This window comes from Trachypithecus francoisi, unplaced genomic scaffold, assembly GCF_009764315.1.
Source record: "Trachypithecus francoisi isolate TF-2019V2 unplaced genomic scaffold, Tfra_2.0 Lachesis_group16, whole genome shotgun sequence".
Classification (NCBI taxonomy): domain Eukaryota; kingdom Metazoa; phylum Chordata; class Mammalia; order Primates; family Cercopithecidae; genus Trachypithecus; species Trachypithecus francoisi.
The window spans coordinates 10,284,996-10,357,084 of record NW_022681461.1 but is presented as its reverse complement, the minus strand read 5'-3'; the positions used below and the strand labels follow the sequence as shown (position 1 = coordinate 10,357,084).

The 72,089-nt window shown below is 43.3% G+C and overlaps 1 pseudogene; it reads left to right on the top strand.

Annotated features, from left to right (window-relative positions):
• The first annotated feature begins 33,618 nt into the window (after nt 1-33,618).
• Nucleotides 33,619-56,127, top strand: LOC117099465 (annotated as a pseudogene).
• Nucleotides 56,128-72,089: the final 15,962 nt, after the last annotated feature.

Here is a 72,089-nt window from a genome sequence, read left to right as displayed (position 1 = left end):
CGTATTTTGTATGATATGAATCCTTCAAATTTTTTGAGACTTGTTTTATGGTTCAGAATATAGTCTAACTTGGTGAGTGTTCTGTCTACACTTGAAAAAAAAATGTGTTCTGTCATTGGGTGAAGGCAGCAACTACTGATATGATAAGGTGTCAATGAGAAAAAGTTGGGTAATAGTATTGTTCAAGTGTTCTATAACCTTACTAATTTTCTGTCTGTTTGTGCTACCAATTATTAAGAGAGAGATTGTGGATTTTTCTTTATCTTTACAGTTATATCAGATTTTGCTTTAGGTATTTAAAGCTTTAGTCTTTGGGGCCTAAATGTTTAGAGCTGGTTGTCCTCTTGATGAACTGACACCTTTAGCATTATGAAATAACCATGTTTATCTTAGTATCAATGGTAATATTCTTTACTTTATAATATACTTTGATATTAATTTAGTTACTACCAGTTTGTTTCTTTGTTTGTTTTAACTAGCATTAGCATTGCATTTTTTTCATTTTGACTTTTAACTTATTTGTATTTTTACTTTCAAATGCATTAGATGGTTGTCTACAGTAGCTGTTGGGAACAGGCAGTTTTAATTCTGTGTGAATTCTGAGTATTATTTCCTCTAATCCTTCTAGGTAGCTCTTTCCCCAGCCAGTTTCCTCAAATGCATGCACTGATTAGTACTAAACTGAATACTACAAATTTGCAGAATTTTCCCTACATAGCTCTTTCCTCTCTGGTACTCTGCCCTGTGAAATCTAAGAACCTTGGCTTCCCCAGGCTTGCAGCTGAGTCTTCTCAACACAAGACCACTAGATTCTGCCTGGGTTTCCTCTTCCTATGCCGCAGAGTAGAAACTTTTTCCACACAATAAGTTGGGGCAACTGTAGGGTACTCTTCATTTGTCTCCCATTTCCAGGATCATTATCTTTCATGGCCTGATTGATACCCTATATATGGAGTGCCCTTTTTAAAAAACATATTTTTGTCTGATGTTTTTGTTATTTCAAGCAGTAGGGTAAGTCTAGTTCCTGTTATTTCATCTTGACCAGAAGTAAAATCTCTCAATCTTCTTTTTAATATTTTCTAAAACATAGAGTCTCAGTTGCCAAGTAAATCAAACATTTTTTTCTTTTTTTTTTTTCAGACAGAGTCTCGCTCTGTCACCAGGCTGGAATGCAGAGGCACGATCTCAGCTCACTGCAACCTCCGCCTCCTGGGTTCCAGCAATTCTCCTGCCTCAGCCTCCTGAGTAGCTGGGATTACAGGCGCCCACCACAACATCTGGCTGATTTTTGTATTTTTAGTAGAGACTAGGTTTCACCAAGTTGGCCATGATGGTCTTGATCTCTTGACCTCGTGATCCGCCCACCTCAGCCTCCCAAAGTGCTGGGATTACAGGTGTGAGCTACCACGCCCAGCCAAACATGTTTTTAATTTTTGAAATTCTGAATGACTATAATCTATTAGCAACAAGTATAAAGTTTAAGACATACTGATACACTTCGGAATTCACAAATATGCTCTAAAATGTTTTCCCTTTAATCATATGAAGCATGTGTTTCAAATTCTGAAGCATTGTTTTGTTCATAGTACCAGTCTGATTATTTTCCCCATATAAGGAGTAAACTACTCTGAAAGAGTCTTTTCCTCTTTTTTTTGGTTAACTAATGCGACAACTTTAAAAATTACATTTAACTTAAATTCAAACACAAAGAAATCAGTTATAATACCTCCCTGAGTTAGAAATACATTCAATTCTCTTTGGTCTTGATGCTTAAAAACTTGTAAGGTTTATAATTTTGATGAAGAAATGCCCTGCACACTTTCAAGAACAGGTAGTGAGACAGCTTAAAGAGGGCTTGGAAATTCAGTCTTTATGTGTTGGATTTTCAGCGTTGGATTTTATGTGTTGGATTTTCAGCATTTAGGGCTGATGTTTAGGGCTGATGCTCTAGTGACTCTACAGCCCTATACCCTGCACAATTTCTGGTGCTCATCGAATGCTGAAAAACAAAACAAAACAAAAACTTCCCTTTTGTTGCCCACAAAAAAAAAAATCAATAAGAGTGCAATTTTTTTCACACTTACATGCACGCATACACAAGCATACCCCACCATCCAAAAGAGTCATAAACAACTAGCTCTGATAAAAGAGGACATCTCCAAAAGTGGCACCGGAAGGTTTGTGGGGGAACAGACGAGGGAAGAATCAGTTATTGGAAGAAAGAAGGGACAGAGAAGTTTCTGGAAAGGGGACAGTCTAATACACTTTTTTTTTTTTCAGACGGAGTTTCGCTCCTGTTGCCCAGGCTGCAGTGCAATGGCGCAATCTCAGCTCACTGCAACCTCTGCCTCCCAGATTCAAGGGATTCTCCTGCCTCAGCCTCCCAAATAGCTAGGATTACAGGTGCCCGTCACCATGCCTTGGTAATTTTGTATTTTTAGTAGATATGGGGTTTCACTGCATTGGCCAGGCTGGTCTCGAACTCCTCACCTCAGGAGATCCACCGTCTCGGCCTCCCAGAGTGCTGGAATTACAGGCATGAGCCACAGTGCCAGCGAGCACAGTTTTTAAAAGAATGAAATGTACCAAGTATTTGGAGGATGAGAGTTAGGAGAGCAAGGAAGGGAGTGAAAGCTACGTGGTCAAAGCCTCCAGGGTGTGAAAAGGCCTAGAGTGTCCTGCAGAATGGAAACCTTCAGGTGGCAGGGAGTGGCTGGCAAAGAGCTGGGAAGGGGGTGGGCTCTGGGGGGCCCCAGGCCTCACAGGATTTTGAGGCCTGGGGCTTCTTCATCCTAGGAAGAATGAGGTGCTGGAAAGTGCCCCCCTGAACTTTTGAAAGCTAGTTACATGGAAAACAGTGTCACATAGGGAGTGACAGAAAGTAAGAAAATCAATTAAAAAGTTACTGCAGGGCAGGGTGGGTGGCCCATGCCTATAATCCCAGCCCTTTGGGAGGCTGAGGCAGGGAGATCACTTAAGCCCAGGAGTTTCAAGATAAGCCTGGGCAACATGGCAAAAACCCAGCTCTACTAAAAATACAAAAATTAGCAAGGCTTGGTGGCGTGTGCCAGTAATCCCAGGGAGACTGAGGTGGGAGAATCGCTTGAGCCCGGAAGGCAGGGGTTGAAGTGAGCTGAGATCATGCCACTGCACTCTGACCTGGGCAACAAATCCAGACCTTGTTTCAAAAAAAAAAAAAAAAAAAAAAAAAAAAAGGTTACTGTAGTAGCCCAGGCAAAAGACATTGATGGCTTTTCACATTCCAGAATATTCCTGGCATGAGAATTTTATGAGCACATAAAATTAGAACTCACCTATTGGTGTCCACAGACTAACAGAATTAGGAGATTCCCTATGTGGATTCCCTCTCATTCCTTCCAACTCCACCTCCCACAGAGAAAATGTTTTGTTTACTGTAGCTTTAAATTGTTTTAAATTTTACATCTTTACTTTTCACAATACCTAGAAGGGATGCGGGCAGAGAGAAAGTGGTTAATAGATAACATCGCCCTTAGAGAAAGGCAACACTGGATAAAATATAACTGCGTGACCTGCTCTTGCTCCCTGTACGTGCAAATGGTGCAGTCCCCTCAAGCGTCGTTAATGAAATCAGGGAGTGACGCAAGGGCTGTAACCTCCAGGCAGGGCGGGGACCCAGCCCACTGAGTGCATTCCCCAGAGACAGAGCCTCCTCCACTGGATCCCTATAGCTGGACACCAAACATGAATAATGAGCCTGTCATTCAGGTGTTAGCCTCCACTTTGAAAATGCACTACCACTATTTCCAAGATAAGAACTGAAAGCCTGAGCTGAGTACCTGCTCTGCCTTGAACAACTGCAAGGGAATCTAGAGCCGGGGTACCCTTCCGTGAAAGATTATAATTACTGCCACACCTGTGTTTCACAGGTGGTTTTCGAGAGGGCAGCGAGTGAAAAAATACAGCGGGTGAGAGGATGTGTAAATATGAAATATTAACAAATAAATACACATAACATAGTATTTGACTTTAACAATCAGGAAAGGCTTTCCTTTACCAACAGCCAACACACACATATGTGATACATGTTATGAGAATATGGCATTGGCCAGGCATGGTGGCTGATGCCTGTAATCCCAACACTTTGGGAGCCTGAGGTGGGCAGATCACTTGAGGCCAAGAGTTCAAGATCAGCCTGGCCATCATGGTGAAACCTGTCTCTATTAAAAACACAAAAATTAGGCCGGGTGCGGTGGCTCACGCCTGTAATTCCAGCACTTTGGGAGGCCGAGGTGGGCTGATTATCTGAGGCCAGGAGTTCGAGACCAGCCTAGCCAACATGGTGAGACCCTGTCTCTACTAAAAATGCAAAAATTAGTCAGGTGCGGTGGCACAACCCTATAGTCCTAGCTGCTTGGGAGGCTGAGGCAGGAAAATCGCTGGAAGCCGGGAGACGGAGGTTGCAGTGAGCCAACACTGTCCCACTGCACTCTAGCCTAGGTGACAGAGCGAGACTCCATCTCAAAATAAATAAATAAATAAAAATACAAAAATTAGCCAGGCATGGTGGCGCACACCTGTAGTCCCAGCTACTCAGGTGGCTGAGGCAGGAGAATCTCTGGAACCTGGGAGGTAGAGGCTGCAGTGAGCTGAGATCGCATCTCTGCATTACAGCCTGGGCAACAAAGTAAGACTCCATCTCAAAAACAAACAAACAAACAAACAAACAAATAAATAAATAACGTGGCATCTTATTTTCTGGGTTCTTCTCTTTTTTTTTTTTTTGAGACGGAGTCTCGCTCTGTCGCCCTGGCTGGAGTGCAGTGGCCAGGTCTCAGCTCACTGCAAGCTCCGCCTCCCGGGTTTACGCCATTCTCCTGCCTCAGCCTCCCAAGTAGCTGGGACTACAGGCGCCCGCCACCTCACCCGGCTAGTTTTTTGTATTTTTTTAGTAGAGACGGGGTTTCACCGTGTTAGCCAGGATGGTCTCGATCTCCTGACCTCGTGATCCGCCCGTCTCGGCCTCCCAAAGTGCTGGGATTACAGGCTTGAGCCACCGCGCCCGGCCATTCTGGGTTCTTCTCGTTTCCTTCTCTACTTTGTCTCTGTGTCTATTTTTACATCTCTGAAAATCATTCCGAGGCACTGAGCGATTGTCTGAGGATGTCTGCTACTGTTTTCCATAGCCATCTGCCATCTTTGCTGGCTCTTCATGTTTTCCCTGGACTCTTTTTACCTTGTCTTAGAACTCATCTGAGGGCCGGGCGCCGTGGCTCAAGCCTGTAATCCCAGCACTTTGGGAGGCCGAGACGGGCGGATCACGAGGTCAGGAGATCGAGACCATCCTGGCTAATATGGTGAAACCCCGTCTCTACTAAAAAATACAAAAAACTAGCCGGGTGAGGTGGCGGGCGCCTGTAGTCCTAGCTACTCGGGAGGCTGAGGCAGGAGAATGGCGTAAACCCGGGAGGCGGAGCTTGCAGTGAGCTGAGATCCGGCCACAGCACTCCAGCCTGGGTGACAGAGCCAGACTCCGTCTCAAAAAAAAAAAAAAGAACTCATCTGAGCCTCAGGGTCTACTTGAGATACAAACGTGGTATCTTAGGACAAGCTCTACCCAAGGAAGGAATTCAGGCCACAAGGAGCCTCTGAATGTCCCAGCCTGCTCATCCCTGGGTGAACACAGCTCTGGCTGTAATTCAAAGCTCTCCTAAAAGTGTAACCACCCAAGGGGTTCACCTTGCTTGCTGCCTAGACAGAGCTGAGTCATCAAGACAGAGGAACTGCAATAGAGAAAGAGTAATTCATGCAGAGTCGGCTGTGCGGGAGACTAGAGTTTGATTATTACTCAAATCAGTCTCCCCGAGCTTTCGGGGAGCAGAGTCTTTAAGGATAACTTGGTGGGTGGCGGGAAGCCAGTGAGCTGGGAGTGCTGATTGGTCAGAGATGAAATCATAGGGAGTCAGAACTGTCTTCTCGCATCAAGTCAGTTCCTGGTTGGGGACCACAAGGTCAGATGAGCCAGTTTATTGATCTGGGTGGTGCCAGCTGATCCATAAGTGCAGGGTCTGCAAAATATCTCAAGCACTGATTTTAGGAGCAGTTTAGGGAGTGTCAGAATCTTGTAGCCTCCAGCTGCATGACTTCTAAACCATAATTTCTAATCTTATGGCTAATGTTAGTCCTACAAAGGCAGTCTAGCTCCCCAGCAAGAAGGCGGTCTGCTTTGGGAAAGGGCTGTTACCGTCTTTGTTCAAACTATAAACTAAGTTTCTCCCAAAGTTAGTTCAGCCTATGCCCAGGAATGAACAAGGACAGCTTGGAGGTTAGAAGCAAAATGGAGTCAGTTAAGTTAGATCTCGTTCACTGTCTCAGTCATAAATTTGCAAAAGCAGTTTCAAAAGCTGTGCTTGTCAGTTGGCCTCACATCTGCATGTCTACTTCAGTGGCCACAAAATTTCAAGAGCTTAGCATCTTTCTCCACTTTTGTTGGACACCTGGCTCATCCCACAAGTACTTCTGCAAATACACTTTTTATTTAAGTTATTTGCTTTCCTCGGAAACTAGAGCATCATTGAGGGAGCAAATGTCTGTAAAGTTCCTAGAGGAGCTCTTAATCCCGAGGCTGAAGCATGAAAGCCCGACATTGCTCCAGAGTACGGGCTTGATCTCATGACAACCTCAAGTTCAAGATCAACAGCTGGTGATATTTAGGGAAGGCCTTGCTTTGTTTTGGTGTGTAGTTAAGCATCACTCCCATTGAGGAGTTTTACACACACACACGAGAAATACAGAGAGCTGAAGATAGATATGCAGGTAGGCAGAGTATGTGGAGATACAGCACCAAGGTCAGAAACATCGATGGGGTCCAAACTCAAGTGGCTTCACAGTCTTCCAAGGAACACTAATGGGTAAATGTGGTTGGGGGGGGGGTGCGGTGAGTGGAGAGGACAATAGGGAAAGATAAGAGCTTCAGGGAAGTGAAGAGTGCCCAAGGTCTTCACATTTCAATGATTTTAAATTCATATTTTGAGACATGTCTGCAGGCAGCAGAGACATCCTGATTCTGTCATGCTGCCAGAACACTGCTTCCTCTACTGCTGTTGTTGTTGGCACTAAACCTTACTGCCCAGACTGCCATCCAATTAGTAATAGGATTCATCAACACTTTTGAATTAAGGGAGGGGGAGGTACAGAAAGATGTCATTCATTCACACCCATCATCATAGGAGATACAAGCTTCATAAAACAAATCCATGCCCTCAACCAGCTAGGGAACAATGTGAGGACATAGGGTTTGTAAATAAGGGCCGGATTACAAAGCAGTGCAGGATCAATGTAAACAAGCCTGGCATGGAAAAATACCCACCATGGGGTGTTAGAGTAGGATGGATTCTTTCCAGATGTGGTCAACTAGAAAAACATCACAAAAATATTTGGGGCTGGGCACAGCGGCTCACACTTATAATCCCAACCTTATGGAATGCTGAGGCAGGAGGATTGCTTGAGCCCAGGAATTCATGACTAGCCCAGGCAACACAGAGAGACCACGTCTGATGAAAGAAATTATCTGAGCATGGTGGTACACACCTGTAGTCCCAGCTACTTGGGAGGCTGAGGAAGGAGGACCACTTAAGCCTAGGAGTTCAAGGTTGCAGTGAGTTCTAATCATGCCATTGTACTGCAGCCTCAGCAACAGAGTTAGCCCCTGTCACCCCCACTCCCAAAACTGAGATTTTTACTATGCTTGAAAAATAAATCGGATTTTAGAGATAGAGTAATGTAAGGTCAGTCTCCTCATTTATTGCAAAAAAATATTATTTTCAGACATTAAAATTGCAAATGTACATTCACACTGCCTCCACAGACCAACTGAGCTTATCTGTGGAGCCTGATAAAGATGACAAAGAGAGTTATTGAAAAAGGTTTCTGAAGTCTGGAATGAAATCTAGAGATGGGTTCTAGGAGCACAGATGATCCAGATTAAAGAAAATAGACAAAGCTGTGTGGACAGCTCTTCCCCATCACTGCGAAATCTGCCGGAGAGCCCAGACACCACTCCTGATCTCCCAGCTACAACAGCAGTACCAACAGCTTGGATAACTCATCCCAAGGAGAGTCTAAACTATCCAGAAAGGATAGATCTGTCAAAATATTTGTGTAAGCTTGGCAATTTTGAGCTGCTTATTAATAGGTTTTTTCCCAACTCAATTTGCTGTGCAAAGTTCCATAATTAACCTTCCAACAATACTTCATTTTGGTTGGAGTTAAAAATCTTCACAAAATAAATAGAATTCCTGGTATAGCTACCATCTGAGGGCCTCTAAATGATTCGCATGCAACATCCTGTCTTCATCATTGTAAATGTGAGGGTTCTTGGATTGCAAGCAACCAAAACCAGATCAAACTGATTTAAGTAAAAATAGATTTTATTGGCTCATAGAACAGGAAGCAAGTCTCCAGAAACAGATCTTATGAGGGAGTAAGAGCTAAATGCTAGTCTCTCTGGGGTAACACCCTTGAATGAATGAGCACTGGTTGTTTTTAATCTCGGCCTAACACTCAACTTCCACAGGGTGACTGTGACTGAACTTGGGTCACATGCTTACTTCATGGTAGGTAAGTGGGAAATGCCTTGGACACCAGTCCCATCAACATTATCCCCAGTAAAAGTTTTGTTTTCCTAAGGGAAATTGGGGTGCAATTTTGGAGGGAGAGAAGATGGATTGCTGACACTCAAAAACAATGGAGCATCACGTGTAAGTGCAGCATCACTAGAATTACGATGCCCATATTACCTTTGGAAGAAGGTAAGAGTTTTGAGCGTTTTATCAATTGTAGCAATGCTGTGTTTAAACGTTGCCTAGACATCATCCAGCTCTGTGACCATTACCTTGAGCTAACGTATAGCATTGTAGGCTATAAGGACAGTAACACAACATGGAGTCACTATCTTCAGAATAAGATGATGCTTTCAAACATTAGTGAACCTCCCTAGCATTCAAAAGATCATTTGGGTGAATTTCAAGGAGCAGGCAAGGAAAAGAAAAATATTAACAATATGCTTTTTCTGATATTTTTGACATGAAGTTTGAGGGAAATTAGCATCTCTTGAAAACTTCTCTTCATGACTTTTCAGATTTCTGTTGATTTTAGACTCATGTACCCATCATTTGTCTTTAGCTTAATCTGCTGTCACCAGGAGCGCTAGTATAATATGTTTTTCTTTTGATTAAAAAGGAGATCATTATATTTAAGTATAAAATTTTGGAAAATCTTTTAAAGACAGAATGATCTCCCTAGCAGAGTGGCAATTTCCTTTCTCCAGAAGATTGCCAACTAAGAACGACTGCTGGTCAGAGGACAGCAGTCGTGTGTTGTGTCATGAGTGGCCAGATCATGAAACCTTCATGTCCGTTTCAATAATAACATTCTGTAGTTCTAAATCTGTTTAATAACTTGAATCTTAAAACACAGCCTGACAGCCAAAGAAAAGGACTTACATTTCAGAGGGTATCATCAATTTTACCTAAAAATAGCTTAAATCATTTTAAAAATCAACCTGATGAGGCTAAGTTGGATTTAGTTATGGAAAATCATAAATAACAGTAAATATAATGTGTTTGTTCTACAAGATAGGGTGTTGTTTTTAACCAGTGTATTAGGGTTCTCTAGAGGGACAGAACTAATGGAACCCAAATATATATAAAGGGGAGTTTATTAAGTGTTAACTCACACGATCTCAAGGTCCCACCATAGGCCATCTGCAGGCTGAGGAGTAAGGAAAGCCAGCCCAAGTTCCAAAACTAAAGAACCTGGAGTCTGATGTTCAAGGGCAGGAAGCATCCAGCACAAGAGAAAGATGTAGGCTGGGAGGCTAGGCCAGTCTCTCTTTCACATTTTTCTGCCTGCTTATAGTCTAGCTGCTCTGGCAGCTGATTAGATTGTGCTGACCCAGATTAAGGGTGGGCCCGCCTTCCCCAGTCCACTGACTCAAATGTTAAACTCCTTTGGCAACACCCTCACACACACCCAGGATCAGTACTTTGTATCTTTCAATCCAATCAACTTGACACTCAGTATTAACCATCATAGCCAGGCTTCTTGAACAGTTGAAGCAAGTGATTCTAACCAAAAGAAAAATTCTCAAATAGAAAACGACTTAATTGTTAATGATATTTCTAAGTTCTTTATTTACACTCTGAAGTCACAGAACGGCATGACAGCATATTGAAGTATTATCAATTGCACTAAAACAGACATTATCCAAGACCAGCAAAAATGGGTTGGGAATATAAAAATGTTATGTAGTTATGAAAAAAGGAAAATAAAAAGCCCATAAAACTGCTTAAGAGTCTAAATGTAGTGATTTCATGATAAAGTATCTTTTAATGTATAAAATTAAAATCCTTTCTAAATGAGCTGAAATGCTGACAAAAAGCAATTGAGATTCATACATTTCTATCATTATCAAACTGGTAATTCTAGAGAAGGAGGGGGAGTTGAAGCTCATCAGAGAATCCTACATCTCCAATTTTTTTTTAAAATGCTTAATGAATGGCAGCAATCTAAAACTGTCAATAAGGACTGGTTAAATAAATCCTGAGGTAGGCATTCAATGATATACCATGCAGCCATAAAAAAGAATGGAGGACTCCATCATGCCTTGATATAGAAATCAAGATCTAGATCAATTTATATTAGTTGCCATTTGAGGGAAAAGAAAAGTAAATCAGAGAATGTTTATACATCTACGTTGATGAGCATTGATTGTCTCTGAAGGACACATAAGAAACTGGTAACATTGGTTGATTTCGAAGGGAGCTGGGTAGCTGGAGAACCAGATTGAATGAAGAAGATTTTTACTACATACCTTTTATTTTTTCTCTCTGTCTCTTGGATTAAGACAATGCCCATATACTACTTATTTAATACATAAATGAAATTCATTTTTAGACTTCTTAATGTATTAAATTGCTTCTAATAATGGATGACAGTGGCTGGGCGCGGTGGCTCATATCTGTAATCCCAACACTTTGGGAGGCTGAGGAAGTTGGATTGCTTGAGGCCTGGAGTTTGAGACCAGCCTGGCCAACATGGTGAAACCCCATCTCTACTAACAATACAAAAATTAGCCAGGCGTGGTGGTGCACATCTGTAATCCCAGCTACTCGGGAGGCTGAGGCAGGAGAATCGCTTGAACCCAGGAGGCAGAGGCTGCGGTGAGCTGAGATCATGCTGATGCACTCCAGCCTGGGTGATAGAGTGAGACTCCGTCTCAGAAAAAATAATAATAATAGTAACGGATGACATTATGGAATATTAAACCCAGAATTACTTGGTAGTGCCATCAAATGGAATTTGGTCAGTTTGGTAGAGTACACAAATATTAAAGTGGTGATTGGTGTCAACCTTCAACAACACCTGTTAAGCAACAGTTTCTTTCAATCTCTATTAAGAACATACCACACTCAAAAACAGGGTGGTCAAGAGCAAATCTGCTGCTACTGAACAGAATCACTAGGGACAAAGGAAGAGAGTTTTCCTTTATAGTCTTTGTGCCAAATGCAGTGTGCACAAATGTCAGAATCAGGGGTGTAAGATCTTATTTTCTATAATTCAACCTGATTTCTATTCGGAGCCCTCCCTTTCCTCCGCCAAAATTCAATATTCTCCCTTTCTTTCCAAAAATGTCATCTAAGTTCTAGGAAACCCGCATTGTGCCCAGGGATGAGGCACAGGAGGGAGGTGGCGTCTGATGTTCTCTATGTCTGTCCATGAAGGCACCTGTTCAGATGGCCGGTGCCCCTCCTGGTCCCCCATTTGGGTGTATGGTCTATGCCTTGTGTCTAACAGAGCTTCCAAGACCCCAAAATCCTTAAGCTCTGGCATTTTCCCTCTGGTTCTTCCTTTCACCCCTCTGGGCTGCCTTAGCAGTGCAAGGCACCTTTTCCTCATGTGGGAGAAGAAAGCCTTGCTGTTACTCATTCTCATTTCTGCCATATCTTCTGTCTGTCTTGTGTCCTTTCTACTCCCCTGCTAGTCTGTTAAAACTCAAATGCCGGCCAGGCGCAGTGGCTCACGCCTGTAATCCCAGCACTTTGGGAGGCCGAGGTGGGTGGATCATCTGAGGTCACGAGTTTGACATCAGCCTGGCCAACATGGTGAAACCTCATCTCTACTAAAAATACAAAAATTAACCAGGCGTGGTGGCGTATGCCTGTAATCCTAGCTACCCACAAGGCTGAGGCAGGAGAATCGCTGGAACCCGGAAGGCAGAGGCTGCAGTGAGCCGAAAATCACGCCACTGCACTCCAGCCTGGGCGGCAGAGCAAGTCTCCATCTCAAAAACAAAAACAAAAACGAAAAAACTCAAATGCCAAGAATATATTTCTTTGTTTTCCTTGAATTTTTATCCTTTGCATGAGACTCCCCCTGAAAATGAGAAGTTTAGTCACTCCGGGGATTCTCACATTTTGCTGCATATTAAAATCCTCTAGAGTGCTTTTCAAAAATACCCATATTTGGGCCAGGCCTAAAGATACACTGATTTACTCAGTCTGAGGGTGAGGCCCAGATAGGATTCATTTGTAAAAACTTTCCAGGTGATTCCAATTCATAGTTAGTTTGAGAAGTAGTGAGCTTGGGAAAATGCAAAGAACAGAAAAAAGAAATACTGGGAAAAGAAAACTTTGGTTAATATTTTATAATATTGTACAATCCTAAATGTATCAACATTATGCAATCGTACATAAATAGCAGAAGATGGAAAAGTCCTTGAAAATGAATTTGAATGTCAGTGTGAATAAATTAGAAGAAAACTGTGGAAACCTTACATACCATAGGCATCTAATACCTTTTTTCTTTTTGAAGGCTCAGGATATCTGAATGCTTAGCAAATCCTGGCATGGTATTTGGAAATCCTTGTTTTCCAACTTACATATTTCAGCTGTCTTACATTTTTTTCTAAAGTCCAGCGGCCGGTTAGGAGAAAGCTAGCTCAGATTCTCATGGAAGGAAGTTAGTTCTGGCTTGCTTTACACTGTAAGAACAGGCATGCCAGAACAAATGAAATACTGATGTTCACTAAAAAGGAAAATTTATGGATCCAAAATCCAAAGAGCTTCAGGGTGGGCACAATGTGGCCCCTTGTCCCATGCTCTGAGAAAGGTGAGGGCCCTGACCCACGTTCATAAGGCCACACCCAGCTTCTTTCTCTGGAGAGGCCTCTGAGACCTTGAACTCTCAGGAGATGCCAAGGTCTTGACCTTTCGGGGGATTCAAGAGCACAGCATTCTTGCTCAGAATGAATCAGTCCAGCAGAGAGTTTATTTCTTGAGCAATTAAATCTCATGATTAGAAAAGATACCAGTGTTAGAACCAGATGTACAGAATGTGAGCTCCAAACTCTGGCTCTACGATGCGCCAGTGGGTAACCTTGAGCATATTTATGACTCTCTCTGTGCCTCACTGGCCACATGTATAAAGCAAGGATAATAATGGAACCTTCTCACTACAGTTTTCATGAGAATTGAATGAAAAAATATTGATAAAAGCCCTCATATGGAAAGCCCTCAGTAAATGCTAGTTAATATGATCTTTTACTTAGTTACATGGATGATTCCAGTCTACCACATGCCTAAGAAATGGTGCCGATCACCCTAAAAGCAATAAGCAATGAGACAGGACTATAAAACCAAGAGAGTGAAAAAGACAAAGAGGGACCATGTAATGTTTCCAAGCTAGCATTACAACTGATCCAGCAGTAAGACTGGCCCTCTGTAACCCCAGCATTGGGTAGCCCTCCACTTGCTCCTTGGCACATTATATGGACATCACCATTGTGGTCCACCTAAGGGCAGGGAGTGTGCATTGCTCATCTTTGTTCCTCTATAGCCTGGCTCCTCATATGTGCTCAATACATAGATGTGGAACTGAACTGCAGTAGTCACCCCTTATCCACTGAGGATATGTTCCAAGACCCCCACTGGATGCCTGAAACCATGGGTAGTACTGGACCCTATATATTTTATGTTTTTCCTATACATACATACCCAGGATAAAGTTTAATGTGTAAACTAGGCACAAAGATGAACAACAATAAATAAAAATAAAATAGAACAGCTATTACAACATACTGTGGTGAAAGTTACGTGATAAATTTGAGAACTTTCACCTTTTCACTTAAAGGAAGGACTTTACAGCTTCTCTTTGACATATCTGAATTGTCAGCATCACTATTGTTGTGCTTTCATTTGGAAAAATCAGGATGACTTGAGCACCAGCACTGTGATACCACGACAGGTGCTCTGATAACCCAGACGGCTAAGTGACGTGTGGGCGAGAAGCACAAGACAACATGGAGACGCTGGACAAATGGATGATGATTCACATCCTGGGCAGGACAGCATGAGATTTCATCACGCTACTCAGAGCAGCATGCAATTTAAAGCTTATGAATTGTGTTATTTCTGGAATATTCCATTGAATATTTTTGGACCACTATTGACCGAAAGTAACTCAAAGGGCGGAATGTGAAGGCTTGGATAAAGAGAGACTACTGGAATCATCTTGTTTTCCACTTGCAGTGACTTCGTCCTTGTTTAAACTTGCGGAAAAAATGGAGAATGGTTGAAGGGAGGAGAGTAGGGGCTGTTTCATTTTAGACTCAGTACTGACAAGAGCTCCAAAATCGTACATCTCAAATCCATTCCATGCCTGTCACCAAGCAGGCTGGTAGGGTGCCATCCACTGCCCCTCCAGGTCCTGCCCCCTTTCAGGTCCCTCCCTGAGTTTTCCAGAATTTTCCAGAATTTTCCTGGAGGCTCATAGCCTCGCATTTCCTCCCCCATCTGTTCTCCCGGAGGACTGTGCTAAGACTCTTTCTTCCTCTGCTCCTCAAGACTCTCAGGAAGCCCAAAGAGTTCTGTTCTCAAAAGGTGGAGCAGATCCCCAAGGGGAGCACTGCCAAGAGTTCCATACCAGATGCAAAATAGCTATGGCTTTTATATAATTACCAACTTAATGATCCATAAAATTCACTATTTAAAGTAAGAAAAAGGGTTTTGAAAGTCTTTGAAGCTTACTCACACGGAAAAATATACATGATGTAAAAAGAATAATGTGACAACAGGTCCATGGGGGTTAGCAATTATTATTACTCACTCGGGCAGGATTTCCCACTTTTCTGCCCACCCCTGCAATCTAGAGTTTTCCTCCCCCGGAAACGTAATGTTTGCACACTGGTAAGTGATACCCTGAAACCCAACCCTGAGTCCAATGAAAGTCATGGAGACAAACTGTGCCAAGAGCACATGAATCACAATTAGTTTAAGAAACAAAACAAAACACCCACCTACATATTAACTTTCTCACTCTTTCCCTTCTGAGAACACGCAGAGAGTCTGAAGCGTCACCTTCTTGGATGTGCAGTTTCACAGTCTGGCCTTGGTCACAGTTGCTAGCACACCCTACCGGGTTCCTTGATCAAGGACCACCTGGGGCAATACTTGGTCAAAACTCACTTCTGTATAAGCTCTATATGAGTTATCATTAGTGTGCTTTCTTACAGAGATAGGAACAATAAAGGAGAATGAGAAAGAATATTAAGAGGAAATAGTACAGAGCCTTTGGTAACTTCCTTCTTTTTCTTCCCTTTTATTTACTTTTCTTTTCTTTTCCTTTTTTCTTTCAGACAGGGTCTTGCTCTGTTGCCTAGGCTGGAGTGCAGTGGGGCGATCACGGCTCATTGCAGCCTTGACTTCCCAGGCTCAATTGATCCCTTATCTCAGACTCCTAAGTAGCTGGGCCTACCCATGCATGCCACCAAGCCCAGCTAATTTTTATAGAGACAAGGTTTTACCATGTTGCCCAGGCTGGTCTCGAACTCCTAGCCTCAAGCAATCTGCCCACCTCTATCTCCCAAAGTGCTAGGATTACAGGCATGAGAAACCGTGCCCACTGCCTTTGATAATTTCTAACAACCTGCCATTGATTGATGTTTCAGTTTTCTATTAATCAGCCCAAACTGAGTAGCATAAAACTGTAGCAACTTTCATGAGGAGGAAGAAGAGAGGAAAGAAGAGAAGGAGGAAAACCTCTGATGTTTTCATGGGTTTATTGGGCTCAACTGGGCAGATCTCACTCAGGATATCTCATGAGGTCGCTGTCAGATGGGGACTAGGCTGGGGCCTTCTGGAAGGCTTCCTTACTCCCAGGTCTGGCAGCTGGCTGGGAACAAAGCTGGGATTGCTGGCCAGACAGTTGCACATGGCTCTCCAGGTGTCCCCAGCACCCTCCCAGTAGGGCAGCTGGGCTCCAAGAGCAAGTATCTTGGGAAACAAAGCCAGGGGAATGCTGTGTCACCATTTATGACCAGCCTCTGAGGTCACACATTTCTAACACATTCTATTAATTAGGACCAAAGGAAAGGGAATTAGGTCCTTGATGGGAGGAATGTCAAAGAACACATAGACGTGTTTTAAATCCACTGCAATTAGCATTGCTATGCTTTTCCTTCTTTATGGCTTTCAAAACCATGATTAAATAGCAAAAAGAAACGCTCACCAAATATAAACATCAAAAATAGGTTTCTCTGCTTCTTTTTACTCTGGCCATCAGTCCCTTCTTCTCAGCACACTCTGATTAGACAAAGCACCTGTGACACCTGTTTCTCCTCCTGCATTCATGCTCACTCCTTTTTTTTTTTTTTTTTGAGGTGGAGTCTCGCTCTGTCGCCCGGACTGGAGTACAGTGGCCAGATCTCAGCTCACTGCAAGCTCCGCCTCCCGGGTTTACGCCATTCTCCTGCCTCAGCTTTCCGAGTAGCTGGGACTACAGGCGCCCGCCACCTCGCCCAGCTAGTTTTTGTATTTTTAGTAGAGATGGGGTTTCACCGTGTTAGCCAGGATGGTCTCGATCTCCTGACCTCGTGATCCGCCCGTCTCGGCCTCCCAAAGTGCTGGGATTACAGGCTTGAGCCACTGCGCCCGGCCTCATGCTCACTCCTAAATACATCTTCTTGTGAGCTCTCTTGGGTTGAGATCACTCACCATGAGGAAACCGTAGGCCAGTGTTCATAATGGGGAGACTTGGCAGAAACTGATTTTATTTTTTTCCAAATATCCTTTCCATGGAAGCACAATGCTGTCCCTAGTAGCCTTTGGCTGGTGTCATCATTGAAATTCCTCACACCCTGTCAATCACCTCCCCCAGCTAGTTTCCCATATACTAGTGGTCTTCTTCCCATCACTGAAAACTCAGTCCAGAGCCTTTCCCTCTCTTTTTGGACTGCCACTTTGCACAGGCCTGTCCGTCTCACCACTGCCCCTTCAGATTGAATGACCAAAATATCTTTCTCGTATGTTGCCTGCCTTCCCAATTCTGACAAGACGTCTATAGTTTCTGGATGCATTTTACCCAAATTTCTGGTCATGGATCTCAAAGACTTCGTCATCACACATAGACATAAGTGCAACCTGTTCCAAAGTAATTGTGATTCTCCGCCAACTTTCTCCTGTTTCCAGTTTTGACTGCATGTTCAAAAACAACTTTTCATTATCCTGTCTCCACACTCATACTCCCATTGATAGAAGCTCTTCAATTTATCTACATTTTCTCACCTGCCAAATCACCTCAATGTGGTTGAACAAAAAGATCACGACTTAGAAATAAGAGGCCCAAGTTCTGGCATTATAAACCTCATAATAAGATATTTAATAAAATCATTTGGAAGAGTAAAATATACATTATGACAATGATGAGATTCTCCATCTTTTGAAAGTTCTGCTCAAGTTTCACTGACCTTATGAATCTCCCATCAGTAAGCAAAGGAACGTCCAGCTGTGTTGCTGCCCACAACAGCCTTTCCTGAGAGTTGGTGGCTGTGAACATCACCGAGTCTCTGTTTGCTAAAGGGAATGTCAACAAAGTCCTTGCCAAGAGTAATAGTTCTCTTTGCAGAACCTGTAGTAATCACAAGGGACTCATGCAGTCTAAAGATACCAGGTGTCTTACACCAACACACACTAGACACTTTCTCAGAGAGCACATAGCTGAGGGCTTATCCTTAATTCCATCTGTGCAGCAAAATAAACTTACAATCAATGGTGAGGTCTCAAACTGCTCCCAGCGGGGACCTCCTGAAAAGGCTGAGGAGATGTGGAGGGTTAAGCTTAAGGTGCCTGGCACACAGCCAGAGTAGTCTGGACTTGCCTATTGTGAGTTTGGTCAACTTGGGTCTTACAATAAAGTAGCAGCTGAAAGCCAAGAGCAGTAGCGCACATCTGTAGTCCCAGCTACTTGGGAGGCCGGAGGATCACTTGAGCTCAATTGTTCCAGGCTGTAGTGTACTATGATCACACCTGTGAATAGCCACTGCATGCCAACCTGGGCAACACAGCCCGACCTTGCTTCTGAAAAAAAAAAAAATCATCTAATACATGTGTGGCTCTCTAAAAGTTACTACATTTCATATGAATTATCTCAGTCACAATCCAGCAATATGCACCAGAATATATCATCTCTACTTTGCAAGCTGTGTCTAACCTCTGCATATCTCAAAGTTGTTTCTCTCTCTTTTTTTTTTTTTTTTTTTTTGTGGGGAGGCGGGGAGACAGGGTCTGGCTTTGTCACCCAGACCAGATTGCAGTGGTTTGATCTTGGCTCACTGCAGCCTCAACCTTCTGGGCTCAAGTGATTCTCCCACCTCAGCCTCCCAAGCAGCTGAGACTACAGGTGCCAGTGCCACTACACTTGGCTAATTTCTGCATTTTTTGTAAAGATGGGGTTTGATCATGCTGCCCAAGGTGGTCTGGAAATCCTGGGCTCGAGCAATCCTCCTACCTCAGCCCTCCAAAGTGCTGGGATTACAGGCGTGAGCCACCACTCCTGGCACCTCTGCATATCTCATACCTAAAACATTGCCTACCCAATGGAAGCTTCAGATGGTTATTGAACAAAAAAAGTGAAGCTTTCACACAAGTTAACTGCATGCTCATGTGGTCCAGCCCAGCTCTTTCAAACTAGGATTTGGTGACAAACCCCTAACTAATATGAAAGATCTATCCCATGTGCTTCCTTTGTGCATATAACACTCTCAGGAAGCCTAGAAGGAGGAAATTTTGATGCTCTGTGAAGGGGTTTGGGTGTTCCTGATCCCCTGGCTAAATATCATCAATTTCATATCCTAGGAGCACCTCAAATAGGAAAAGGATTCAGACATTGACATTCCCTGAAAAGAACAATGTCCAAAAGCCTAAGGAGAGTTCTCCGCTGTGCACCACAGAGACAGGGCCGGTGCATCTGGCTCTTCTGCAGGTGTCAATGGAAGCACCTGCAGGGGCAGCAGCAGCTTTCAAATCTCAGTGACACCCTCAACATGTGTTCATGTATTCATTCAACACATGGCTCTGGAGCACCTACTATACCCTTAGGCATTCTTCTAGATGCTGGGGACATACAGGGGAGCACAGCAAAGTCCCTGCTCTTAGGGAGATTATATTCTAGTGAGGTGAGACAGACAATTCATGTGTGTGCTGGTTGATAAACTCTATGGAGGTGGGAGGGGCAGGGCCAGGGAATGGAGAAGAGGTTGTCATTGTACATAGGATGGTCAGGGGGGGCCCTGATAAGGTGCCACTTGAGCAGATATCTAAAGGAAGCATAAGACGGTGAGCCATGCAGGTGTGTGGAGGCAGGTGTGTGGAGGTGCCATGTAGGTGTGTGGAAGCAGGTGTGTGAAGATGGCATGCAGGTATGTGGGGCGCCACGCAGGTGTGTGGAAGCAGGAGTGTGGAGGTGCCATGCAGGTATGTGGATGTATCATGCAGGTGTGTGGAGGTGCCATGCAGGTGTGGAGGGAGGTGTATGGAGATCCCACGCAGGTGTGTGGAGGTACCATGCAGGTGTGGAGGGAGGTGTATGGAGATCCCACGCAGGTGTGTGGAGGTAGAGTGTTCCAGGTGGAGAAGACAGCACAGGAGAGGACCCTGAGGTGGAAGCAGGCTTGGCCTATTTCGCCACCACCATGGCAGCCTCAAGCCCCTTCTTTCTGTAACTCAAAACTTCAAGACCAAGAAGACTTTTTCCACATTCCATACCAAGATTTGAGTCTCCTGCGAGAGTCCAACTCATTCTTCCAATCTTCCAATAACTGAAAATAGATTTTATTCTCTCTTCAAGCAAAAATGCCACCAAAGTCTGCAATGGTGGCTCATGGATTCACAACTTGGTGTTGGTTTAAAAAAAGAAAAGAAAAGAAAAGATAGAGAGAGAAAAGAGAGAAAATGGGAAAATGGAAAGAAAAGAAGTGGAAGAGAAACTTCCATGTAGGATATAGACGCCCTATATTGAACACACAGCATATAACCTTGTGTTTCCTAACTTGCATCCTGTAACAACCAACATAGTGTACAACCAACGTACACTATGGACATAGTGCAAGTGTTACTGCAGTATCTCAAAGGGCAAAAAACAATGCTAAAAGTCTTTAACAACCTGTAAACTCACAAAGCACAGTGCCACACAAATACAGCATTCAAATATTGATTCAAAACTAACCTATATAATGATTAAAGCAATCATATCTTGGATACTTATTTGTGTAAACTAAGGCAAGCAATTTTGCCTGAGTATCAGTAACCTTATCTCTACAAAAGCACATTATATTAAATGAGGGCTACTCAATTTTAAAAAGAGTTCAGCATTTTTGGGAATTACCATGAAAAGATTTTCTTTTTTAAGCTCTTTAAAAAAAAAAAAATCCAACCAGGCACGGTGGCTCACACCTGTAATCCCAGCACTTTGGGAAGCTGAGGCGGGAGGATCACCTGAAGTCAGGAGTTTGAGACCAGCCTGGCCAACATGGTGAAACCCCATCTCTGCTAAAAACACAAAAATCAGCTAGGTGTGGTGGTGCACGTCTGTAGTCACAGCTACTCGGAGGCTGAGGCAGGAGAATCACTTGAACCCAGGAGACGGAGGTTGTGGTGAGCCAAGATCACACCACTGCACTCCAGCCTGGGCAACAGAGCAAGACTCCATCTCAAAAAAATAAATAAATGAAATAAATCCACGTTAAAATCTTTCCTCTTGATCTATTTTGTACATTATTTATTTATTTCATATGTATTTATATCTCATAAGTTATTTCATTTCCAATATGCCAAATAAAGCATATTTCTTTGGCATAGTTCTATTCAAGAAGCTGTTTTTTGTATCGGGACAGATTTCCTTCAAAATAGCGTTACGGGTTGTTTGAAATTTGCAAAATAAAGAGAAGCTGAATGAATGAATAAATACTAAAGACTTTATTTGATAATAAAGTCTTTCTATGATATCTCTATCAAACATTTTAAATGACCTACACCAAAGACACCTGGCCCTTCAAATACATTTAATCTCATTCTCTCTTTTTTCCTTTTCATTTTTTTTTTTTTTGAGATGGAGTCTTTCTCTGTCGCTCAGGCTAGAGTGCAGTAGCATGATCTCGGCTCACTGCAACCTCTGCCTCCTGGGTTCAAGCAACTCTTCTGCCTCAGCCTCCCTAGTAGCTGGGATTACAGGCACCTGCTACCAGGCCCAGCTAAGTTTTGATTTTAGTATAGACAGGGTTTCACTATGTCAGCCAGGCTGGTCTTGAACTCCTGACCTCCAGCAATCCATCTGCCTTGGCCTCCCAAAGTGCTGGGATTACAGGCGTGAGCCGCCACCGCACCCAGCCTATCTCACTCTTAATACCAGCTGTCATCCCAGGATGCAGGGGTTCTGGTCTCCCCGATAGTGTTAAGCCTCCATGAAGCACTTGATAAACAGATGCTAACTGATACCTCCCCAGCCTCTCTCTGGCTGAAGCACGCGGCAAAGTGGTTGTACTGGGTTTCCTGACTCAGTCATGACTTGGCTGAGGAATTCTTACTGCTCGAGGGGCATTACCTGGAAGTTCTTACAGAAAATCATACCAAGAATACATTCAAAGAACAACTGCTCATTCTTCTCATGCTATTAACACAAAAGGTTTTCTCTCAACTTACATTGAATTTAGTGTTTGACTTTGAATTTTTCTAGATACTGCACAAAGAAGATAAAATCTTCTTTTCTTTTGGTTTTTTTTTTTTGAGACAGGATCTTGCTCCACCAGCCAGGCTGGAGTGAAGTGGCACAAACATGGCTGACAGTAGCCTCGAACTCCTGGGCTCAAATGAGCCCTCCACCTTAGCCTCCTGAGTAGCTTGGACTACGAGCAAATGCCACCACGCCCAGCTATCCTTTGTTGTTGTTGTTGTTGTTGTTGTTGTTGTGACAGAGTTGTCCAGGCCTATCTCAAACTCTTCTGGGCTCAAGCAATCCTCCCACCACAGCCTCTCAAAGTACTGGGATTATAGATGTGAGCCATCGCACCTGGCCCATTTCTAAGGTATTTTCATAACATAACTGGCAGCACTAGGTAATATTTAATTATTTAGAGAAGTAATCCTAGATCCTGAGAACAAAAATTTTAATTATTTCAAATGTGAGGATCTGCAACAGCCTACAATGTGGCCACTAAAAATAAATAGGCAGTGTAATCAACAGTGTCTACGTTTCTAGATAAAAATGGAAGAGCAGGCTGGGCACAGTGGCTCATATTTGTAATCCCAGGATCTTTTTTTTTTTTTTTTTTTTTTTTTTTTTTTATTGAGACGGAGTCTGGTTCTGTCACCCAGGCTGGAGTGCAGTGGCCGGATCTCAGCTCACTGCAAGCTCCGCCTCCTGGGCTTTCGCCATTCTCCTGCCTCAGCCTCCCGAGTAGCTGGGACTACAGGCGCCCGCCACCTCGCCCAGCTAATTTTTTGTATTTTTTAGTAGAGATGGGGTTTCACCGTGTTAGCCAGGATGGTCTCAATCTCCTGACCTCATGATCCGGCCGTCTCGGCCTCCCAAAGTGCTGGGATTACAGGCTTGAGCCACCGCGCCCGGCCAATCCCAGGATCTTGAGAGGATGAGGAGGGAGGACCATTTGAGACCAGGAGTTCCAGACCACCCTGGGCAACAGGGTAAGACCCCTCCTCTCTATTTAGTTGTGGTTTGTTGTTGTTTTGTTTTGTTTTTGTTGTTGTTTGTTTGTTTGTTTTTTGAGATGGACTCTCACTCTGTTGCCCAGGCTGGAGTGCAATGGCATGATCTTGGTTCACTGCAACCTCTGCCTCCCAGGTTCAAGCGATTCTCCTGCCTCAGCCTCCCAAGTAGCGGGGACCACAGGAATGTGCTACCGTGCCCGGCTAATTTTTTGTATTTTTAGTAGAGATGGGGTTTTACCATGTTGGCCAGGCTGATCTTGAACTCCTGACCTCAAGTGATCCATCCGCTTTGGCCTCCCAAAGTGCTGGGATTACAGGTGTGAGCCACTGCGCCTGGCCCCCATCTCTATTTAAAAAGAGAAAAAAGAAAAAAAATGGAAGAGTGGTTTGTCTTCTCTCTGAAACAAATGAAACTTTTTTTTTTAAATGAATTTAATAGATGCTTAATGCTTAACTAGAACCTTGTCATAATTTTGAAACATATTCAAGAAGAACTGCATAGGGAAGCAAAAATGAATTGGTCAAGGCAAGGGAGGAGCGTGGGGGGATTTGCTGTGTATTCATCAGACTTACCCGTCTGCCTGCTTTGCACAAAGTCATACTGCATTTCCCAGTCTCCCTTACAGTTAGCTCTGGTATGTTACTGAATTTTGACCCACTGAATATGATGCGGGATTTCTTACTTCTGGATGAAATGTTTGAAAGAAAATGTGCACCTTCCTCACTCTCCTTTCCCTATAGTCAGAATGCATAGGCTTGAGGGGTACGAAGAGCTCCTTTCAACTTTATACCAGATTGCTTGACAAGGGAAATTTATTTTTCCACCCAAATCTTGGGACCGAAATGTTTGGAAGTCCTAATGCTCAAAGGAAAAAATTCTTCTGCCAGGGAACAAAGTTTGGGTTCTATTACATTACAAGCTGAGGCTATCACATGGCCATTCCAGGCTTTTCACACAAGTGACCCAAAAGGCAGAGGGGGAGGTCTCTGTACTGAGAAGGAGACAGGGAGACACTGGGATGCTCCAGCTCAATTGATGTGAGGACCGCTAAGTCTGGACCCCAGGAGGTTGGCTGGGCTGCCTCTTAAGACTTTCTGATCCAATATTTCCGGTCAATGAAAAATTGAGGTACAAGCTGAGCATCCCTAATCTGAAAAACAGAAATGCTCCAAATTCCAACATTTTTGAGCTCTGACATGACACAAGTGGAAATTCTACACATGACCTCACGTGATAGGTCCAAGTCAAAACGCAGGCACACAACACAGTTTATTCAGCATCCCCATGTATTCTGTTGATGTTACCGTGCTGCTTAGTAATCCAGAACACGTTATTTTTTATTTTTTATTCTTTTTGCTGTGTCGGTGGAATGTCACATTTCTTTTTTTTTTTTTAAGACGGAGTCTCGCTCTGTCACCCAGGTTGGAGTGCAGTGGCACAATCTCAGCTCACTGCAAGCTCCACCTCCCGGGTTCACGCCATTCTCCTGTCTCAGCCTCCCGAGTAGCTGGGACTACAGGTGCCCATCACCACACCTGGCTAATTTTTTGTATTTTTAGTAGAGACGGGGTTTCACCGTGTTAGCCAGGATGGTCTTGAACTCCTGACCTCGTGATCCACCTGCCTCGGCCTCCCAAAGTACTGGGATTACAGGCGTGAGCCACCGCGCCCAGCCAGAATGCCATATTTCTTACTCTTTAACACTTATGTGTGAATAACTGTAAGAAAGTGACTGCTTATTGGTCGCAGTCATTGGTCAGGAATGATGGTAACTGCCAAGGAACCACAGTTTGTCCACATGAATGGCTGAGACAGTGACGCCTTGGCTTTCTGAAGGTTCAATGTAAGCAAACTGTTTCCTGCACAGCATTATTAAGAATATTGTATAAAGAGGCCGGGCGCGGTGGCTCAAGCCTGTAATCCCAGCACTTTGGGAGGCCGAGACGGGCGGATCACGAGGTCAGGAGATCGAGACCATCCTGGCTAATACGGTGAAACCCCGTCTCTACTAAAAATACAAAAAACTAGCCGGGCGAGGTGGCGGGCGCCTGTAGCCCCAGCTACTCCGGAGGCTGAGGCAGGAGAATGGCGGGAACCCAGGAGGCGGAGCTTGCAGTGAGCTGAGATCTGGCCACTGCACTCCAGCCTGGGCGACAGAGCGAGACTCCGTCTCAAAAAAAAAAAAAAAAAAGAATATTGTATAAAGGCCGGGCGCGTGGCTCAAGCCTGTAATCCCAGCACTTTGGGAGGCCGAGACGGGCGGATCACGAGGTCAGAAGATCGAGACCATCCTGGCTAACATGGTGAAACCCCGTCTCTACTAAAAATACAAAAAACTAGCCGGGCGACGTGGCGGGCGCCTGTAGTCCCAGCTACTCGGGAGGCTGAGGCAGGAGAATGGCGTGAACCCGGAGGCGGAGCTTGCAGTGAGCTGAGATCGGCCACTGCACTCCAGCCTGGGCGGCAGAGCGAGACTCCGTCTCAAAAAAAAAAAAAAAAAAAAAAAGAATATTGTATAAAATTACCTTCAAGCTATGTGTATACGTGTATATTAAATATAAATGAATTTCATATTTGGATTCATGTTTCATCCCCAAGATACCTCATTATGTATATGCAAATATTCCAAATTTGAAAAAATACAAAATTCAGAACACTTCTGGTCCTAAGCATTTTGAATAAGGGATACTCAACCTGTAACGCAATAAGAATAAAACAACCAAGGTGTCAGGTCTCATGCAAATGAAAGCTTGAGTTATCCCAACAGGTCTAGGGCTCAATGCAGCTGAAACATGGGCAGAAAACAGAGGGAATGTGGAATGACACTCTTCAACTCTTAATTGCTGTGGCTTTCCACCATTCTCTCCTGCTGTTGGTGCTCCACATATGTTGGCCCATGGCAGAAACTTTTAACGCTCACTAAATATTCATGTGTCCTCTACATGGAGTTACCAATACTCTACCCAATCTAACCTTAATATAATGCTACACAATTAAAATGGATAGCACTTCTTTCCATTTTTTCCTCCATTATTTTTAGAATGAGTTCAATTTACTTCATCAACAAGATAAGAAATACCACATTATCATTTCAATGGTTGCTGAAAAACAGCCTTAGAAGTATTTATGTTTTGTGACTCTATCTACTTCTAGGAATTTATGAAATCTGTGGAAATCTATGGAATTTATGAAAATTATAAACAAAAAATGTACACACCAAGATTTTCACTGCAATATTATGTGTAGCTGTCAAAACTGGAAACAATCTAAGGCTCAACCAATAGACAAATAGTTAAGTAAATTATAAAAATTTCATAAGACAGAATATTATTTAGTCATTAGAAGTATACTTGCAAAGAAATATTAATGAAATTGGGGAGATGGTTATGCTAAAATAAGAAAAACAAAACCTTATACAGGTAGGGTCTACGTTAGACAAAACTGTTTCTAAAATCTGACTCTACCTATTTGTATTTTTTGTTTTCAATGAGCATGAGCCTATACTACTTTTATAACCAGATTAAAATATCTTATTTATGTATTTATTTACTTATTTATTTATTTATTTTTGAGACAGTGTGGTGTGATCTTGGCTCACTGCAACCTCCACCTCCTAGGTTCAAGTGATTCTCAAGCTTCAGACTCCCGAGTAGCTGGGATTACAGGTGCACATGACCACACCCAGCTAATTTTTGTATTAGAGATGGGGCTTCACTACGTTGGCCAGGCTGGTCTGGAACTCCTGAAAGTGATCCACCCACCTCAGCCTCCCAAAGTGCTGAGATTACAGGCAAGAGCCACTGCACCCAGCCAAAAAATATTTTTTTAACAAAAGGGTCCTATTCTTATGTGACTTTTCTCTCAGGCTTCCATCCTCGCCTCATGAAGCATCATCAAGAGAAATGACTTTGGAATTTGCAAAATAATAGTCCTTATCTGTCAATTTGTACATTTAGGCTTTCTAAAAGTCTTAAGAGAACGTGAAAATTTGATTTTTGAAAAGTCTCATCCTTCCAGTCAAGATCCGGCAATAATATGGTCATGATCTAGGACTCAGCAGAGAGCAACCGTGCTGAGGCCTGGATTTTTTCTACAGATTATTTTTCCCTGGCTCCCCTGACTTAAAAACAGAACACAGGCATTCCCCAGTTCCTTTCTTTACATCCTGAAAAGCACTAAAGAGACTATTAGCAGCAAGCCTCTGCAGAAGAACCTAAAGGGTGTGCAATTGGCTATCTTCATATGTAATTCCAACCATTTTTGAAACAAGCAACAAGAGGAATCATAGTCCTTCATGAGAAAACAATGCAATGTAATAAGTGAAGCCCTCAGAACCAATTGTATTGTATTACTCTTAAAAGTAACAAAATACCAGACTCTTCCATGCAATACGATGCCCAGTGGTTAAATCAGAAAGATAAGTCATTATCCTGTGTGGAATGATGAAAGCAGCCCGGGGCTGAGGCCTGGGGGTGGCAGAGAAGGCAGATAAAAAGACTACTGTATTTCCCTAAACTCTTATCCAGTGATCTATGTTTTCCTGGATCATGTAGCAAACATGCCTTAAAGAATGCATTTACTAGGCCGGGCACGGTGGCTCAAGCCTGTAATCCCAGCACTTTGGGAGGCCGAGACGGGCGGATCACGAGGTCAGGAGATCGAGACCATCCTGGCTAACACGGTGAAACCCCGTCTCTACTAAAAATACAAAAAACTAGCCGGACGAGGTGGTGGGCGCCTGTAGTCCCAGCTACTCGGGAGGCTGAGGCAGGAGAATGGCGTAAACCCGGGAGGCGGAGCTTGCAGTGAGCTGAGATCCGGCCACTGCACTCCAGCCTGGGCGACAGAGCGAGACTCTGTCTCAACAAAAAAAAAAAAAAAAAAAAAAAGAATGCATTTACTTCTAGTGGTGCCCTTTTAGAAGACATTTCAATTGTCTTACTTTCCTTCTCTGCCTACAGAGTAAATCTGAGGTTGGTCTTGCTGTGTTTCCAATGGAGAAGCCAAGTGAGTGCTGAGGCCAAGTGATTCACCCAATTACCAGAAACAGGGTTTAACTAGAATCTCTTTTCAGTTCCTATTACCGCTTGAGTTCCTAATTTTTAGGTTAATTTCTCCCATGGTGAGGATTTTCTGCACCAAACCAAGGACTCACTAGTTTATGGATCCCCGTTTCACAGGACTTGTCCCTTCCATGCAAAATAAAATGGATCCCTATCACATTCGAACTGCAACGCATTCTGTTTCCCTGTGAAAAAATTATCACACTCATGTATTTTTCCTGCAAAGTATAGTTTTGTGTTTTGAAGACATATTAGAAACATGATGAAAGTTGCAATCAAAAGAAATATCAAATGAAGCAGATAACTTTGAATTGCTTAATACTATGTTCATGTTGAACTCTAAGTATTGGCTGTCACCTAAAAATGAACTCATTAGTATTGTATTTTATAGAATATCAACATGTTTCCATATACTCTCTTTGCACCATCTTGTCTTGCTCCAACCCATTATTCAAAATGAAACCAGGGTAATCTAAAAGCCACAAATCCAATCCCACCACTTCCCTTTTTTAGCCCTTCAATGGCTCCCATTGTCCTTGAGTGAAGCACAAATTCCCCAACATGTCTACCAAGTCCCAAACTTTCTGGTCTCCTGTCTTCCTCTTCAGTAGTAACAGCTGCCCTTTGACCCCTCATATTCTACTCTCCTGCCTGCTTAGGGCTTCTCAAAAAGGCACCACTACCTCCTGTGTGCCACCCTGGCACATGTTAGTGCAACTGTTAGTGTTAGCAACTGTTAGTGCTCACCATGCATCCATGTCTTTCTCCCCACTTCCCAGATCCTATGAATCTAGGAAGGTCGCGTGATAAACTTTTGCCAGTGACGTGTGATGAGTCATCTCCAGTCGAAGGAGTTAAAAACAAATGTGAGAGACTCTCAGGCTCTCTCCCTCCCATCCGTACATCTGGAAGTGAAGGGCTGCAGAGGTGCAAAATTGAAGCAGCCTGGGACCCAGCAGCCTAGGTCTTCCACTTGGAAGAAAGGCATGCAGGAGAGCTGCCTCATCCACCTTCAACTTGGTGTGGATAACAAATAATCCAGGTGCGGTGGCTCACGCCTGTAATTCCAGCACTTTGGGAGGCCAAGGAGGGCAGATCACGAGGTCAAAGGATCAAGACCATCCTGGCCAACATGGTGAAATCCCATCTCTACTAAAAATACAAAAATTAACTGGGCATGGTGGCATGTGCTTGTAGTCCCAGCTACTCGGGAGGCTGAGGCAAGAGAACTGCTTGAACTCGGGAGGCAGAGGTTGCAGTGAGCTGCACTCCAGCCTGGTGACAGGGCAAGACTCTGTCTCAAAATAATAATAATACTCCTTGATTATATTAAACCACTAAGATTTGGGGGAGTCTGCTTACTGCAACAGCAAGGATTGATTGCCCTGATGACCTCTTAGCTCGCACAATCCTCTCCTCACTTTCCACCCTCATCTTCACCACCATCCATTTTCACCTACTGTTCCTCTTTAAACATCAGTGTAAATCTCTCTTTCTCCAGGACTCCTTTGCTCTCACAATAGATCTCCACTTCTTTAATGAATTCACTCATTTTATTATAATTACTTGATTAAAATTCTTTGTTTCCATATGGACTGTTAAGCTTCAAAGGGCGGCTGCATTGCCAGTGCTGACATCATATGTGACATACACTAGGTGCTTAATCTATATTCAAGAGTGGATGCACAAAGAGGATCTTGGTTGTCATCTATTGTAAACATCAATATGATTTTGCCCATTGAGGCAAGAAACTATCACTGGACATCTGAGAGACTGAATATACAGACGATGGTCAAACTACATACAAAAATGGAACTCTTATCCACAATCCCAGCAACCAGTTCAAGAAGCCAACCCATTATTTACAGTAACCAGCCCAAGAAGCCAGCCAGTAGGTACATCTATAAGTAGAATTTGTAGGAATTCAGATCACTATCTCTTGCAACCAGCCCAGGAAGCCACACAATAACCCCTATAGCAATTGAATCCAGGTGATCAGGACTTAATTAATAATTGACAGCTTCTCTTATTTTTGTCACTGCTTTCAACTTAGGACCACATGGAGAAAGCCAAATATATATCATCTATTATAAGTCCCATAGGCAATCCCATAGGATGCTCCACTTCTAGTTAGCCAGCCTCCAAGTTCCCATGCCAACAGCCTGCAATCAGGGCACACCTGAAGCCTTCCCTTGTTTCCACTGATGCTTTCCCACTCTGCCTAACTTTGAATGTGGGCCAAAAGGCAGGTGATGGTGGCTGATTCCCTTGTTACAGCAAGATCTGAACAAAGAAGATCAACAGCAAGTCAGATATAACCTCTAAAGGTTCATGAGGAACTTGAGCAACACATCAGCATCACCTGAAGACTCGTCAGAGATGCAAATCACAGGCCCTACCCCAGACTTACTGAATCAGAAACTCTGAAGGTGGGTCCCAGGACTCTGTTTCAACAAGCCCTCCTCCCTATGATGCTAAAGTTTGGGAACCACAGCAATATAATCAGATGTGAATTACCTTATGTTCCAAAGGCATTATCCTTTGGGGCATCAGAAGATTCCTTCCGCTTGAGAACATCCTACCAATCTGTTATTCCTCTGGTTACTGCTACCTAGCGCCAGACAAACCCCATCTGAACAGTAGGGAAGGCACATGGCTTCCTCTGGGATCCATGCCTTTTGCATAACACAACAACCCCCTTTGAAACATACTGCATGCATTTCCTTTCCGTCTTTTTCTTTGCCACCTGGTATTATGATCTGTTAGAAGACAAACACACTGATTTTGGCTGTGCCTAGTTACTAACTGTTCCTAAGAACCAGCCAAATTATTCTTATGACATGGCTTCCTCCCTACTGAACGTTGCTTTATATTTTTAGAGATTTTTGAGTGTTGTTCTAGCATGTGGGAATGGATGTCCTCTAAGCTGAAATCTTATTTTATAGAAACTAGAAAAAGCTGAGTGCAGATTCATAATAGCAGTTTCCAATATTTTATGGACTTTTTTCCAGCCTCAAATATATTACTTACCAGTATCTGGGTTGAGAATTATTGTATAGAAGTCTTTGCCCTGTAATATGGTAGCTTAAAAAGATTAAGAGGAGGATTTCACCTTCAAGTTTCATTTTGTAGAAAAGAATGCAAAATTGGTTAAAGATGTGAGGGAAATCAGAAGTCACAACGAAATACAAATTTTTAAACACTGGCAAAAAATTCATGAGCATCATAAAATACAAAGGAATAGCATGTAAAAATAAATAAAAATTAAAATCCTGACACATCTTAATAAGATTTACCTTCCTGCATTGTTAACTGCATACTTTTTGACCATCTCTTCATATGATAAAGATCTCATGGCCGGGCACAGTGGCTCACGCCTGTAATCCCAGCACTTTGGAAGGCCAAGGTGGGTGGATCATGAGGTCAGGAGTTCAAGACCAGCCTGGCCAACTTGGTGAAACCCCATCTCTACTAAAAATACAAAAAAATTAGACGGGCATGGCGGCAGATGCCTGTGGTCCCAGCTACTCAGAAGGATGAGGCAGAGAATTGCTTGAACCGGGAGAGGGAGGTTGCAGTGAGCCAAGATTGCACCACTGTACTCTGGCTTGGGTGAAAGAGTGAGACAGCGCCTCAAGAAAAAAAAAAAAGATTTCATAATATACAACATAAGAGTAAATGTCTTTAATCTAGCCTGGTTGATTAAATTTTTAAGTCAGGCTGGGAGCAGTGGCTCATGCCAGTGATCCCAAGACTTTGGGAGGCTGAGGCAGGTGGATCACCTGAGACAGGAGTTGGAGACCAGCCTGGTCAACATGGTGAAACCCCGTCTCTAGTGAAAATACAAAAATTAGCTGGGCGTGATGGCATGCCTTTAATCCCAACTACTCAAGAGGCTGAGGCAGGAGAATCGCTTGAGCCTGGGAGACGGAGGTTGCAGTGAGCCGAGATCGTGCCATTGCACTCCAGCCTGGGCAACAGAGCAAGACTCCATACCAATAATAATAATAATAAAATAAAGTCAGTAGTGTAGAAGATTCCTCCAGTATCACAATCTCTTTTGATGATGTCATGTAAGTTTCTTGGGATTGTGGTCAGATTTGGCAAGACTTCTATCAAGTTTCCCTCACATGTAAGTTTGACCATTTAGAGGAGTTTTCCAGAGACTGGCTTCAGGCTCCATAGCTTTCAGGCGATGTCTCTCCCCTGCCTCTCACATAGTTAGGGTACCAGCTATCATGTGCATGTTCGTCCCACAGTGAGACTCTTGGGTCTGCCCTCTCATGTCTCTTAAGTCTCTATGCCAGGGGAGTGGCAGAGTGGGTGGGGGAAGTGTTCCTAGGAGCCATTTCTCCAAGAAGTCCGCCAGCCATAACTGAACAGTAGCCAGGCACGAACAGAGTGCAAACCAAGTAAGCATATTCCACTAAATCCAAATTAGATGTGTCCCCAACTCCACTTTCCTTTAGATCATTCCCCAAAATGTCCACAGCCTCTTGAAGTCCAGCCATATTAGGGGAGATGTTGAGACATCTGAGCATAAAGGGGTCACCGGAGAACATCTAACCAGCCTGCGCACTGGGAGGAGTGTGCACTGGGGTGGAACCTCGGGAAGTTGGTGCCATTTGCAGGAGAGAGGAACCCGGCCTCTCCAGGTGGTACCTGGGAGTCGGTCTGTGAGGCAAGAAGTCTACTAACAGGACTCTCGCTTTGCTGAAAATCACTGTTTCCCTTTTTTTCCTTTTCACCCAATAAACCCTGCTCTTCTCACCCTTTAAAGGGTCTGTGAGCCTAATCTTTCATGGTTGTGTGACAGGGACCCTGTTCTTAGCTGAACTAAGGAGAAAGTTCTACAGCAATGTAACAGAGAATAATTATGTGTAGAGAGAGGCTAAGATACCTGGCATTTGTACATTTTACAATGAATGAGTGTGAACACGCTGCTACAACCCCATGCAAGCAAGGGGCCCTGAAGCTAAGCTTCCTCAGAAAATCCACCTCTGGTCAATCATGAGAACCGTGTTTGAGTCCTGATGTGCCCTGGCAGGTGAAGGCAGGTTCTGTGTCTTTAACTGACAAGGGAGGAAAGGGGGTGACCAGAGGCGACAGAAGGAGATGATGTAGAGAAGGGGATGAGAAAAGCTAGTGGCCTGAAGCTAGTGTATGAAATAGGAGAAAAAGTGCGACGAAGAATACGAGCATTTTTACAAAGGCAAATTGCGCTCTCCCGTGCTGGTCTGCGACAAAGAGTGCATGTGTTAGCCAAGCAAATTTGTCATAAATGATTAACTTCTGGAAGAACAGATCATTTGACCTCTCCAGCTGAACAAACACAGAACTGCAGTGACTACAACAGCCAAAGGCAATGCTTCAGCAAAACTGAACACATTTTCATAAAAGTCCTGCCATTTTATGTCACAAGAGCCTTAGGGAAGCTGAGGTAATGGTGCCTCTTTAGCTAAAGAAAGAGATTTCCCTGGGCCTGGGTTGTGGCAGCAGTAAATGAATGATACGGAGAATGGCTTTAGATCTCGAGGTTGATTTTGCTGCGGCTTTGAAAATGCCTAGGGCTTCTGAAAAGGAAAGTTTGATTTATGAAAAATATGTTTCTGGGGTATTAACAAACAAAATGAAGGTAGTAAAATGGTGCAAGGAGCCAGTGACATGCAAGTCAGTCATGGGCAAGTTTCAAGTGACTCTGTGCTTCTGGTCCTCGGCCACCAAAAAACTACTCAAAATAGCTTTTCATTTCTTTCCCTTTTCATTTTTGAGACAGAGTCTTGCTTTATTGCCCAGGCTGCAGTGCACTGGCACAATCTCCACTCACTGCAATCTCTGCCTCCTGGGTTCAAGTGATTCTCCTGCCTCAGCCTCCTGAGTAGTTGGGATTACAGGCGTGTGCCACCACACCCAGCTAATTTTTGTACTTTTAGTAGAGACAGGGTTTCACCATGTTGGCCAGGATGGTCTTGAACTCCTAACCTCAAGTGATCCACCCACGTCAGCCACCCAAAGTGCTGGGATTACAGGCGTGAGCCACCGTGCCAGGCCTCAAAATCGCTTTTTTTTTTTTTTTTTGAGACAGAGTCTTGCTCTGTTGCCCAGGTTGGAGCACAGTGGCACCATCTTGGCTCACTGCAAGCTCCACCTCCCAGGTTCACGCCATTCTCCTGCCTCAGCCTCCTGAGTAGCTGGGACTACAGGCGCTACCACGCCCAGCTAATTTTTTTGTGTTTTTGGTAGAGATGGGGTTTCACCATGTTAGCCAGGATGGTCTCGATCTCCTGACCTCAAGATCTGCCCGCCTCAGCCTCCCAAAGTGCTGGGATTACAGGTGTGAGTCACGTCACCTGGCCTCAAAATAGCTTTCAGCTAGAAAAGTTTATTGAGATACAGAATGCAAATGTGCAACCATATTAATTCTCAGTTTCCTCCTTCTGTGCAGCTTTCTATCACCAAGTAGATGGTAAATAAGGAGTAAATATCCCTATCCCCAGGGAATTCTTGTTTCATTCAGATGTGGCTTAGCAATGACTTCAACAAATAAAATGCAAATGAGAATGGAGAAAATGAATTAGAAACAAAGATCAGAATTCCTTTTTCATTAACTCCTTAAAAACCATCATTCCCCAAAAGAAAACTTCAAGAAATGGTAATACACTAAAATTAAAATGGAATTCACTGCTTGTTTTCTCTGCCATGACCTTACTAAACTAAAGTTAATGATCTGGTCAGCCCAGAGGCTATGTCTTAAAGGGCATTTTCCCCTATAAAATAGGAGGTCAGAATTCTGTTCTGAAGCCTATACCCGAATTGTGGCTATTAAAAAACCGAAGTGTTCTCTCTTTAGGCCCTCAGAAGCAAGCACATATGAAACGACATGACAACAGCCCTGATGGATTGTTGATCTCTTTAGAAGAGGTGTTGAATACATGCTGGTTCTTGTAATTTGTCAAAGAATAGTTTTTTAAAAATTATATCCATATGCATACAAGCTCAGGGGCACCTACATTAGCTTCATTTTATTTTCATGTGTTTATTATTTGGGTGACAGGGCCTTGCTCTGAAACTGGAGTACAGTTGTGAAATCATGTCTCACTGCAGCCTCCACCTCCTGGGCTCCAGGGATCCTCCTGCCTTAGCCTCCCAAAGTGCTGGGACTACAGGCAGGAGCCACCACGACAGGCCACCATCTTTTAACAAAATATACTTTTAAAGTTTAACAGAAAAGTGTGCACATCACTGAATACTTTGAAAAGAAAGAAAAACAGAAGCAAAAGAAAATCACCAATATATCTATCATCCAGATACAACCACTGCCATCCTACAGGTTTATCTTCTTCCAGTATTTTTGCCGATCATGTTTTTTACATACAAATGGAAATACATGGAATATTCAAAATGTTATATGTTGAATCATTCTTTTCCCGATTGAAAAAAATCATCCTAGTTTATTGTGGATTATTTGAATAATATAGAAAAGTATACATTAAAGATGCCACTATCCAGAGACAACTTTTTAAATATGTTAGTATAATTTTCACATTGTTTTTTATTTCTTTTTTTTTTAACCTAAATAAGTAAACATGTTTGTGAAGCTGCTACATTGTCTGGGGTAAACACCCAGGGTTCATTTTCTTGAGCCAGGAAAATTTAGGACATGGACACACAGGACGATTTTAGGAGAGGTTTGATAGGCAGAAGAAAGAGAAAAGAAAACAGCTCTCTCTGTGGTGAGAGAGTTGACTTCCAAGAGGAAAGGACCAGCTGATGTCAGATGCCCCGGATGTTATAGTCGGGTTTAAGGAAGCGGAGTCTGATTTACACAGGGCTCACAGATTGGTTCCATCAGGTACGATGTTTACCTAGCGCTGGGAAGGCTGGTTGCCCCACCCTAATTTTATTATGCAAATGAACTCTCCCCTTGGCAGCACCACCTACTTACCTTACATGTGGCTGACAAAGAGAAGGGAAGATGCAGCCGCCATCTTGGACATGATTGACACAACTGCCGGCATCTATCTCTGCAGCTCAATTTTACGGCTGCTCTTAGTTAGAAAGGAAGATGGGGCCGGGCGCGGTGGCTCAAGCCTGTAATCCCGGCTCTTTGGCAGGCCGAGATGGGCGGATCACGAGGTCAGGAGATCGAGACCATCCTGGCTAACACGGTGAAACCCCGTCTCTACTAAAAAAAATACAAAAAACTAGCCCGGCGCGGTGGCGGGCGCCTGTAGTCCCAGCTACTCGGGAGGCTGAGGCAGGAGAATGACGTAAACCCGGGAGGCGGAGCTTGCAGTGAGTTGAGATCCGGCCACTGCACTCCAGCCTGGGCGACAGAGCGACACTGCGTATCAAAAGAAAGAAAAAGAAAGGAAAATGATTTGGGGCTGCCTTTAATTAAAAGAAAAACCTTAGCAAGAATTTCCCTATCCTCACTGTCTGCCTAAGTAATTTCTTCTTAACTCCTGTATCATTTGCATTGTTGCTTAAAAGAATTTTTAGGCTAGGCATGAGGGCTCATGCCTGTAATCCCAACACTTTGGGAAGCCAAAGTGGGAGGATCATTTGGGGCCAGGAGTTCAAGGCGAACCTGGGCAACATAGAGAGACCCCATTTCTACAAAAGATTAAAAAATTAGCCGGTCATAGTGGCACATGCCTGTAATCTCAGCTATTCAGGAGGCTGAGGCAGGAGGATCACTTAAGCCCAGGAAGTCAAGGTTGCAGTGAGCTGTGGTTACAATCACATCACTAGACTCCAGCCTCAGCAACAGAGCAAGACCCCATCTCGTTTTTTTTTTTAATTATTTTAACAAGGAAATATAAAGAATAATATGTGAAGTGGACACTTCCCTTCCCCATCAATGTCTGCTACTCCTGCCTCATCTTGCTGGACATTTATGGTGGTTCTAATTTTTTTTTTTTTTTTTTTACTTTAAACAACGCTACAGTGAACGTCTTTGTATATACACTCATGTACATATGCCAGTATTTCTTTTCTTTTTTTTTTTTTTTTTTGAGACGGAGTCTCTCTCTGTCTCCCAGGCTGGAGTGCAGTGGCCCGATCTCGACTCACTACAACCTCCGCCTCCCGGGTTCAAACGATTCTCCCGCCTCAGCCTCCCGAGTAGCTGGGACTATAGGCGTCCACCACCACTTCCGGCTAATTTTTTTGTATTTTTAGTAGAGACAGGGTTTCACCATATTGGCCAAGCTAGTCTCAAACTCCTGACCTTGTGATCCACTTGCCTCGGCCTCCCAAAGTGCTCGGATGCCAGTATTTCTTTAGAGGCACTGCTATATGTATAATTCCTAGATCAAACTAATTTAATTGTAATAATTTGCCCTTCAAAAGCTTGCAAATTAAATTCTGATCAATAGTAGGAATACTTGCTCCTCTATATTCTTGCCCACAAATTATCACCTATAATTATAATTTGTACTCCTCTAATTACTAGCAAAGTTAAGCATTTTTGCATCTGTTTATTGGTCATTTTAAAAATTTATTTTATTTATTTATTTGTTTTAGATGGAGTCTCACTCTGTCACCCCCGCTTCAGTTCAATGGCACGATCTCAGCTCAGGGCAACCTGGGCCTCCTGGGTTCAAACAATTCTCCCGCCTCAGCCTCCCAAGTAGCTGGGATTACAGGCACCTGCCACCACACCCAGCTAATTTTTTTGTATTTTTAGTAGAGGCAGGGTTTCACCATGTTGGTCAGGCGTGGTTTTGAACTCCTGACCTCAAGTGATCCGCCTTCCCTGGCCTCCCAAAGTGCTGGGATTACAGGTGTGAGCCACCATGCCTGGCCAGCCATTTGTTTTAATTCTTTCATACATTTCTTGCTCATATCTATTCTTTTGTATTTTCTAATTGTTTTTAGGAACTTTTTATATTTCCTATATACTAATAATTTTCTCTTCATCTGCCAATTTTCTTTTAACTTTTTACAATGTCATTTGTCATCAAAACTTTTAAAATTCTATATGTAGTCAAATCTACATACTAATTCTGTGTGTAGTTCTCTAATTCTCTTTTCCCTTGAGACTTCTGGGTTTTATATCTTTCTTCAGATGCCTTCCCATTCCCAAGATTATTTTAAAAATAAAAATATTTTCTTCTCATACTTTCATGGTTCTGCTCTTGAGGTCTGGCTCTTTATTTCTGTTTCTAGAATGAGGTAAGCGCCTAATTTTATCTCTTTCCAAATAGCTTCATGTCTCAACATTTTTTATCAACTTGTTCAAATTTGTATTTTGAGTCTAGCACCATACTTTGAATTACCCCAGCTATATTCCACTGGGGGGGGCAGTGGGGGGACCCCTTACTCCTCATTGTTTTCTTGTTGTTCCAGTATTCATAGCTATTCTGTGTTATCTCTTTCAGAGGAAATGTATAATTATTTTGCCCATACATTCTCTTGATATTTGGTTGGGAATGTTCTGAATTTATAGATTAATTTGGCTGATAGTAAAATCCCTATAATACTTAGCCCATTAGGAGCACACACTATTGCTCCAATATTTATTTACTATTTTGCGTATTTCAGGAAAAAACTACAAAATTTTTTCATGTTGACCTTGCACAGTTTGGGGAGTTGTTTCTGGATTTTTAACTGGGCATAGGTTTGGAATAAGACAATTTTCATTTTCCGAGAAAGTAATTTTCTCAAATATCTTGATTGTACGAACTATTCTCTTATAGTTTTTGTTTGATAATTGGATTTGCTGTAACTTTCTCTCTTTTGTTTTTTTAAAATATCGGGTTTTTTTGTTTACTATTCTGTTTATTCTACTTATCTTTTGTGTTTTCTTCCTTTTTTGGATTTGTTTTGTTGTTTCCTTTTTGGCTTCTTTCTTTTTTTTTTTTTTTTTTTTTTTGAGACAGAGTCTCGCTCTGTCGCCCGGGCTGGAGTGCAGTGACCGGATCTCAGCTCACTGCAAGCTCCGCCTCCCGGGTTTTACGCCATTCTCCTGCCTCAGCCTCCCGAGTAGCTGGGACTACAGGCGCCCGCCACCTCGCCCGGCTAGTTTTTCGTATTTTGTAGTAGAGACGGGGTTTCACCGTGTTAGCCAGGATGGTCTCGATCTCCTGACCTCGTGATCCGCACGTCTCGGCCTCCCAAAGTGCTGGGATTACAGGCTTGAGCCACCGCGCCCGGCCTCTTTCTTATTTTAGAATAGATACATTTTCCTTCAAGAACTCCTTTGGGCCAGGCACGGTGGCTCACGCCTGTAATCCCAACACTTTGGGAGGCCGAGGAAGGGGGGATCACCTGAGTTCAGGAGTTCAAGACCAGCCTGCCCAACATGGAGAAGCCCCATCTCTACTAAAAATACAAAATTAGCTGGGAGTGGTGGCGCATGCCTGTAATTCCAGCTACTCAGGAGGCTGAGGCAGGAGAATGGCTTGAACCTGGGAGGCGCAGGTTGCAGTGAGCCAAGATCATGTCATTGCACTCCAGCCGGGGGCAACAGGAGTGAAACTCGGTCACTAAAAAAAAAAAAAAAAAAAAAAAAGAAAAACTCCTTTGGCCACATCGCACATGTCTTATATCCTAGAGACCCCAATGCTTTATGCCTCCATGCCTTCGCCTCTCCTTTCCCCACAAGGCGCTCCTTACCTCCACTCCCGTTCTTCAGCACCCAGACATCCTGCCCCACCTGAATTGTGCAGTTAGTTCACTACCAAGAAAACACGCATATTCTGAAGACTGATCACATTGGGCTGTCCTGAGTACCCGGAAGTCATTTTCCTCAGGCCACAAGGAAGGACTTTGCAAACTCTCTTTGCTTCCTGAAGGATTGCCTCATGCTGTTAGTGTCCTGTGATACGAATTATTGAGACCTGTTTTGACTCCATCCTGAGAAAAACTGGATCGTCGTGTATTTTTTTAAATGGGTCATCCATAAGAAACAAGCCCGGCCGGGTGCGGTGGCTCAAGCCTGTAATCCCAGCACTTTGGGAGGCCGAGACGGGCGGATCACAAGGTCAGGAGATCGAGACCATCCTGGCTAACACGGTGAAACCCCGTCTCTACTAAAAATACAAAAAACTAGCCCGGCGAGGTGGCGGCGCCTGTAGTCCCAGCTACTCGGGAGGCTGAGGCAGGAGAATGGCGTAAACCCGGGAGGTGGAGCTTGCAGTGAGCTGAGATCTGGCCACTGCACTCCAGCCTGGGTGACAGAGCGAGACTCCGCCTCAAAAAAAAAAAAAAAGAAAGAAAGAAACAAGCCCTCCTCTCACTAATATTGACCGTCTCTTCTATGTATTGTTAGTGCATCATTATGCTGTGAGGAGACACAGATCCGTGCTTTTAAGGCAATCAAAAATTAGATGAATTTCCTGATGTGCTGTAGAGAGAAGTTTCTGAATCCTGGCTGAGTTTCCCCTCTCCTTAACGGTATTATTTACCGCTCTAGGACTGGCAATTCATGCCTGTAATTCCAGTACTGTAATACCTAGAGTGGCCAAGGCAGGATCACTGGAGCCCGGGAGTTCAAGACCAACCTCGGCAACATAGTCAGACCTCATCTCTATAAAAAAAATTTAAAAATTAGCTGGGTGTGGTAGTACATACTTGTAGTCCCAGCTACGTGGGAGGCTGAGGTGGGAGGATCACTGGGGTCCTGGAAACGGAGGCTACAGTGAACCATGATGTGCCAGTGCATTCCAGCCTGGGTGACAAAATACGGCCTTGAAAGAAAAAAGAGAGAGAGAGAGAAAGAAAGAAAATAAGAGGCCGGGTGCGGTGGCTCAAGCCTGTAATCCCAGCACTTTGGGAGGCCGAGACGGGCGGATCACGAGGTCAGGAGATTGAGACCATCCTGGCTAACACAGTGAAACCCTATCTCTACTAAAAAAAATACAAAAAACTCGCCGGGTGAGGTGGCGGGCGCCTGTAGTCCCAGCTACTCGGGAGGCTGAGGCAGGAGAATGGCGTAAACCCGGGAGGCGGAGCTTGCAGTGAGCTGAGATCTGGCCACTGCACTCCAGCCTGGGCGAAGGAGCGAGACTCCATCTCAAAAAACAAAAACAAAAACAAAAAAAAACAAAAAGAAAGAAGGGAGGGAGGGAGGGAGGAAGGAAAGAAGGAAGGAAGGAAGGAGGGAAGGAAGGAAGGAAGGAGGAAGGAAGGAAGGAAGGAAGGAAGGAGAGGGGAGGGGAGGGGAGGGGAGGGGAGGGGAGGGGAGGGGAGGGGAGGGGAGGGGAGGAGAGGAGAGGAGAGGAGAGGAGAGGAGAAATTAATTTACTTACCCCTTTCACCTCAATACAGTGAAACACAGTTCTATCCTGGACTAAAAATCTGATGACCCATGTTAAGACCAAAAATCTGATGACGTATATGTATTAAGGTCTACATGAGGAGGAATTTTCCCAGCCTTGGGAAAGTAGAAGCTGGCCCTACAATGCACCCCAGATTGGAGTCTTACTAGCCTTCCTCTGCCCTGGATCCTTATTTGTCCTCCACCAGCACCTTGAGGATACCCTGGGGCTAGTATCCTAGTACCCTAGTTTTTCAATGTGTAAAATGTAACTGTGATGCTCATTAATTGATCATTCTTTTTTCTTTCTTTCTTTTTTTGAGATAGAGTCTCACTCTGTTGCCCAGGCTGAAGTACAGTGGCAGGATCTTGGCTCACTGCAACCTCTGCCTCCCAGGTTCAAGTGATCCTCCTGTCTCAGCCTCCCCAGTAGCTGGGACTACAGGCATGAGCCACCACACCCAGCTAATTTTTGTATTTTCAGTAGAGGCGGGGTTTCGTCATGTTGGGCAGGCTGGTCTCAAACTCTTGACCTCAAGTGATTCACCCGCCTTGGCCTCCCAAAATACTAGGATTACAGGCGTGAGTCACCGCACCCAGCCAGATCATCCTTTTTAAAGAGTAAAACATGATCCTCATATAAAATGAATTCACCGATTTTATTCAGCTCATTAACTATTGAGGAAACCAGTAAGATGTTGCAAGAAGTCCAAAGGAGAAACCAAAAAGCAGACACAAATGTAAATCCCAAAACACAATCAAATGAAATTTCTTATTAGATGCAAAATTTGCTTTTTCCACAAGGATGTGAGAGAATCAATTGCCTCTCCACAAGACAAAATGTATTTGCATGCCTGGACAAGAATCATTTGCATTGCTATCAGTTGTCTACAATTACAGAGTTGCAAAATAGCTCAAAAACAATGAAGCTGTAGAGATAATCTGGAAAAGTATGTTGGACAAGATATCCAGTAATCTGCTTTGCCTATTTCAAAAGTATTTTCAATTTTCCCGCATACGTATTTAACAGCTTCAGTTCCCGCTTTACTTTAAAACTGGCACGGGTCCCCTTCCCATGTATCTGATAGTTTGTAACTACTCGGAATTCTCAAAAAAGACATATTCTGTACTCCTGACAGCACGGGTATCAAGGGCCTTCTGCTGTATCAAGCTTCCCAACTGAGGAGCCACCAGAGTTTTCCCTCTAATTAGATTTGAACTGCATCAGTCTTTCTTCTTCTGCCTTTTAACCACAAACAAAAGTCACTTGGTACCCAGAAATCCTCCAAATATCAAGAAGTAAGACTGACTCACTGTTTGTAATGGCTGTATGTAGATCAGGGAACACATTTCTGCCTCCACTACCTTTTTGTTCCCACTTCATCTTAGAAATAACTGTAGGCTTTTTAAATCCCTCCAACTAAAATAATTCCAGTACTAACAAACAAAATCTCTTCTCACCCACACATGGATTCAAGCTGAATTCAGAGAGATTAAGAAATTTGGCCAGTTGCAGTGGCTCATGCCTGTAATCCCAGTACTTTGGGAGGCCAAGGCGGGTGGATCACTTGCGGTCAGGAGTTCAAGACCAACCTGGCCAACATGGCAAAACTCTGTCTTTATTTAAAAAAAAAAAAAAAAAAAGTACAAAAATTAGCAGGGTGTGATGGCACATGCTACTCGGGAGACTGAGGCAGGAGAATCACCTGAACCCAGGAGACCGGGATTGCAGTGAGCCAAGATGGTGCTACTGCACTCCAGCCTGGGTGACAGAGCGAGATTCCATTTCAAAAAAAAAAAAGAAAAGAAACTTACTCAAAGTCCCACAACGATTATAATAAGCAACCAAACCATGCTATGATGCAAGCAAAGTTAATCTGACTCCTCACTCTGACTGCCTTCCATCATACCATGCTGCTCCTCTATGATCCAGATATTTGTGCCACCTTCTGCAAATATTCACTCAGTGCTTACCATCCATAGGCATTTTATGGGCATCACCATTTATCTGGTCACCCAAGACAGAAACTTTTGTATTAGCCTGACTCCACCATCTGCTCCATCTTGCACATTCAGTTAAATGTTCAGTTCTATACATTTTACCTTGATGTGTTTCTCCACTTCATCCCCTCCACTTTGTACCCTACACTGTTGGCTTATTCATCTCTCACCTGGAATAACACAGTCTTGTTCTCTGGCCTACTCAATTCCAGCTTATTCCCACTTCTGTTTCCTGCCCATGTATCCTTCTTACCATTAAAAAGTGATATACTGCTGATCTGAGCTTGTCTCTCCCTTGCTTAACAAACCTCAGTGGCTCCCCATTTCCTGCACCATAATGTGCTGTCTCCTTAGCATGGCCCATAGAGACTTGGAAAGCATACAAGCCCATCTTTCAGGTCACTTTACATCCTACATCCTGGCCACTGATGAACCTGTGAGCTACCCACAACTTAGTAGTGCCTGTGTCCTCAGCACCCCATCACACTTGTGCCTCTATGCCTTGGTTCATGCTGTTCTTTTCAGTTGTGGTGCTCTTCCCCAGCTCCCAGGTCAGGTATCTCTTATCTGACACATTCACTGATGTCACCACCACTATTCCTCCTCCATGGGGGAAAGTAACTCTCTCAATCAGAGTGCGCATACCTCTATTCTAGCATACGCATACTCACATTCTGCAATAGTGTTTTTATATTTCTATCCCTCGCTAGACTGTGGTCTCTTCAGTGGCAGGGGTTACTCTTGGTACCTTACAATTTGTGGCACATATGCAGCACAGAGCCCAGCATGAGGAGGTGCTAAGTGTGTGGCTGAATATTTGGATTAGTCAAGGAACGAATATCAGACTCATATCCCACTCAGGGTGCTTTCACTACATCTTGATCTACTTCGAGACAGAAAACACAACAAAAGCAAACAAGCAAAAAAAAAAAAAAAAAAAAAAACAAGAAAAAAGCTAGCAAAAGCAATCAGAGAAGGAATCCTGTATACCCCTCACCTTCTTCCTAAACCCCTGTGGCTAGGAAACAATTGCCACACTGGGAAGCAGTGGTGTTGAAATCTGCAATAGTGGGAGAATGAACATTATGGAAATTAGCAGATAATGCAAATAATATTGGGGGAAGGGAGAATCGTTGTTGTTTCCTTTTAAAATTGTATAATTCAGTGGTTTCCTAATGTATTCATTAGGTTATGCAACTACCACCATCAAATTTCAGAACATTTTCATCACACCAAAAAAGGAACACAGTCATTAGCAGTCACTCCCCATAATTCCCCACCCCAGCCCCTGGCAGTGTTTCTTGTTTATTGAGAGCTGGTTGTTAAACATTTACAGCACACCACTGCTGGGAATGCAGCTATTTCTATAATAACAGTTACTTTTCTCTTCCTCACTGACTGTTTTGATTCTTCAAGAATCTTGAGGCCTGCTAAACCTCAAAGGTTTATAACACAAAGATGATTTTTCTTTAAAAGAAGTTATTTCAACTCTCACTTAATTCAACTTATCTGTCACAGAATGAGATGAAAAATAGTTATGCATAGAGAGGAAGATCAGAAACCAATAAATCTTTTAAAAGGCTAGATCACTTTCTGCTGGATTAGTATGTGGGATTTACTTTTGCATGAGACAATGGGCTCTTGTCTATTTTTAGAGTAGATAATGCATTTCCTAGGACCCACAGGAGGCCTTAGCTTCTCCTATTACTGAACACACATGCAGAGACCAGAGATTTTGTAAAAGGGAAAAAGAAGAAAGACAAGGGAAAAGGATTGGTGGTTTGTTCTTTTGATCACTAATGCAACTCCATCAGGAAAGATGAAATATAATGCCCAAGAATTTCCTAAAAGACATTCACTAGAAATGCACAAAAATACGCTTGTTTCAAAAGATGTATATACATCCCCATATGCATGTGAAAGCACTTGCACCATGAAGTCATTTGTTAATCTGCTAATGACCCAATGACCCTAGAACAGTTCCCTAGATGTGGGCTCCCAGACACCAGATGCACATTACTCATCTAATTAATGCTTGCTGATGAACTTGTTTCAAAATCTTTTATATTTGTAAACAGGAAAGGTTGGGCTGTCCTCTGAGATAGCATAAACCAAAAATCAAATTCTAAGCCCTGTAACCATCTGAATGGACCCTTCCTTTCGGCCAAGAGCATTCCAAAGTCAACCTGAAAAACTAGTTCAGGCCATGATGGGAAGAGGGGGTGGGACAAGCCTTATTACCATTAACATCAACACAGACCTTGAGACTGCTGGAACAGACTCTTTAAGTCTGTAAATATTTACAAGCTATCCTCTCTGAAGCCTGCTACCAGGAAGCTTCATCTACATGGTAAAACCTTGGTCTTCACAATCCCATACCTTAACCTAGACGTTCTTTTCTATTGATTCCAGGTCTGTAGATAGTAACCAATTGCCAATCAGAAAATCTTTGGACGAATCTATGACCCCTGACTTCCAATTTCCCACCTTTCCTGACCAAGCCAATGTGCATCTTATATGTATTGATTGATGTCTTGTGTCTCTCTAAAACGTACAAAAGCAAGAAGATGTAGCCTGACCACCTTGGGCACCTGTCATCAGGACCTCCTGAGGCTGTGTCATAGGCATGTCCTTAACCTTGGCAAAATAAACTTTTAAATTGATCGAGACTTATCTCAGAAACTTTTTGGTTTATGTGGGGACTCGATCTTGTTACTCAAATTGTAGTTTGCTGTGCAGCAGCATCAGCATTACCTGAGAGCTTGTCAGAAACAGAGCCTGAGGCCGGATGCTGTGGTTCATGCCTGCAGTCCCAATGCTTTAAGAGGCTGAGGTGGGAGGACTGCTTGAGGACAGAAGTTCAAGACCAGCCTGGGCAACATAGTGAGATCCGTATCTACAAAAAATAAAAATTAGACTTGGTGCAGTGGCTCACGCTTGTAATCCCAGCACTCTGGGAGACTGAGGCGGGAGGATCACCTGAAGTCAGTGTCAAACGCGTCTGTGTGAAGAGACCACCAAACAGGCTTTGTGTGAGCAATAAAGCTTTATAATCACCTGGGTGCAGGCGAGCTGAGTCCGAAAAGAGAGTCAGCGAAGGCAGATGGGGTGAGGCAGTTTTATAGGATTTGGGTGGGTAGTGGAAAATTACGATCAAAGTGGGCTGTTCTCTTGCAGGCAGGGGCGGGGGTCACAAGGTGCTCAGTCGGGGAGCTTCTGAGCCCAGAGAAGGAATTTCACAAGGTTAATCGCTCAGTCAAGGTGGGGCAGGAACAAATCACAATGGTGGAATGTCATCAGTTAAGGCAGGAATGGCCATTTTCACTTCTTTTGTGATTCTTCACTTGCTTCAGGCCATCTGGATGTATACGTGCAGGCTTGGGCTCAGAGGCCTGACAGTCAGGAGTTCAAAACCAGCCTGCCCAACATGGAGAAACCCTATCTCTATTAAAAATACAAAAATTAGCCAGGCATGGTGGCACATGCCTGTAATCCCAGCTATTCAGGAAGCTGAGGCAGGAGAATCACTTGAACCCGGGAGGTGGAGGTCGCAGTGAGCCGAGATTGCACCATTGCACTTCAGCCTGAGCAACAAGAGCAAGACTCCGTCTCAAAAAAATAAATAAATAAAATAAATGAAAATTAGCCAGGCATGGGGGCACACACTTGGAGTCCTAGTTGCTTGGGAGGCTGAGCCAGAAGCATGGTTCGACCCCAGGAGTTGGAGGTTACAGTGAGCTATGGTTGTGCCACCAGGGCCCTGTAATTGGCATCTGTTCTCACCTTATTTTCTTGAGTTTTTATGGAAAAAGAATTCACTGAGACTTACTTGAAACTCATTCAGATGATCCCCAAACAGTTGAGATGTGTTGGGAATTCTCGCTTTATTTCAAGCAATTCTGATGTTAAATCAAGAGGCTAATTCTCTACCCGGGTTGGAATCCTACTGACTGCAGGAAAGCCAGGGAACCATCTTCAGAGATCATGAGAAGTTTTACTTCCAATAATGCTTTTCTTTTATAAAAGCGATTCGTGGCCAGGCGTGGTGCTCATGCCTGTAATCCCAACATTTTGGGAGGCCAAGGCAGGTGGATCGCTTGAAGCCAGGAGTTCAAGACCAGCCTAGGCAACATGGTGAAGCCTGTCTCTACCAAAAATACAAAAAAATAGCTGGGTGCAGTGGTACACACCTGTAGTCCCAGCTACTTGGGGGGCTAAGGTGGGGGGATCACTTGAGCCTGAGAGATGGAGATTCCAGTGAGCCAAGATCGTGTCACTCTACTCCAGGCTGGGTGACAGAGCCAGAAGCTGTCTCAAAAAAAAAAAAAAAAAAATCATTCATACTCATTACAGAAAATGTGAAGAACCTTGGAGAAGAAAATTAAAATCACCTGAATGTCCACCCTATATCTTAAACACTTAATATTTTGGTAATTTTAAATATAATTGCAAGCATTACATGCCCTGTTTCCAACGGAATTGTTTATTTCACATAATTGGGAGCATAAAATAAATAGTTTGCATGATGTTTCATTTTGCATGTATTATGATTATTTTCATGCCCCTAAAAATTCTTCAGGAATATGATTTTAATCACCTTATATTCCTATATGAGTAAGTCACATTTTACTTAAATATTCTTATATTCTTGAATACGTAACCCTTATAGAAAACATTGTGATTAATATTCTTGCATATAAATCTTGTTCTGACTTTCTGATTATTTCTTCCATATAGATTTTCAGAAGTGCATCTGTAGTATGAACTTTACAGATTATTGATACATAACGCCAAATGGCTTTCCAGAGAATCTACAGTAAGTCACCCTCCCAGCAGGCACCATGCTCTCGCCAGCCTCTCTACCAACTGATTTCTTTTTTTTTTTTTTGATATGGAGTTTTGCTCTTGTTGCCAGGCTGGAGTGCAATGATGTGATCTCAGCTCACTGCAACCTCCACCTCCCGGGTTCAAGTGATTCTCCTGCCTTAGCCTCCCGAGTAGCTGGGATTACAGGCGGCCGCCACCATGCCCGGCTAATTTTTGTATTTTTAGTAGAGATGGGGTTTCACTATTTTGGCCAGGCTGGTCTTGAACTCCCAACCTCAGGTTATCCGCCTGCCTCAGGCCTCCCAAAGTGCTGTAATTCCAGTCGTGAGCCACCACGCCGGGCGCTTTGCTGGTTTTTCAGGTTAAGATTACCACTTCATTGTTTTCATTTGCATTTCTTTGATAACAGGTGTGGTTGAAGACATTTCCATTTGTTTGCTGACATTTTTATTTCTCCAGTGAATCCCCTATCCTATAGTCTGTTCTGTTACTGGAGTGCTACTGCTATCAGAGATGTTCATATATTCACTTTATTAACTCTCTGTCATTTGCTCTTTCTGTTTGATTGCCATTAGTCATTTAATGGTTTTTAAAGTCATGAAGTTTTATATGTTTGAATTGAATAGTCAAAATCATGACTCCTTCTTTGTGATTTCTTCTGTAGTGTTTATGATTAGAAGGATGCACTAAGGAAGGTATAATTAAACTACATATTTTTCCAGGAGGCAGGATAACACGCTGATAGCGAGCAGCCTTATCTCCTTCCTGATTGAGCATGCTGTTGGCCTTCACCTGTATCGATTTCAGAATAATTCATTTGTTTTTCATTTTTTATTTCTGTGATGCTTACCCCTTTTAATGCTTCAACTCTTTTAATTAATTGATTAATCATTATGATGTTTTCTTAATCATGTATTATTTCCTAAAACACACTAAGGAGTCTGTTTGACAATTGACCTATCCCACCGAGCTGCCAATTCTTGCTGCAGTATCATCTGATTTTCATTATCATAGCCTTACACCTGGCTAACTCCATTTTTAAAAACAACATGCCTTTTTATGATTTTGCTTTCTTACTCTTTGGCTCCTTATGGGTTAAATCAACTTTCTAACCCAAGAGCTGACATTTTCAGCAAAGAAGAAATCGTCTTTTGTTATGTTAACATAGAGCCTTAGATATTAATAGAGGCAACTTCCTCAAACCATTCCACAAAATGGCTGATAGCTTTACCTTTCCAAAAAATAAACTAGGATGTGCATAACTTTTTGGTGTTATGTCTAAAGTTTCATTAAAATGTACCATGCAAAACAATCTAAGTGTTTCTTTTTCTTTTTTTTTGAGTCTGAGTTTTGCTCTTGTTACTTTGCTGGAGTGCAGTGGTGTGACCTCAGCTCACCGCAAACTCCATCTCCCAGGTTCAAGCAATTGCCCTGCCTCAGCCTCCAGAGTAGCTGGGATTACAGGCATGCGCCACCACGCCCAACTAATTTTGTATTTTTAGTGGAGACAGGGGTTCTCCATGTTGAACAGGCTGGTCTCCAATTCCCGACCTCAGGTGATCTGCCCGCCTCAGCCTTCCAAGGTGCTGGGATTACAGGTGTGAGCCACCGCACGCGGCCCAATCTAAGTGTTTCTTGACGTATGTGGCTGTCTGAGGATAGCACAAAGCCAATTTAAACAGCTAAGAAAACGTCGGTCTGTCCTTGTGGCTATATTTACGGTTGAAATTGTGAAGACCAAGTGTCCTATATTTTCTTGAAGGACATTTTTTTCTTTTCCTTGGACTAATCTCTTGTTGATCACTTTTTAAATGTCTAGCCGGGCGCGGTGGCTCAAGCCTGTAATCCCAGCACTTTGGGAGGCCGAGACGGGCGGATCACGAGGTCAGGAGATCGAGACCATCCTGGCTAATATGGTGAAACCCCGTCTCTACTAAAAAAATACAAAAACTAGCCGGGCGAGGTGGCGGGCGCCTGTAGTCCCAGCTGCTCGGGAGGCTGAGGCAGGAGAATGGCGTAAACCCGGGAGGCGGAGCTTGCAGTGAGCTGAGATCCGGCCACTGCACTCCAGCCCAGGCGACAGAGCGAGACTCCGTCTCAAAAAAAAAAAAAAAAAAAAAAAAGTCTCACAGTAATCATTCTTAAGTAAACCACTCAAAGGGTGTAGGGAGTGAAAAGAGCTGCAGTCCGGTTTCCGACAGAACTGGCTTACCTCTTGCTTCCCTACTCCCCATTAGCATCAGCTTCTTCATCTATAAAGAATCATTTAACAAAATGACATTTGTCTCGTAGAGCTGGTAGAGTAGTTAAATGGAATTATGTATGGAAGGACCTTAGCACAATGCCTGCACAAAATAAAAGCTAAATAAATGTAAGGTAGGTGTAGTGGTGCATGCCTATAGTCCCATCTACTTATGAGGCTGAGACAGAAGGATTCCTTGGGCCCAGGGGTTCGAGACTGCAGTGCACACTGATGGCGCCTGTAAGTAGCCACTACACTCCATCCTGAGCAATACAGCAAGAGCTTGTCTCTGGGGAAAAAAAAAAAGGTGTTTTTTTGAAACACAGTCTCACTGTGTCGCCTAGGCAGGAGTGCAATGGTGCGATCTCGGCTCACTGCAACCTCTGCAAACCCAGCTCAAGATAACCTACCATGTCAGTCTCCCAAGCAGCTGAGAGTACAGGTACTCACCACCACACGCAGCTAATTTTTGTATTTTTTGTACAGATGGGGTTTCTCCATGTTTCCCAGGCTGGTCTTGAACTCCTGGACTCAAGCAATCCTCCTGCTTTGGCCCCCAGAAAAATTGTTAATGTTGAAAAAACACTACATAAATGTAAGCTTACAAAATAGACCTCCTCACCCAGGCTGCCTCAGTCCTTGCAAATGATCTTGCTTGACTTCTACTTTGCTGATATGATGGAGCTCTCAATCCACCCTCTTCTTTATGCTCATCCTTAACCCTATCTATCTCATTCCCTTCTTATTCCTATCTCAAGAAAAAACAGGTCCTCTTTCCTGCCAAGGCTATCCCTACATCTTTGATCTCCTTTCTCCCCTCCCTCCTTCCTTCCTTCCCTCCCTCCCTTCTTGCCTTTCTCCTTCCTTCCCTCCCTCCTTCATTCTCTTTTCTTTCTTCCTTCCTTCTTTCCCTCCTCCCTTCCTTCTTTTCCTTCCTCCTTCTCTCCCTCCCTCCTTCTCTCTCTGAACCTTGCTCACTTCTCTTCGCCATTAGATCAGCAGTTCTCTACATGTGCCCTGTCCCTTCTTTTTGTTATAAATAGACTCAGTTCTCTCCTGCCCTATAGAAACAAACCATCTTTAAGCATTATATTTTAGTTATCTATTGCTACACAATAAATTACGTCAAGACTTAGTGACTTGAAACAACCATAAGTATTTCCCCTCTCCCATTGTTTCTATGAGTCTGGCATTGAGTGGCAGCTTGGTTGGGCAGTTCTGGCTTGGGGTCTGTCAAAATGTTGCAGTCAGGTCAGCTGAGGCCGCAGTATCTGAAGGGTTAATGGAAATAGAGAATCCACTTCTCAGGTAGCTCACTGCAAAAGCTGGCAAATTGGTGTTGACAAGTGGAGTCCTCTCTGTGTAAGAATCTCCTCAGGGCTGCCTCAGTGTTCTCACAACATGGTGGCTAGCATTCTCCTAGGGTGTACGATTCATGCACCCAATGCAGAAGCTATAATTTCTTTACAAACTAGCTTTGGAAGTCATACACTGTTATTTCCTCTGTATTCTGATGGTCACACAGAGCAGACCTGGTACAACATGGCACAACAAAAGTACATGAACCCTAAAAGGCAATAATGATTGGGGGCCAACTCAGAGGCTGACTGCCCCACCTACTAGCATTCTCTTTGGTCTCCTGTGACTTTGAAACGGTTGCCCACCATGGCTCCAATTTCTCATCCTCTGCTCTCTCAGGCAGAGTTACTGTTTGCAAGCAATCAAAGTTGGCTCTAGGTATTCCAAAGAGAAGTTTATTAAAAAGATATTGTTGGAAGTGCTGGAGAACCAGAGTTGCTGAGTTTGAGTCTCCAAAAAGAATGCCCAAAACCAGGCCACAAGACTGGCAGAGAAACCAAAATTTCCCTTGCTGTGGCCACTTCTACTGCTGTTGCTCAAAAAGCCAAAGCTTCTGCTACTGCTTACCCAACAAAAATACAGCTGATCCTTGAACAACACAGGTTTGAACTGCACTTACATGTGGATTTTTTTCAACAAAAGTCACAGTGAGTGTGCTTGCCTCTCCTGCCTCCTGTTCCACCTCTTCCACTTCTGCCGCCCCTGAGACAGCAAGACCGGCCCCTCCTCTTCTTCCTCCTTCTCGACCTCTCAACATGAGGATGACAAGGATGAAGACCTTCATGATGATCCACTTCCACTAAATGAATAGTGTATTCGTTCCTTCTCACCCTGCTATAAAGACATACCCGACACTGATTAATTTATAAAGAAAAGAGGTTTAATTGACTTATAGCTATGCATGACTGGGGAGGCCTCAGGAAACTTACAATCATGGTGTGAGGGAAAGAGGCACATCTTACATGGTGGCAGGAGAGAGAGAGAAGAGTGAACAAAGGAGGAACTTCCAAACACTTATAAAACCATCAGGTCTCTTGAGAACTTACTCGCTATCATGAGAACAGTATGGGGGAAACCACCCCCATGATCAAATCACCTCCCACCAGGTCCCTCCCTCAACAGCTGGGGATTATAACTCAAGATGAGATTTGGGTGGGAATACAAAGCCTAGCCATTTCAAATGGTAAATATATATTTTTCTTATTATTTTCTTAATAACATTTTCTTTTCTCTAGCATATTTTATTGTAAAAATATGGTATATAATGCATATATAAAATATATGTTAACTGTTTATATGGGCTTCCAGTCAATAGTAGGCTATTACTACTTAAGTTTTGGGGAATAAAAAGTAATACGTGGATTTTTGACAGCACAGGGGTCATTGCCCCAGACCCATGTTGTTCAAGGGTCAACTGTAGTAAAAGATTCCACAAGAAAGTCTCTTTCCCAAGCTGTTGGTTTCTGAACAGATGGTTAATATGGGTGTATTTGATGAGAAGCTGCATACATCACATTCCTGCATTCCAGCTGCTAGAGAGGCTGAGAATCTCAATTTTCTGAGTTCTGTTTTGGTGAGGCAAGATGCAAAAGGCTGGAAATATCCCAAACATAATAAGAGTTTTCAGAAAGTGTAGGCCACACAAAAAGAATGACAAATTGTCTGCAATATCGTCTTCCTTCTTAATCCTTGCAATTTGGCTTCTGTCTAAATTCCACTAAAGCTGCTTTTCAGCGGTCCCCAGTGATGTTACATGGGCTTTCCCATCCTTGGATTGTTCCCGCACCTAGTGGGGAAATTAACGCTTGGCCAACATCTTAGGTCAAGTTCCCCAGAAGTGGACACTGAGTGCATTTATGCCTTTGATTTTTTTTTTTTTTTTTTTTTTTTGAGATGGAGTCTCACTCTGTTGCCCAGGTTGGAGTGCAGTGGTGTGAACGCAGCTCACTGCAACCTCTGCCTCCCTGGTTTAAGCGATTCTCCTGCCTCAGCCTCCCGAGTAGTTGGGATTACAGGCATGCACCACCATAACTAGCTAATTTTTGTATTTTTAGTAGAGATGGGGTTTTGCCATGTTGGCCAGGCTGGTCTTGAACCCCTGGCCTCAGGTGATCCACCCGCCTCAGCCTCCAAAAGTCCTGGGATTACAGATATGAGCCACTGCACCCACCCATGCCTTTGATTTATTAAGGAAGTTTCTCCAGAAGAGTCAGGTTAGGAGGTGGGGGACATAGGACAGCAGGGTCCTATACAAGGCCCTACATGATTGTGCCCTGTCTCCCCAACCTCATCTCACCACACATTCCCCTTGCTCACAAAGCTCCCTCCACAGCAATCTGCTCCCTGCTGCTGCTACACACCATGCCCTTTCTTGCTTGAGAGCTACCGTCCTTGCCCTTCCCTCCACCTGAAGACCTTTCCCCTGACGTGGGACATGGTCCTCATCATCCTTCAGGCCTCAGCTCTCTTGGCATCCAATCTTAGTGGCCTTTTCACTCCTTCCCCAGGTGGTAGCGATCATATCAGTCTGTATATGTCCCTCAAAGCCTTTATGATAATCCAGAATTATTAATGGATCTGTTCAAATGTTATTGTCTCCCTTCCCCAAAGAAAATTGAAAGTTGCCTGAAGAGGATTGCCTAATAAATATGTTGGGAGCCACCAAAATCTTAGATTTTGGTAGGCATTCTGAAAATAAGTGCTAAAGGAACGAATGGAAGAGTATGCTTTGGAGCAGGAAGATGTTGTTAAACAGGACAACAAAACACAACATTATAAATCAATAGATAATTTAATCTCATAAAAGTTTAAAACTTCTCTATTTTAAAAGATGAGTAAACCTATTGAAAAGTGAAAAAAACACCTGTAATCCCAGCACTTTGGGAGGCCAAGGTGGGTGGATCACGAGGTCAGGAGATCGAGACCATCCTGGCCAACATGATGAAACCCCATCTTTACTAAAATACAAAAAAATTACCCAGGTGTGGTGGCACACACCAGTAGTCCCAGCTACTCAGGAGTCGGAGGCAGAAGAATCACTTGAACCTGGGAGGCAGAGGTTGCAGTGAGCTAAGATCATGCCACTGCACTCTAGCCTGGTGACAGAGCAAGACTCTGTCTTAAAAAAAAAAAAAAAGAAAGAAAAACAAAAGTGAAAAAAAATTAGAACACATAAAACAGATCATAGGTTTGTTCAAGAACCCCTACCAAGTTCAGTGACTGATCTCACACAAATAAGAGCATTTTACTTTATTAAAAGTAAAAAGAGGCCCAGAATTACAATAAAAAGAGAGTAAGATTACTATTAATGATTATGGGAAACTTAATTAGCTCCAAATAAACAATGATGATTTTTAGTGTTCCTACTAAATCTCCGTCGGACACTGGAATTATTTCCTTGCCTCTCCTCCCTACACCCACCCCAACTTTCCAACCCAATGTATCCCTTGTTAAATTAAGTTTAGCCTAAAGCTGTCTCCTTACCTCAAAAGGTTCCTCTGTACATAGTGAACTGTAACCTATCTGGATGTGTAAACAGACTGTAACCTACTCTTGTATTAATTGTGGAGTTTCAGCCAATCACAGGCAACCAACTGTACAAACTGTATGTAAATAAGGCCAACCTGTAACCAGTCCTGCTGTTCTTGTGCCTCACTTCCTTTCTCTGTCCATAAATCCTCTGACCACTGGGCAGTGCCATAGTCTTTCTGAACCTATTCTGGCTCAGGAGGCTGCCCAATTCAAGAATCATTCTTTGCTCAGCTAAACTCTGCTCAAAATAATTTGTTTAAAGTTTTTATTTTAACACCCTAAGCTACCTCTGCTCACATAGGGGTTTACATATTCCCCTAAGAGAATATGATTTTAACTGCTGGAAATTTAGGGCTTTGGGGAAGGAGTGTTGCCTTATTGGTCTTCATACCCCAGGGTCAGTGTGATGCTTGTCACAAAATAGGTCCTAGGGCTTGGGACATCCACACAGTCTCAGTGCAGATACTACTTAGGCCAGGAACCTGGTGGCTAGGCTGATTCTCTCCTTTCTAATAGGAGTCCTCTGCCACAAACACACTCCACCAGATTGTCAGTCAGACCAAGAAGCATCTGAGCTTGGTCCTCCTCTTTGTACTTATTGGAGTTTTGTATTTATTGGAGATACTGGAGCAGCACTGTATGTCTTGTGTCTGGCATTGTTCAATCCAGATGTTAGCTGGGACAGAAAGAATAACCCAGAGCCCTGGAACAAGCTGGGTCCCAATGATTAATACAAGTTCTACTCGGTAAATGTGGATTACAGCAAACTGAAGAAAGAAGGTCCATATTTTTTTTTTTTTTGAGGCGGCGTCTTGCTCTGTCGCCCTGGCTGGAGTGCAGTGGCCAGATCTCAGCTCACTGCAAGCTCCGCCTCCCGGGTTTACGCCATTCTCCTGCCTCAGCCTCCCGAGTAGCTGGGACTACAGGCGCCCGCCACATCGCCCGGCTAGTTTTTTTGTATTTTTTTAGTAGAGACGGGGTTTCACCGTGTTAGCCAGGATGGTCTCGATCTCCTGACCTCGTGATCCACCCGTCTCGGCCTCCCAAAGTGCTGGGATTACAGGCTTGAGCCACCGCGCCCGGCCGCAGAAGGTCCATATTTCTAAATGAAATGTCTCGTTATAAATCTGCTTTAGAATGAAGGTCTTCCAGAAGCCATCCTCACAATTTTCCACTTAACCAGGAAATATCCTCTAAATTCATGAAATCATGTTGATGTAATCTATTGGAGATTATACTGATTAATAAATAACTGAAACTTGGCAGAGTGTAATGGCTCACGCCAATAATCCCAGCACTTTGGGAGGCCAAGGTGGGTGAATCACCTGAGGTCAGGAGTTCGAGACCAGCCTGACTCACATGGTGAAACCCTGTCTCTACTAAAAATACAAAAATTACCTGGGTGTGGTGGCATGCATGTGTAATCTCAGCTTCTCAGGAGGCTGAGACAGGAGAATCACTTGAACCCAGGAGGCGGAGGTTGTAGTGAGCTGAGATCACACCACTACACTCCAGGCTGGGGGCACCACTGCACTCTGGGCTGGGCAACAGAGCAAGACTCCATCTCAAAATAAATAAATAAATAAATGAATAACTGAAACTTGAAAAAAAATAGGTTTTAGGGGTGCAAGAGCAGTAACTGCAGGAGAAAAGTCCCCAAGCAGGTAAGAGGAAATGAAGCCCAAGGGCAAAGTGGACGTGTTGGACTTCCTTCTTAATAATCAACAGGAGTGTGTGGAGGCAGAGGCAGTGGCAGACAAGGGAGTGTGTACGTGCTTAAGGCTTTCTATGTCCTCTTGTTGAATATCAGGCACATGGAGAGAAATGTGAAAGATCTGAAGGGAGTGAAGGTGTGAAGTGCTCATATGAAACAGTGGAAAAACTAATATACTAGGGATGCTTAATAAAGTTACTGGGTGGCTGGGTGTGGTGGTGCATGCCTGTAATCCCAGCACTTTGGGAGGTCAAGGTGGGCAGATCACGAAGTCAATAGATAAAGACCATTCTGGCCAACATGGTGAAACTGTGTCTCTACTAAAAATACAAAAATTAGCCAGGAGTGGTGGCACCTGCCTGTAGTCCCAGCTACTCGGGAGGCTGAGGCAGAAGAATTGCTTGAACCTGGGAGGCAGAGGTTGCAGTGAGCCGAGATCGCACCACTGCACTCCAGCCTGACGACAGAGCAAGACTCTGTCTCAAAATAAATAAATAAATACATATATACATAAATACATAAATAAATAAGTGTTGGAAATTGGTGCTAGGTGCCGCAAAGAAGAACCTGCACTTAGATTGAAAATTTCTCATCAAGGCAATTTACTTCTGCAGAAGGGTGCTGCCTGTGTCCAAAGTGATTGCAAGAGCACACCACACAAAGGAGAGAAGGAGTTTTTATTCCTAAGGCAGTTCCTGCTTCTGTCTTTTCCCCTTGGCTGGAGTCAGACTGCACAATCTAAGCTAACGCGATTTGCTAAGTCTTTTTTTTTTTTTTTTTTTTTTTTTTTTTTTTTTTTTTTTTTTTTTTATTTATTTTTTTTATTTATTTTTTATTTTTTATTATACTTTAAGTTCTAGGGTACATGTGCATAACGTTTATATCATGTATAACTCCCCAATGCAATCCCTCCCTCCTCCCCCCTCCCCATGATAGGCCCCAGTGTGTGATGTTCCCCTTCCCGAGTCCAAGTGATCTCATTGTTCAGTTCCCACCTATGAGTGAGAACATGCGGTGTTTGGTTTTCTCTTCTTGTGATAGTTTGCTAAGAATGATGGTTTCCAGCTGCATCCATGTCCCTACAAAGGACGCAAACTCATCCTTTTTGATGGCTGCATAGTATTCCATGGTGTATATGTGCCACATTTTCTTAATCCAGTCTGTCACAGATGGACGATTTGCTAAGTCTTAAACTTTTCCAAATAGGGTAAACATGAGATTTGCAAAGGAAGGAGGGGAGAGAAAGGAAGGGGTAGGGTTGACTTACAAAACAAGAAAGAAGGAAGTTTGAAACTGTTTCCAAATCAGGTAGAGAAATGAGAACTTTGAAGGCCGAGGTGACGGCCAGGGTGAAGAAAGGGGGAAGGAGAGAGAAGGGAAGGGTGGATTTATGACCTCACCACTTATGACCATTGAGTTGAGTTTTGAAGAAGAACTTATTTGTTCCAACAATAAGGTTACTGGGTGGCATTGAATGTACAGTTGAGATTTGTGATCATGAAACTAAAGCAAGAACTAGTTGGCCAGGCGCAGTGGCTCATGCCTGTAATCCTAGCACTTTGGGAGGCTGAGGCAGGTGGATCACGAGGTCAGAAGTTCAAGACCAGCCTGGCCAATATGGTGAAACCCCATCTCTACTAAAAATACAAAAATCAGCTGGGCATGGTGGCATGCACCTGTAATTGCACCTACTAGGGAGACTGAGGCAGGAGAATCGCTTGAACCCAGGAGGCAGAGATTGCAGTGAGCCAAGATCACACCACTGCATACCAACCTGGGTAACAGAGTAAGACTCCATCTCAAAATAATAATAATAATTAATAATAATTTAAAAGAACCAGTCAACACAGTTTTGTGCTATTGTCCAGCAATAATTATCTGCCCAGGTAAAGGAACAGAAGAGGTAGAGAATGGGATTTAATCAAGATTGTATGTTTGCTAGAGGAGTAAGCCATCGAAGAGAGGGCTTACAAAATTCGTGGAATGTGCAAGAGGTGATTAGTAGGATGGACCATCTACTCTAACCTTAGTAAGGGAAATGAAAATGCAATAGAGTGCCTGATTGGGAAAATACACTAGGATCAAAGGATTACAGGCCTGTTGAGACTGAAGAATTGTTGGAGTGAAGACACTGGCATTAGAGATGTAGAGGATAGGAGGTGGTGGTCAGATAATGGGATACTGAAGTTAATTTTTAATAATTATGCATTTAAGATGATAAAATGTTCATGTTATGGCCAAGGTGATCAATAGTTTAGGTAGAATAAAAAATATTTAAAGAGGTAGAGAAACTGAAACTCTGATATGCAAGACGGATCATCCACGAGGTTGGGGAAATCTCAAAAAATGGAGTGGAAAGATGAGTTTTGAATGAGTGAGCCATTAAATGCTTTGAGGATGTGAAGACCATTTAATCTTCTTAAGAGTTCTACATAAAATTCAAGAATTTGGCCAGACATGCCCGTAATCCCAGCACATCGGGAGGCTGAGATGGGCAGATCACTTGAGCCCAGGAGTTTGAGACCAGCCTGGGAAATATGATGAAACTCCATCTCTACAAGAAAATACAAAAATTAACTGGGTGTGGTGACACATACATGTGGTCCCTGCTACTCAGGAGGCTGAGGTGGGAGGACTGCCTGAGCTGGGGGAAGTTGAGGCTGCAATGAGCCATGATTGAGCCACTGCCCTCCAACCTGGGCAGTGAGAGAGACCCTGATTCAAAAAAAAAAAAAAAAAAAATACAGAACTTTTATCTCTACTTAAAGAAGAAGGTGTTTTGAATAATTGAATAACTGCCTGAAGTCACACAGGGTAAATGCTTCAGCTGGAGTTCGAACCTAAGTTTTTCTGACTCCAAAGCTTATTAAATTCTTTCTCTGCCAGTATGCATCTTCCATTTTTCACTGGTAAGACCAAGCAGAAGAAAGTTAAGGCATGATCCATGACATGCTCCAATAGTGAATTCTAAGCTCAGAAAATAAAATAAATCTCAGCAAAAAAAAAAAAAAATATATATATATATATATAATGTATGTATCTATTTGATTTAGATTTGGGTTTGAATGCTTTATATATATTATAAAGCATATATAATATAATATATATTGTATATATATAAAATAAAAATCCTGCTGAAATGCTTGGGGCAGGGGCAGGATGGGGGTGGAATCAGACACTAGAAATGTTTAATCTTGTGGATATCATTAATTTTTAGACACTACAGTAGAAATGTGAGTTAACTGTTCGGAGGGATAAATGAGGTTCTAGAAATGAAAGTAAGTAATTGAGCCACAGAATCATAGAGCTAGTAGGGATCTTAGTAAATATTTCATTCATTCATTTTCTGCTTAGAGAACTGATACTCAAAAAAGTTAAGTGACTGGTGTAAATTCACAAAGCTAGGTGGTAATGCAAAGTCTAACTCAGGTAACGTAAGGACCACCAGCCCGTTACATCACATGGACTGTGTTTTTTCTTCCCACTCCAAAGGATTTTAAGTCAGAATTCTTGAGACTGTATGCCTTTCCTAGAAGGGGCATACTTCCCCAAAAGTTAAATGCACTGTGCTTGAGAGTCTTCTCCAAGGTGCATTTGGCATGACTGGTATTCACATGGCCCCTTTATGCTCGATTTTACTGATGGCTGGCCACCTCTCACATCCAGGAACAACCTACTTTGTAGAAACCATGACTGTAACTTGCTCTAAACCTATGGTCAAATCTTGCCAGAGGCAACAATCCTCTTCCTGATGGAATCTTTCCCATGACTCTGTTGAGGAACTGGAAGGTCCAGTTTCTGTGGCCAATAGAGAAACCCTAATAATTGAGCACTAAAATGTGAGACAATAGAGGACCCTCACCACGGATATTCCAAAGGCTGCAAATGCACTGAACTGTCTCAGCCTTCTCAGTGAAGGCAGAGTCAGCAGATGAGTGTGTTCCTGTACCTTCCAGCTTTATGCTTCTCCGGTGGTTGAGAGAAAGGAGCTGGAGTGGATTAGAGGAGAAGCTGAAGTGGATTAGGAAACTACTTCCTTTTCTACAAGCTTACTTCAGGAATAGTCAATCAAGGCTCTTCAACGTGACTAAACATTGCGTTAAGCATCCTTTGCCTTGGAGACATCAGCTTCCTAAAACGAGGGCTATTAAGGCAAGTGGCTGTGTAGGGCCTCATGCATTATGAATTTGCTAGTCATGGATGAATACGAATAACCTTGCAATCAGGACACAGCTGGTAATTAGAAACAACTCTTCTTTTGATTCAATTAACCACCTGAAGAAATTAGGTTTTGATTTAGATTTGGGTTTGAATGCTGTAGTCCCCTTTAAAACAAGGAGAAAGATTGACAATTCTGAAGCGTAGAAAATCTCTTCCAGATTTGCAACAGGGGAGTTCTCTCCATTATGATTAAAAATCAATAGATTAAAAGAAAATGACCCACCATGTGTCATTGTTGTGAATAATTGCCATTGATCAGCTCAGGAGGGAGAATGGGGCAGAACAGCTTCCATTTCCGAAATCAGATCTTCCTCACAGTTAAGACAGCCTCCTGCTCTAACTGGTTTGACAACAGGAGACCGACCTATGGTTGGGAAGCTGGCCAGTGATTACCCAGGGAGTAGGTAGCAGCTCAAAGATGGAAACGCAGAGCTCCTCATTTTCCGATACACTGCACACTGCCTATAGCACACGACCCGCACAGATGTGCAAAACGAAGGAGGAAATGTGTGACCTCTTCCGAACCAAATCTTATTGTCCTCTCTGAGCTTAGAACTCTACTGAAATGCTAGATAGAAGCAGACTGTGTTTCCCCACCTCCACCCATGATAAGAAAAGTGCTTAATAAAATCTAAGAAATGTGGTAATAAAATCTAAGAAATGTGGTCAACATCCCAGAAGACAGGTGTTGCCTAGCAGCAGTGACCTTTAAAGAAAGGTCAGATAGACCCTTAAAGGATTTTTACGATATTGGGAGTCAAGTTTCCTGATGATTTATCTAAATATAGTACTGAGAATATACCACCTGCATTATTGGAGGGAGGCTTTGAATACTCAGCCTCCAAAGATAAATATTAATGATAATGTCCAACATGTACCTGGAGCATTTTTCCCAAAGTATGGTACACATCCCTGTACAGATGCCACAGATGGTATGCAAAGTGATTTTAGGTACTATCTGATGAATATTTGTTATTTTATAGGTTATGTAATTGTTTAAAAATGCGTTTGAAAACGTAACCATTTCGCCATTCGTCAGATTGAATGAAGATAGACTGGGTGTGGGGGCTGAGGCAGGAGGATCACCTGAGCTCAGGAGTTCAAGGCCACAGTGAGTTATGATTGCATGATTGCACCACTGCACTCTGGCCTGGGTGACAGAGCAAGACCCTGTCTCTTAAAGAAAATTTAAAAAATACAAAAAGAATGAACAGAGTTGCTTAGGATGAAACTAAGTTTTAAGAAATGATTTAAATAAACTCGGTTTTAAAATTTAACTAAAGAAGAGCCAGTTCTTAAATATGGCTGGCATTTTGCAAGTAATAATTTGGTGCTTGTTTTGTTCTAGGCACTTTGTACAAGATTGCAGTCTCTCCTTCATTCCTTGTTTTTCTGGAAACTCAAGCTAATCATATCTGTGAGTTGGTGAAATGGAACTTACTCGGGGTTTTTTGTTGTTGTTGTTTTGTTTTGTTTTGTTTTTTTCTGAGATGGAGTTTCACTCTTGTTGCCCAGGTCGGAGTGCAGTAGTGCAATCTCAGCTCACTGCAAGCTCCACTTTCCAGGTTCAAGACATTCTCCTGCCTCAGCCTCCCAAATAGCTGAGATTACAGGCACGTGCCACCATGCCCAGCTAATTGGTGTATTTTTAGTAGAGACGGGGTTTTGCCATGTTGACTAGGCTGGTCTCGAACTCCTGACCTCAGGTGATCCACCCACTTTGGCCTCCCAAAGTACTTGGATTACAGGCATGTGTCACCATGCCCAGCTAATTATATATATATATATATATAATATATATATATATATATATTTTTTTTTTTTTTTAGTAGAGACAGAGTTTCTCCATGTTGGTCAGGCTGGTCTTGAACTCCCGACCTCCGGTGATCCGCCTGCCTCGACCTCCCAAAGTGCTGGGATTACAGGCATGAGCCACCACGCCCAGCCTTCTTTTATTTTCTAAACACTCCACCCTTTGAATTAAATCCTCTTGGGATATGGAGTTTGCAGGATTATTGACAGATGGATGAAATTCTCCTGCTTTAAACAGAAAGCTTTAGAATTATTTCAGGGTTGTGATAGATACTAACTCATGTAAGCAGACGGTGTACATCTTTCCCAACTCTGTATTCAGGGACAGTACATTGGTAGCTTGAAACTGGCCATCATGAGAATATTTACACCACAGATATTGGCAAATTCTATAAATTAGGAACCAGTGGTGGTGGCATGGCCTGTAGTCCCAACTACTCAGTAGGCTGAGGTGGGAGAATTACTTGAGCCCAAAAGTTTGAGACCAGACTGGGCAACATAGCAATGCTCCATCTCTTTAAAAAAAAAAAAAAAAGTGTTAAATTAAGGGTTGGTTTTTGCTTTTTCTGCAGCAAATATTTAACAACCCAGCTATTAAGTATTTTACCAAATAAACTTGTATTCAACCTTATTTTAAAGTCTACCTGCAACAGATTGCTAGGTCCCTACAGAACCAGAAACATTCACCTAACCATTAGCTATAAGTATGATAGCAGAAGAGTATTGCATGGGATAGGACCTTCATAAGGGGGCAGGATTTTAAAGTATCTCCTTATTTGTTTGTTTAAAATAATATTTATCCCTACCTTCCTTCCATTCATTCGTTCTTTTTAGTTCTTCAACTTTTACTTCAAGCTCCAGGGTACAAGTGCAGGATGCGTAGGTCTGTTACATAGGTAAACGTGTGCCATGGTGGTTTGCTGTACAGGTCAACCCATCACCTAGGTATTAAGCCCAGCATCCCTTAGCTATTCTTCCTGATGCTGTCCCTCCTCCCACCCAAACTCCAACAGGCCCCAGTGTGTGCTGTTCCCCACTATACGTCCATGTGTCTCCTTGTTCAGCTCCCACTTATAAGAGAGAACATGCGGTGTTTGGTTTTCTGTCAAAATATCTACTTTCGTTACATGGCTAAAAGTGAGCCATTGACTTTTTAATGAGATGCCTGGCCAGTATATTTTTCAAATGCCACCAGCAAATCAATCTGCTCTCTACCCGTTTATGCTACATACCACTCCTAACACACTGTAACTAACTGAAATCTGATTCATAACAAACACCAGGCTAATATCAAAAGAGAAGAGAAGTGGAGATGTCACAAGAAGTCAATAAGCAAGCTAAAGATGGTGTGAAGGGGGAGGGGAATAATGTTGCTAGGCAACCATCCCTGGTAGTTAATTCACATGTGTAGACATGAGAGACTTGTTTTCTTTAGCACCAGCTAGCCCCAGTGTTTCCCCACTACCTACTTTGATGTTCCTGTAACCTGCCAGAAAGTATCTGTGGGGGTCCTTAAAGTCCAGGACGCGAGGGTCAGCCTGATTGGCTAACCCCTCTAAAGATTAGAACATCAGAAGATGTGTAAGCATTCTGCTTCCCTTTTAGATTTATATTCGTGGCTTCCCACTTGACAAATACTACAATCTCACATGCATAAAACTGATTATAGCAGGGCCAGCTAATTCCCCAGTGGACATTTCATCACTGATTCCAAGCACACACCATGGATTGATGAATTACACCTTTCGTGGCAAGGGTGATCAGATTGCATTAATTCCAAACTGAGAGTCACAGTTCTCACTGGGCTTCACTATTGCAGGAAGTTGGCCACTGCACGGCCTCCACATTGCATGGCTCCAGGAAATGTACTTTACATTGTTGTCTGTGTTAAAGATACATTGCACAGAAATTATCAACTTCCTCACAGATGAAGAAAGCAAGGGCCTTAGAGAAGATGACTTCAAACTATTTAACTCACTAATAGCAGAACCGGGATTATACCCCAGGTCTCTGGATCATAATCTTTCTAATACACTCAATTGCCTCCCACATATTTTTATTTTATTATTTATTTATTTATTTATTTTTGAGACAGAGTCTCACTGTGTTGCCCAGGCTGGAGTGCGGTGGTGCCATCTCGTCTCACTGCAAGCTCCACCTCCCAGTTTCAAGCGATTCTCCTGCCTCAGCCTCCCAAGTATCTGGAGTTACAGGCACCCGCCACCATGCCCAGCTAATTTTTGCATTTTTGGTAGAGATGGGGTTTTGCCATGTTGGCCAGGCTGGGCTCGAACTCCTGACCTCAGGTGATCCACCCACCTCGGCCTCCCAAAGTTCTGGGATTGCAGGCATGAGCCACTACGCTTGGCCCCATATATTACCAATAATAACAATTAAGTGGTGCTGTATTACTATATTGAGCATTCACTATGCACCAGGCTCTGCATATGAAGTGGTTTACACATATTTTCTTTCTAAACATGATGAATGGAATAAGCTCCGGGCCCTATGGGGCCTGGGTCAATGACATGTTGGACAAGTCATAAGAAAGGATTTGGCCAAGTTTTAGAAAGACTAAGTGTGAAGTGCAGTAGGACTTGATGTTTCTCCATGCTTCAAAGTACAATACAGGCTTCTCCCTGACTCTTAACCGTGCTGCCCCAGGGAGATAAGATAACTCAGCAAGCGTAGCGTAGCCCACTTGTTCTCCTCCACTTCTCCATGCTATAAATCTTACATGGGCAGGACTTTCATGTACAGACGGTTCAGAATTTATAGGAACATATATATATATGCCTGGCTCTGGGCTGTTTGCTGTCACAGAGCAATTAGAATTGCTTGGTGAGATATGGGCAAACATTACCATTTGGTTATTTGCTGTACTGATGGCGTAAAAATAAGCCCATATCTCACCAAGCAATTCTAATTGGTGCCCTTTCCTCTATGCCACAATATCACCTTCTCATTCTGTCCCATGTCCAAAAAAGCAATAAAAAAACAAAAAAAAAAACAAAAACAAACAAACAAAAAACCCAGAAAGAGAACTGGTTTAACATTTGGAGACTAGATTCCAGTTTTTGAAGTTTCTCTCCATGTGTTCATTTTCACCCACAAAGCTTTTTCATTTAGGATTGCATTTGGGTGCATGTACCAGAAACCCAACCATTGTACCTTAAACAAGTAAGGTGTTTGTTTTTCTCATTATGCAAGAAGTCCAGAGGTGAGAAGTTCAGAGCTGGTGAAGCAGATTGAGGGAGTCATCGAAGACCCCAGATCCCCCCGGCAACTTTGTTCTCCACCGTCTTTTGCAGGAGCGTCCAGCCTTATGGTTGCAAGACGGTATCATGATTATGTTCAGGTAGCAAAAACAAGACAGCGTTATGATTGTGTTCAGGTGGCAACAAGGGAGACAGTTGATTGGCAAAAAGAGTGCATGCCTATGGAGAATTTCTTTTTGTTAGGAAAATAACAGCATTTCAAGAAGGCTTACCAATGGAATTTCAGATTTATGTCATATGCTATTGCTAGGGTGCCTGAGAAATCAAGTGATTTAGGGCAGAGGCACATGTCATCCTGAATAAAGACTGGGGTATTTTAGTAAGAAAGAAGAAAATGGGACTAGGCACAGTGGCTCACACCTGTAATCCCAGCACTTTGGGAGGTTGAGGTGGGTGGATCACTGGAGGTCAGGAGTTCGAGACCAGCGTGGCCAACATGGCAAAACCCCATCTCTACTGAAAATACAAAAATTAGCCAGGCGTAGTGGTGCACGCCTGTAATCCGAGCTACTCGGGAGGCTGAGGCATGAGAATCACTTGAATCCAGAAGGCGGAGCTTGCAGTGAGCTGAGATCATGCCACTGCACTCCAGCCTGGGCCACAGAATGAGATTCCATCTCAAAACAAAAAAGAAAGGAAGAAGAAAATGGGCCACGCACGGTGGCTCACGCCTGTAGTCCCAACACTTTGGGAGGTCGAAGCAGGCAGATGGCTTGAACCCAGGAGTTCAAGACCAGCTGGGGCTCAAGTGACCTGCCCACCATGTTTTGCCATGTTTTTCTCTACAAAAAAAAAGCACAAAAATTAGCCAGACCTGGTGGCATACACCTGTAGTCCAAGTTACTTGGGAGGCTGAGGTAAGAGGATTACCTAAGCCCAGGAGGTAGAGGCTGCAGTGAGCCATAATCACACCACTGCACTCCAGCCTGGGCAACAGAGTGAGACCCTGTTGGAAGGAAAGGAAAGGAGAGGAGAGGAGAGGAGAGAGGAGGGGAGGGGAGGGAAGGGGAGGGGAAGGAAGGGGAGGGGAGGGGAGGAGAGGGGAAGGGAGGGAAGGAGAGGGGAGGGGAGGGGAGGAAAGGGGAAGGGAGGGGAGGGGAGGGGATAAAAAGAAAAGAAAAGAAAGAAAGAAAGGGAAAGAAAGGAAGAAGGAAATGAAGGAAGGAAAGAAAGGAGGGGAGGGGAAGGGAGGGGAGGAGAGAGGGGGAGGAGAGGGGAGGAAAGGAGAGGAGAGGGTGTCCACCCCAAGACTGAAGTCTCTTCCTGGATCCCTGGCTGTCCATTGCTGAGTCCTTCTCTAGAGGCCACAGTTCCCTGTCCAGTTGGAGTCCTAGTTATTACATAAAACCTTCTCTGGTACTCTTCTGTGATTTAGAACTCCCTCAGACAAATAAATCCACCACGTCTTCGCTCTCAATCAGCCTCAATCAAAACCCAAAGTTCCGTGTTGAACCTGGAGTCTCCCCTCACTGTTATCACCACACTGTATTGTGCTTCAACAATGTAAAACCTCGCTCTTCTCCTTCCTCTCAACACTTTTGGCAGCTCCTACTCCACAAACACTCCATTGATTATTGCCTCCACCTTCATGCCTTTCCCTGAGGTTAATGCTCTCCTATGGCCTTCCCACGTGAGGGTACTTTCTTCCTACTGTCAGTGAAGGTCAGAGCACTGCCAGACGAGTTCTCCCTCACCATTCCAGTGAGACATAAAGATTCTCACACTAGGAGCCCATTCTGCAAGGGTCATGCCCTCTCCAAATCTCCTTGTCCAAATCTTCAGGTCTTTCTCTTTCTGAATCCCTGCTCATCTGGCCAGAACCACTGTCCAGAAATTGGAATAGAATCTTTTTCTTCAATCTGCTCTTCCAGGCCATGTACTATTCAAAGTTTTTCACACTAGTCTCAGGTTGAAATTCTTCAATTGCTCACTTCTGGTGAAAGCTGGCATGTCAAGCCAAAACATCTGTGAATAGGATCAAATTGGGTTTCTAGAAAATCTTCGTCATAGGGAGCCATTCATATAGTCACAAGTGTAGACTAAAGAAAAGTAAAATGTGTGGCAGGAGAAGGCACATGGGGATTGTGGACCATGTAGTCATGCAAACACTATTTGTATCAGGGCCAGCTTAGGCCTAATCCTATAACTACTTCTTATGCTTGATGACTGAAGGCCTGACTTCATGGCTGAATGGATCAGATGGTATCCAGTTCATGATCATTCATTTAAGTAAATCCCAGTAGCAAGTCAGGAGCTGTTTCTTAAAGGAGAACAGTTACTTGTTTAAGAGAACATAACATTGCTGTATAATATTTAAGGTCTCTGTTGTAATTTGCCTGTCTGGACATGTCAAGCTTCATGTACACTCCAGGTACTCCAGGAACTACTGGATATTCTGAGCCAAAAGACAAAAGTAGAATCAAGCCCAGTGGAGAATCTATCTGATTCTGTGTTCCATTCAAAGCTGACAACAACTTTGGGATTCACGTGGTAAATTGGTCCAAACAGGACACCCACGGCGAAGAAGCTTCACTATGCACCACACCTCTTTTTTTAGTAGTAAGAAATGCAATGTTCAGCAACATGTGTTTCCTATTGAAAAAGATAATAACTTAATAATCATCAAACCACTGGAGCTCCAGAATCTTTACATAAGTTATTTTGCAATATCCTGTATTCATGCATCTTAATAGAACAACTGGAGAACCTACTACTGCTTATTCTCCAGGGTTTATCAGCATAATGTCAGTGCAGGCATTAGTGGTATAATACCGTAGAATGATGATTTGGTTACATTCTTTATGGACTAGACTGTGACACAGAGTTAGAGGGAAGATGGCAAATGTGTACTGCTGAGCTTGTCAGGTGAAAAGAAATATTTCTGGTATTTTCAATTTATTGAAATGAATAAAAATGCTGCATTGTGTATACATGAATATATATACCATTTTTTTTCTTTTTATGTATTATGATGCTTTGACATTGTCTTATTCCATTTTGTGTTTTTATAATACAAAACCTGAGACTGGGTAGTTTGTAATGAACAGGAATTTATTTCTCATTGTCCTAAAGGCTGGGAAGTCCAGGATCAAGGGGCCAGCATCTGATGAGGGCCTTTTAGCTGCATCATTCATGGTAGCAGGAGGAAGGGCAAGGGAGCCTAAGAGAGAAAGGAAGCGGCTGAACTCATCCTTTTATCAATGATAGCTAACTCACTGCTGCGATAACAGCATGAATCCATTATGAGAACAGAGCCTTTATGACCTAATCACCTCTTAAAGATCACCTCTCAACATTTTGCTTTGGGGATTCAGTTTCTAGCACATGAACTGCGAGAAACATATTCAAACCATAGCAGACATCTTTAAAATAACCTTTTTGGCTAGGGAGAGACTGTCCCTGGGGAAGCCAATTCTTACTGACAGCACAAGATCCAGCCCAGAGCATGCCTCTGATATGCAAACTAAGCAACCCAGAGTCACACCTCCTTCATCTGGCCGGTACATCCCAGGAGATAATATTCCTGTACCTTCATCATCCCAGAGTCAGGTACCAGGCAACTAAGGACCACTGCTGTAGCTTAGGGTCTGCCAAAGTCATTCAAACTAACCAACTCTAAATTGTTCACCCTATCATTCCTGCAAGAAACCCCAGTAAAGGCTCTGCATGGTGGCACAGGCCAGTAGCCTGAGCTACTTGGGAGGGTGATGCTGGAGGATCTTTTGAGCCTAGGAGTTTGAGTCAAGCCTGGGCAGCAGAGCAAGACTCCATCTCTTAAAAAAAAAGTGGTTCTGGCCTAATGCTTCCCATTTCCTCCAGTCCTCTGCCTCCTGACCACCCTGGTGTTCTTCCATGTGGCCTGCATAGTATGCAATACCTCTGTCTCTAAGACCTGTGAGTATAATCAACTTTGCTTTACTAAGCCTTCCTTCTGTCTCCTCTTGTGGCTGCATCTGACTGAACATCACACACAAAAAATACATAAAACAAATACACCAGCTGAACAACTGCCCACTGCGTGCAAGACCTTTATAAATGTGTTCCGATAATAAAATTCTACACAGAAGATCATCCACAATGGAATTTACCACCTAATTAAATATATTATTTACCATTATTATACAAAATCAGATTTTTTTTGCACTGGCCAAACTGAGAAATATATCAGAATGCAATAAAGAACTATTAGACGTTCAAGTGTTCGATTGTAACATAATCTCTAAAATTTCTCTAGAAATTGAAGTTTGCGTTCCATTTACTACTCAGTGGATATGGCCAATCACCCTGATCACAAACAACAATAACATTCTATATTCCTGAGAATTCACTTAATCTTTCTTGATATCCAGTAGTTTCTCCCAATAAAATAGCCACAGTTATTTTAATGGGATGCCAGAAGGAACTTACTAGACATAGGTAGTAATACAGCACAGCCTTTCATCAATGGTGCTCAGCTTCACCTCCATTCAAAAGGTTCTGAATTTTTTAACGGACTCATATTGCAGATTGATTAAGAAATCCTATTTTCTAGTCCAGGCGTGGTGGTTGACACCTGTAATCCTGGCACTTTGGGAGGCTGAGATGGGTAGATCACTTGAGGTTAGGAGTTTGAGACCAGCATGGCCAACAAATACAAAAAATAGCTGGGTAATGGTGGTACACACCAGTAATCCCAGCTACTTGGGAGGCTGAGGCAAGAGAATCTCTTGAACTTGGGAGGCAGAGGTTGCAGTGAACCAGCCTGGGAAACAAGAGCAAAACTCAATCTCAAAAAATAAAATAAATAAAAAACAAATACAATAAGAAATCTTATTTTCTTTTTTTTTTTTTTTTTTTTTTTTTTGAGATGGAGTCTCGCTCTGTCGCCCAGGCTGGAGTGCAGTGGCTGGATCTCAGCTCACTGCAAGCTCCGCCTCCCGGGTTTACACCATTCTCTCGCCTCAGCCTCCCGAGTAGCTGGGACTACAGGCTCCCGCCACCTCGCCCGGCTAGTTTTTTGTATTTTTTTAGTAGAGACAGGGTTTCACCATGTTAGCCAGGATGGTCTCGATCTCCTGACTTCGTGATCCGCCTGTCTCGGCCTCCCAAAGTGCTGGGATTACAGACTTGAGCCACCGCGCCAGGCCAGAAATCTTATTTTCTTTTTTTTTTTTTTTTTTTTGAGGCAGAGTCTGGCTCTGTCACCCAGGCTGGAGTGCAGTGGCCGGATCTCAGCTCACCGCAAGCTCCACCTCCCGGGTTTACGCCATTCTCCTGCCTCAGCCTCCCGAGTAGCTGGGACTACAGGCGCCCGCCACCTCACCCGGCTAGTTTTTTTGTATTTTTTTTTTAGTAGAGACGGGGTTTCACCATGTTAGCCAGGATGGTCTCGATCTCCTGACCTCGTGATCCGCCCGTCTCGGCCTCCCAAAGTGCTGGGATTACAGACTTGAGCCACCGCGCCCGGCCCAGAAATCTTATTTTCTAATGTGATAGTTTAAGCTAATTTTTTTTCCATCCAGCCATGGGCTGTCTGTTGGTTTCATTCTTGAGATTCCCACACTTTAAAAAATGACAGCTAGAAATGTATGAATGCCGGATAATCCCTTAAAGTCTTCACGTTGTGCTTGCCCTGCTGCATAATTCGATGACCACATTCACTGTGCTTTTGCTGTCGTTTGAACTCAGACACCCTGGCTTCTCTCAACCACACTGACATCAAGGAGCCCATTTCAGTTGCAGTCAATTTCATCAGATTTTT